The sequence below is a fragment of the Manduca sexta genome, chromosome 19 (genome assembly GCF_014839805.1).
Source record: "Manduca sexta isolate Smith_Timp_Sample1 chromosome 19, JHU_Msex_v1.0, whole genome shotgun sequence".
Lineage (NCBI taxonomy): Eukaryota > Metazoa > Arthropoda > Insecta > Lepidoptera > Sphingidae > Manduca > Manduca sexta.
In genome coordinates this window covers 8,511,690-8,583,778 of record NC_051133.1, presented here as the reverse complement: position 1 = coordinate 8,583,778, position 72,089 = coordinate 8,511,690, and the positions used below count along the sequence as shown (strand labels likewise).

The 72,089-nt window shown below is 32.9% G+C and overlaps 1 protein-coding gene across 2 annotated transcripts; it reads right to left on the bottom strand.

Moving 5' to 3' along the window:
* Positions 1–20,732: 20,732 nt before the first annotated feature.
* Positions 20,733–54,349, bottom strand: LOC115441947. Of its 2 annotated transcripts, none has more exons than XM_030166877.2 (11): positions 54,177–54,349; positions 41,511–41,566; positions 30,958–31,045; positions 28,295–28,399; positions 25,979–26,118; positions 25,003–25,413; positions 24,504–24,812; positions 24,184–24,280; positions 23,150–23,262; positions 21,446–21,517; positions 20,733–20,921 (listed from the first exon to the last, which is right to left on the bottom strand). In XM_030166877.2, exons 2-11 carry the CDS (start codon positions 41,559–41,561, stop codon positions 20,805–20,807), a joined length of 1,503 nt encoding a protein of 500 aa, XP_030022737.2. In that variant the 5' UTR covers positions 41,562–41,566; positions 54,177–54,349; the 3' UTR covers positions 20,733–20,804. The 2 variants fall into 2 exon arrangements, with proteins under 2 accessions (XP_030022737.2, XP_030022738.2); XM_030166878.2 differs by having other exon boundaries at positions 25,153–25,413; positions 54,177–54,343.
* Between the last annotated feature and the right edge of the window lie 17,740 nt (positions 54,350–72,089).

Sequence of the window (72,089 nt, the reverse complement as noted above, 5' to 3'; positions counted from 1 at the left end):
ATCACCTCTGATAGGCTTAGAAAGAACAATAATTATGTATTTTGTTTATGGGTATCACTCGTTCTGGTATAATGTTTTTTCTATATCATAGAGAAATAATATTTATACTAGATTTGAAATCGTCGGTCTAAATCGATACTTAGCACGAGGAGAGAACATACGGCAATGTTTGAGTTTCAAAATCTATCGATTATAATCCAACCGTTAACATGATGAAAGATGCCTAGAATATAGTAGAAAACACAGTAAAGCTGATAATCTCATAGAATTTGTTGCATGTCATTCCAATCTCATTAGTTATAAGTATATCGGAACTAAGTTCTGAAAGAACCATGACATTATTTCCTATTAGTTAAATAATGTTTAAAGTTCCAAATATTAATATCATAAAGTAGTATGCTCGAACAATATAGTGGCCTACGTAAGTGTGTCGCGTTCGGTGATTAGTCTGTGTATATCTGGATCCAACATGCCATCATAATTGTGTCGACTGCCGAGGAGTAATAGTAGTGTAGTGGGTCATTGCTGAGCTAGTTATAAAAAAAAAGGAAGCAGACAGAAATTATCGCCTTGTAATTTTCATGTCCAGCCAAACAGCAACCCCCGCTTAATTTCTAAACAAAACCGTTAAAATCGACTACGTCCATCAACATTCTACGTATTTGCTTTACACTATTAATATAGATTCTGACATCACATTGTGTTTTCTCACGTATGTCCCCTCATAAACATAATTTTATTACCTGTGGTACTCAAATAACATATTATGCCCTCCTGTTTATGATCCATTAACATTCTCAAATAAAAACAACAACCACGCAAATTGTAGGCTATGTCGTTGAAACTTAATTTCTCCATTAGCGGGGTCATGCTACCTTGGCCAAATTACTGCTATGATTGATTGCAAGCAGTCCATTAGAAATTACCATCAAACACTCCAGGTTTCGCAGTTCCTTAATTATGTGTTACGTAATTATTTGCATTTCCTTTGAGACAATAAACCTGATCTAACAGAGATATGATTGATTACACTTATTAATTTGCTTTGACAAATATATTATAGCTTTACAGGTATGATACGAGTTAGGTAGTGTTCATTGTGATCGAAACTGGTTTGCTATGCCAATATTAAAAAGATTTGATAAGATTATAAGTTGATTGGGTTTAATTTGTGGGTGACATAATGACGGAAGGGTATCGGGCCTATCATCATCATCATCAGCCATATAAAGTCCACTGCTGAACATAGGCCTCCCCCAAAGATTTCCAGACGGACCTGTTGAAAGCGGCCTGCATCAAGTCGTCCGTCCACCTTGCAGGTGAACGTCCAACGTTGGCCGTACGTGGTTACCATTCGAGAACCAGTCCTATACTCGGCATAAATAACTTATAGCGGTATTTGCTTGTTGTATCTATAAAACGCGTTTTATGCTAGCAAGTAGCTCTATTGCTGCACATGTCAACTTGTCGCAACTTCACGCAAACGATGTTACTTATCCTGTCTCCGTGGCGTAGTGCGTGCGGAGAACGACACGGCTCTGAGGTCTCGGGTTGAAATCCCGGGTCGGGTATAGTGACATTGGGTTTTTATGTTCAGTATCCTGAAGTAGATTTGTGCCCGATATGGAGACAGATTCGCCCCCTATCCCATCATGGGACGGAACATACAGGCGCGCGTGCTTGGTTGCACCTCTGTCTACTATTTTAAAGAAAATTCCTATAAAAATATGATTCAACATATCAATTCGCATAAAATATAAACACATATAATATGATTGAAGCAAGTGAACCATAATTCAATCATTTCACGTTTCAATTAATAAATGTGTACTCATTCAAGTCCGTTAATATTTTAACTTTTCATTTTCATTTTCAATTAATTTTTCAATGATTATACAATTATTCCGAAATTTATTTAATAGCAACTCAATTTCTTATATAATAAAATCATTATTGAACTTATAAAGCGCTGAATATATTTTTGAGCTAATGTTATTAAATAGTCTACTCCCTTCTTTGTCTATAAGTGGGAATTTACTAATTGGGAATCAGAACTATAATATAATATTTTCATATCCGCATACATTTTAATAATTTAATACATAGATTTTAATATTCTTTTAGAACTATTAGAAAACTGAGCAAATTTCTATTTTATATTAAACTAGACCGTCGCAGCGTAAGAACTATTTTAGAATAAAATCTGTACTACGTACTTTTCCGCAATAAGTCTCTAGTGTACTATTACAAGGTTATATGTTATATTTGATGTGCAAATTGAATTAATATTATGACTAAGTATATATTTTTCAGTGAAAATTACCAATAATCCCGAAAGAATAAATCCTTGATGCATTAAAAGATTTATAAACCTGGAGGAAGCTAAAGAAGTATGCAAGAATAGTACAAAGTGGCAATACATAGTCCCTGCCTACCCCTATGGTATAAAGGCGTGATACTATGTATGTGTATTTATCCTGAAAGATAAATAAAGGGGGAACAATCCTTTTCTAATTTTTACAATCATAAATTTTTTTAATCAAATTTTTACAACGTAGGTAAATATTACCGTATGACGTTATGAACTTGGTCTAATGTTTACTCGGATGATGGCTATCTCCCGAGTGTCGACATTAGGCTGCAAGACTGGTGAAACCAAGATAACCGTTCCACTCATCCCCCTGTGGTGGTAACGAAATTTCCATGCGAAATAAAAGGACCAAATAGTAGCGCGAGAGCGAAGAGTCATTCATATATGTAAGTCCAGCACATGGTGTAACCTTATACTAATATTATAAGTTACTTTGTTTCTTTCTAACAAACAATCAAACTTCACACACTCGCATTTGTAATGTAGTTAATAGTTTTAAGGTGAATTCTTCAAAATTAGTTTTTCTTTGTGGCTACATCGCATTATATGTACAAACACAATGTACAGCCGGCACCCACGACCTCTTGGGCCGTCAATTTCTATATTAGCACAGTGTCGCATCAGGCTATCAATCTCTGAGCACGCCGTTGATTGATTTCAGGTTTGATTTTAGTTGTTCTAGAGAAAGTGGAATTAAAGCAGTGTAATAAATGAAAAAGTTTCTATTTTTTTTTTTGGATAACATAGTATTACACACACACTAAACTTGACTGTTCTTATATAGTTTAAAATAATAATTATTTTGATTTAAGACTAGTTTTTGGCCGCGGCTCCGCCTGTGGGAAAAGTTATTCCTTAATAAATTGTTTCCCGGGATAAAAAGTAGCCTATAGCAGAGTAATGTCATTGTTGAAAGAATTTTCAGAATTGGTTCAGTAGCTTAAGAGATTAACCCCTAAAAACCAACTAACTTTTCAGCTTTATATTAGTATAGGTATATTTAAATACATATTTGAAAACTTATTTCCGCTTTTAATTTCAAAACTAATATAAATTTTCATTAATATTGATTAAGATTAGGTCCAATTAGGTAATTTTTTAAAGAAATTTCTCAACTATATTTACTGTGCGTTCTTTAAACGTTCAGTTACCACGCGTACAACATTCCTGTTCTTAGATACAAGCTTAAATTCAGTAAGTATTTTAATATAAAAGATAATATATATTTTCCAAGAATTGTTATTTTATAAGATTGCGAAACACAAGCATCAAGTTACATTTATTATGTTAAAAGTGTTATCCATTACCAAGCCGCCATGTCAAATAGAGAGATTGAACAAAAGCCGATTGATTTTTCAAAAGATACGTGAACAAAGCACTCTTAAATGAACAAAGAGGGGATATTTACCAACTTCTACATTTACCTCTACGGTGAAAAATTTAATTATATATATACAACTTCCATTTAATTAATACGCTTATAGTATATTTGCTCGCGGTTTCGTTCACGTCTAATTCCGTTTCCAGTATAAAAGTACTTCCTGGGATATAAAAATATCGTGAAAATACAGCAATATCCATTCCCAAGCGCTAGCTCTGGTGAGTCCCGTCGTATTTTAAAACGGTATATTATATTCAGAAAGGCGGACTGGCAAATATCATACTGTGATATACCACCTAACTTATTACAAAACTACTCACGATCCACATACAATATAACAAAACACTTTGCCACATACATTCACTTTCTGCGTTGGTAAAGATCTAGAGAAATACTAGCACACCGTGCGCGGGTACACCCTCTGGCTAACCAACTCAACCTCTCTTATGTCGATACTATATGTCAAACCTTAAAGTTTACCAAGTGATATTAAGTAAAGATAGTAATGAAATGATTTATTTGAACCAGTAAAATGTTATACATTATTTAGTAGTTAGTGGTAGATAAATATAGTGTAGGAGGCCCTCCATTTAGGTGAAGTGACGAATTGCGAGAAGTTGCTGGCGAGAACTGGATGCGACAGGCTGAAGACGTGGTAAAATGGCGCATATTAGAGGAGGCCCATGTCCAGCAGTGTACAAAGATAAGTATAGGCTGATGATGATAGAGTAGTTAATTTGCCATATAAAAAAATAGTTTGTTAGTACTACAGACACGGGATTGTACAGTAATTGTCTCATTACTTTAAGTAAATAGTGAGAAGGAACCGTAATTAATATATCGCAATTATTCCTACATTATATATCACATACCATTAATTTCAGCATTTATTTATATATTTTCTTGAGTAATCCTTGATTATTCACGAAATCGTGAGTAATGGTGTACTTAAAATCGATCTGGATGTAATTTGAGCTACATTAGATTACGTTATGTAGCGACCATAGCCTAGATAAGGATGGAACGGATTGCTAAGACGAATGTCCTAAGTTACTAATCCCAAGGCACACCTGTGACTTTTCTAAAGTGTGAATTATCGTTTGCTTTAACGGTGAAGGAAAACATTGCGGGGAATCCTGTGCACCAGAGTTCTCCATAAGAATTTTGAAGGTATGGGTAGGTACCATCGCAATCTCTGTTTCTGCCACCAAGCAGCAGTGTGTTATCACTGTTGTTCCGGATTGAAGGATATTGTAGCCAGTGTAACTATTGGACATAATAAGACTTAACATCTCATGTCTGAGGATGGCGAGCGCAGTGGAATAAACAATACTTTGTAATTCAAGGTGTGAGATGGTGTTTCTATTGATCATGGACAGTCTTATCGCGTACCATCAGAAAAAGGGCAAGCTCATCTCATCGTTTATCACAATAAAAAAAAAATATGTCTGCTTAACTGCACTACGCCAGTGTGGTGGACTAAGTCCTAAACCCTCTCAGTACTAGAGAAGGGTCGTGCCCCGTAGTGAGACACTATATAATTCTGACTGTTTGTAATATTATTTATATTATATTATACATAAGAACCTCCAACGGCCGTCTTTCCTATGATCGTAAGGCTTATTAATAAGCCAGTATACTACGTTCATGCTCAAAAAAAAATTATCGTTTTCGAGAACTGTAGATCAGAGCACACTCTCTATTTCTCAGGTCTGCGAGATATTTTATACGGACTTTAACAAGTAAAAGATTTATCGATCTTAGTAAACCACCGTACAACTTTGACGTTAAGATGAATAAAGAAAACTAGGAGTATTTTTTCTATACTTTATCACTTGTTGGATATTATGCGCCATTGAATTATTGAAGGTATTCAACACCGCAATACCAAATGATTATAGTCATAAATTTTACAAAATATTACAAGCGTAAATTTTCATACACTTTATCATGGTTCAAAGGCATCCTCTGTCGTGGGAGTTTGCTTTATAATCCTCTCTGGCTCGATGCGGTTTAGTGGTCGTTGTTAGAGAAAACCAGTCCAGTTTAGTGCCAGATTTTAAATCACTTAGAATCCACCGTGGCTATAGATAGTAGCTGTCTTAAGTCGGCAAATACCGACGACTTAACGCTCTCGAAAGCACTTTGCGTCACAAGATTTACGTGAACTGGTCACACTGGTACATAATTTACGTTTATAATATAAAATATTTGAATTTGGATTATTTAAAAACATGAGTATTTAGCAAATATCAATTGTATTTATAATACGATCTTCAAATCAAAATATTTTTGATTATTTCAGAACATTTGTAACATTTTGTAACACGAATATGCCTATAAGGTTTTAAATAATCTAATGTGCTGTGAACATTTTTCTCTGTGAACATTATTTCATAGAAAAATGCAAATGTTTCAAACTAGACACGTATTTAATGTACAAAAGCGTTGGATTAAATAATTTAACTGCTTCATTTGGTTAAACATTTGATCATGCTAACAGCGTATCGGGATAAAGAGTACAATGATCGACAACAATTTCTATGAGTATCACCGTTTAATTGGGATTACAAAGCTGTTCATTTAAATAAATTACACTCGTGCAAAACCACAATGTCAGTTCCAGAATACAAAGTCATAAGCGAATAATGAAACACGAACAAAACGATTAGTAGATTTTAATGGGATTGCGGTTCGACAAAGTATTTAGTAGTATCATGTTTAAATAAATGTAATTTATTTATAAAGTGATTTAAATGAAATCCAATTTTTCGATTTTAATAAAAATTATAGCGGCTGGGAGAATTATACTTATTAAAAAGATTTTCAGGGGGTAACGTGAGTCCAAGAAATAAATAAATACACGAAAAACTCAGTCAGACTGACGGATTACCGTGTTCAAACCTGGGACATCAGCTATTAAAGCAGGACTCATCTACTACACTAAGAAAATCAAAAAATGAAACTACAAGTTTCATTAAGGTTTAAAGCTGTGTAAATAAGAATATATTTCAAGAGAACCAATTATAAAATCAACATGTGCTATTAATTAATGTCTACGAACGTATAGAAAATCACATTCGGTTCAACAACCTGAATATCCGAATCATAAAGGCACCCTCGCATTTCGAATGAGATTCATTTGAAGAGTTTTGTGTGCGAATTGTATATAAGAGGTTAAATAATTTATCTTTTCATTGCGGGAAAATAAGCTAATAACATAAGTAAATCTTGTTCAGGGTTGATTTTGTTTAATAATTCGTATACAAAAGATGTATATAGGATGAACTGTATCAACAAGGTAATAATGACAATTGTAAGAATAAAATTGCTAAATTGATACACTTTTGCACACAAACAAGATATAATTTATTTGATCGATAACTTTACCTATCTATCGAAGGATAATTGAATAATTTTGCTGGTGGCAGGATAAATGTTATATCCACCCGGCTAGCGACAACTGTACATAAGGTGTTAAAACCCGTCATAGTGGTCCACGTAAGTGTATCGCATTCCGAAATCAGCTTGTGAGTATCCAGTTTCAACACGCCGGGATAATTATGTTGACTGCCGATAGATAATCATCTTTCGTCAATCGATATTCTATCGGACCCCACTCCACTTACCATCAGGTGCAGTGGGGTCACTTTGGCATTTTTCGTACAAAAAACCTAACATCTTAATGCATAATTAACATAAAAAGTAATAATATGGTAACATTAACTTAAGGATATGTGTTTCTTTTTTATTCAGGAGTCTAAGCCGAGTAAATGATTGGTGGGATTGCAAGAGTTAATCAAAAATAAATGCAGCCACACAAAACGTATTGTCGAGCAATGGTTATAAATTCCAATTTCTCTTGCTTCGAGGAAATCATAAACTCTTGATCTTAGCATAATTCAGCATTACAAAAAACACTTCATTTAAGCAATGTACGTTGTTTATTTGATGGTTTTTTTCTACAAGAGAAATTCAATAATTTCTCAGTGGTGGATAAACAAGTTATTTCTGTAGCAACAATCCGTCTCTGCATTTTTTATCATCCGAGCGCTCTAGGCGAGCTCAACCGCATTCCAATCTAAGATGCATCTCGTAAATGCTACTACTATTCTACGTCTAAGGAACTTCGCGGATTAGTGAACTGCTAGCCAACAAATACACAACAAGCCAGACAATGTAATGGACGAGTAGATTGTAGACGAGCAACAATGCTGCGGTATTTTCGGATTGATTCATCGTGGAGGTGTCGCTGCAAACAGTACAATTTATGACTTAACTCTACGCGATATTGCGTCGAAGCCATGAAATGGTGCATTGTCCACATAAGGTTCTGTATATAGGTTACCGCTAGGATCGTTCCTGCGGCAAATCGATACAATATCTTGTGGTGTTGATTGGATTCTTCGATGCCGGTAGGCAATAACTTATCTACTAACTAAACAGTTTAAGGTTATAGAATTTTATTTTTAAAAAGACAAAAAAGTCATTTACATGAGAATAATGTAACAAAACAGAAGTAATCATTGAAATACAGTGGTCGCCGTGCACTCACTTAATAAAAGTTTCGTATTTATTCTTGATCGAAAGAGCAGGTTTTTTTTTTATTATTTTTTATTTATTTTAACAACTAAAACTTGACTGCTTCCAAATTTAGACAAAAGTTACTAATTTTCAATGATGTGGCTTGTTGACCGAGATTTAAAATTAAAAATGCTAAGTAAGCTTACAATTTTGATTTTTGGTGGTATATTATTGTAAATGTTATGTTTATGGAAATACATAAAGGATTGAATTGACCTTCCGAATTGAAAATAAAACCTCATGACTTGCAGACAAACAATCCAGCTGAATACGAAGATGTTCAGATATCTCTAAACATATTGAAATGAGAGAGGCAAACAGATGCAATGAATTATAAATCCGTTAAGACTTAAATCGGTTGAAATTGATGAAGTTGAAGCCAAAGCTAGAATGTGCGCATCAAATCGAATGTGTTTGCGCGGTTTCAACATCCTACTAAAAGCTCTTTATAAGTCATTGACATAAGATTCTCAGAGCTGGTAGTACCTCATACCAAAATGTTCTGAGGACCTGGACCAGATGGTATAGTCGTGTGAGAGTTCAAATAAAATTTATTTAGAAAATGAGTAACAGGAGAGTCTACTTTTCCCGATGAAGCAAAATTTTTGGGAATAAAAATTATGTACTGTGAATCCCAATAATTTAATTAATCATCGATATTTTGTTCCTATTTTTACAATACAACATCATTAATTGACAATTTACTATAGCCTCTTGAATTTTCTATGTTAGAATTGTGTTGTTTTTAGTCATAGATGCCCTCAATCCTTCAGCACAAAGTATGTCTCACGTCGTTGTAAACGAAACAAACTATATCCGTGAGAAGTTGACCACATGGTCGGATCGGGACGTGGGGATTATGGTCCGATGCCAATTGGCTTACTTTATCTTGACTTAGTTTTGCTTTTACAATGATTACGGTGCGGACTTTTAAGAGATTTGTACAGCGCAGAGAAGTTTATCAATCTGAGTGGATGGTGCCATTCTAGTATCTTTTAAATTAATTTGGTACGGTTGTCTGATGTTTCTTTCTTTCTAGTATATTTCTTTCTAGGTATACTGAACGAATTATAATTCATAATTTTAAATAATTCACTGTTTAAGACATAAATTATTTTAAGTGGATCTTAATCCACCACCCATGTCCTCCACTAGCATTTGGACATTCAATACCTTTTTAATTTTTACATGAATTGTAATATATATTTTTTTAAATGCGTTCAAACAAAAAATCGATATTGGGGACATCATCATAATCTTCGTTCAGTTGATACGCAATCAGCCGTGCAAACACATCGACATACAGTGATCGATCCGGGATTCAAATTGAGGGACAGGGTTGAAGCACGCTTTAAAGACCTCATTGATGGACCGTGTTGATTTAATATCGTTGAGATTTGAGATGGGTGTTCCTAGTGATTTCAGGGCAATCTATTGTAACTTTGTATATTTTGTACATATTGACTCTTCTTTAGAATAACAAAGCTGAGCGTGATTGTACAATGTAATCATTAGTTTTAATCAAATAAGTGTTTTGGGAAATAGGCAAGTTGATAATATGTACATTAGTAGCGTAGGTTCTACATAACCTAACGAATTACTTTCATCACAATTACATGGTTTATCTCATATTATTTTTTATTTTTTGTCATAGAAGTTAAGTTTTTGTTTTTGTTTTTTTTTTATATTGTATCTGTAGTTTAAAAAATTGTTCATTATTATTAATATTATGTGTACCGTTTTGAGGCCGCATAAAAATATGCTACTCGCTGAGTGCTGTGGCGAATGTTATGTACGCCTTACTTGTTGTACATATTAGTGACTATAATTATTGTTTAAAACTAGTGTAACTATGTGTAACTGTTATCATATGTACAATGTGGCAGTGCTAATAAATAAATAACCTAATTCCTGCCGGTTTCCCCTTATGTAGAATTTTCTAGAATAGAACGATTAGCACACGGTTTTTATGCATATAGTACCTATGTGTTGTGTCGGGTTCTCTTTCAAAAAATACCACCCTTCGCCACTGGTAATGGCGATATATAGTTAATCCCATATATCTTCTATACTTTAAATTTTCCCTGCAAATTACAATATCGTACTTGACTTGAACAATATAATTTTTATAACCGAAATACGTTCGTGTTTAATTATACATTTCAGCGAGTTAACTCAAGCAGATAAATAAATTCAAATAAGTTCTATAAATTAACCCATTTTGTTGGGCGCAAGTAATCCAAGAACGGTAATTGGGGTTTATTGTACATCGAACAAAGAAAACAGACCCAAAGTAACAGTAGAAAAAATTAAAAGCTTTTTTACAACCGCCTTAAGAATGTTTATCTCGATTGTAAAAAACCTCTTGTGGTATGGCGGACGTGAAATTCTTTAATATTAATCCATTTAAATAACCCTTAAATTTTTCACGCTTTGAATCGAAATTTATTAAAATATATTAGCTTTATAGCCATGATAGAATAGTTTGTTGTGGAACAGATTGCCGAGACGAATTTCGGCAGATTCAAAACCCAAGGGCGAACACCTCTGATTTTTCTTAAGTGTGTATTCTTTGTAAATTATCGCTTATTTTAACGGTTAAAAAACCATCACGAGGTAGCCTGCATACCTGAGAAGTATTCTATATGAATTTTGAAGGTGTGTGAAGTCTACCAGCCGCACTAGGCCAGCGTGGTGGATTAAGACCTAATCCCTCAGTAGTCGAGCAGGCCCGTGTCCAGTACTGGGACAGTACAATACAGGGCTGATGTTATTATTATATTAGTTTTCGCTCACAGCATCGAATGGTTTTTTATAAGAATAAAAACCTCAACGGAAATGTCACTGAAAGTGAAGATTAGGTTGTTTTTGTGTAATAATATCAATTATGTATTAGCCTATAAGACGTCTAATATTGTGTCGCTGATTTTGTTTTTTAAACAAGTCAATAAAATTTCAGCAACAATTTGGCTTCCATTTTTTCTTTGGCTTCTTTTGATTTCAAATCTCTAATTATTAGGAATATTACAAGTTATGTTCGGAAATTTACTTATAATCAAATGTTAGTTTTGATAAAAAAATCTTATTATATGATGTAAAATTTTGGCGAAAAATAACGGTCAATTGTTATAAATAGCTCATAAGGATGAATTGTTGACATAGATTTTGAAATAATTGTATAATAAGTATGTTTATTTCTTCTTTTTGATATATGAAACGATGATTAAAAATGAAAATGAATATTTTACCTACATGGAGTAAATATTAGATAAGGTAAATATTCGTAATGTAAACTCTGTTAGAAATTCATTTCCCAAGTCAGGAAGCGGAAATAAAATTTTATGTTTTTCTTTCTTATGCGAGAGGCAGCTTTTGGCATTAATACATTCAATCCTTAGTCCTATGTAAAGTTGTATAGAGACCGAAGAAAATCCAAGCAAGAGTTGAAAATCTTTTTCCTTAAAATTGTATTACAAAAGTTCAAGGTCGCATTAATCAGTCGAAAATGGAAAAAGTTTGTAAAAAGTTTTGAACACTAATTTGTCGCGTAGTTTTACACGCGAAATTTTATTTCAAGACAGAATTTAAATTTCTATTGATTTTCATTTTCGTTACTCGGAATACTCTGAATTCCGAAACTGTTTGTCTAAAACTAATTAGGAAATTTAATTTAAAATATTTCTTAAGGTATTGAATAATTTTTCATTACGACATTGAAAATGTTGGTGTATTCTTTAAAATGCTATGATTTTAAAGGGGCACCCGTACGACATTATTTCTAAAAATAATCTCACTTCTTATAATATGAATATAAATGTATTTTATTCGCTTAAATTTACTTCAGGCCACATAAATTTAGTATTGAACATAAAATTAAATTTACAAACATTAAGGTAATTGCATATGTCTGCCGTACCCATTATAGTCATTAATAATATAGACATGGCATTACCGCAATTAACTGGAATACAATGAAACATTGTTTATTATTTATCATATTCAGGCCACAGAGTACACCAAAACAAAATCCATAAACCTTGGTACTTACCTAGTGTTAGTATATGGAATTTTGAAATGCTGAGCAGAGTAATTCTTTGATACTGCATAGACTTCTCTTCAGGCAAATATCATTTTCCTCCTGCCGCAGGCACGAGCTAGGCATTTATATCAGCATTTGTCACGCTTCAAAAATGAGCATGTGACGTGAGAGGTTTAAATTAAATCATAAATCCAAAGCGGAATACCAAGGCTCCTATCACACTGGCGAATTGCGAGCGAATTCACAGGAGACGTGCGGTGAACTTGCCGCGAATTCGCAGCGGGTGTGCTCAGTACTCGCTTTACCGACGTCATTTTGTACACCGTTTTACATTAACGCTTCCAATTGAAATTGATAACCATAAGTGTATATCTTTACGTCGTAAGTATTATTGTACCAAATGTACCAATTCCCAAAATGTATGTTATGACATTTGCATGTCAACAAAATTTGACCATGAAACAAAATTCGTTTGCAAAATAACAGATAGTAGTCACTCTCTTCCAGTCGATTTGTTAAATATGGATTCACCCAAATTCGTCACTGTATCTGCTTTCGCGTTCTTTTCTAACAGCAATATTTCCCCCTCGGAATCCATTCTGTTACTACCTGTAAAAACGCGGTGCGCAGCGTGTTCGCTGCAAATTCGCTGTGCCTTTGCTTGCACTCCGCCAGTGTCATGCCTCTTAGTACCATTGTATGCATATCTAACGCCATTTGGTTATAAACATAAAGCCGACTTTTAAAAAAATGTTATGTAAATCATTTTAAATTGAATTTAACGTACGATAAAAAATAAAATGACAAGCGATTAACTTAAAATAAGTTTGAGCTTACTAAAATTATTTTTCCATTATTCGGTTAATGCCACTTTATTGAAATAAATTTAAAGCTTTACTTACTTCGCTGAAATTTACAAAGAGAGGTTAAAAAGTTAACATTTCACTTAGTATTTACAGTTTTGCGTGTTTCAATTGTCAGTAATCTAAGTTAATTTTATTTATCTAAATTGTTATTAATGCATAAAGTTGAGATAAATCCTTGGTACTTTTACGTACTTATTTTTATATTTTGAGGAACAATAATCGGAAAGATTTAAATGATTATGAACATTCAACTTTTATATCAGAACGAAACTGGAAACGTCCCGCTGTTTTATGAACATAGTTTTTAACCAAGGGATATTTTTGGAGCTCCCAGACTACTGCTACAATATGGCGATATGAAAGGACCTACGAGACACGTAGCTACTCGCGTTACCGCTGTGACACCACAATTCAAACAAGTCACAAGCCCCCAAGCAATGTGGCACGAGTTTTTGACGAAGCCGAGAAACAATAGATCGTAAAAAACAATGTGAAATTACAGCGAAAAGTAGGTGTTAACTAAAAGCAGGTGATAACTACAGCAGCAAACTTTTTGCCCGGCTAATTTCATAGTTAACAATGGCTCTTAATTACTTACCCCTAAATGCAACACAGTTACCTGAAAGCGGTATTCACAAAGGCTGTAACTGAGTTCAAAGAAAATGGACGGCGGAAAGTTTGCATCTGCGAGTTATGAATGCAACGAAATGAATTATTCTATTTGTAATGAAAAAGTATCAGGGCAGTTAGCGTTTTAATATAATATTTTCCGCAGATACGATGCCACGTCGTATAATTGAGTCGATTCAGTTAACTTAATTGAATGTACTTTGTATTGTGATTCTTTTATTCCGGTTATTGTTTGAACAACAATATCAATATTTTCTAATTCTAATATTAACATATTTTTGCAGCGAACCGACAGATTGTTAATTTGCTTTACAAATTGGAAAAATAACAATGACGCGTTCAATTGTAAAATACAATAACTTCAGGATCGTTGTCTGTGTCTGATATGATATTCTTCGGGGAATGAGTAAATGTTCGTAATAAGAAAAATCGTGCTATACATGACATCACAGTCGTTACTAAAATAACTACTTTATGGCCAAGTGACTATGGTCTCCATTACATAGTGCATATATTGAGTATCTCAATATTAAAAGCACTTTGGAGCAGATTGGAACGAGGAGTTTATGATAATATTGGCCACATCGATGATAAACTTGGCGAGCATTCCTAGCACAGAAACTTAAAGACTGTTAAATATAAATGAAGCATGAATTATTCAACTTTTGCTCATGCATTTGCAGTATTGACAAATTCAAGCGCCGATGTTCTAATCCAGTTCTGGGCTTGTAGTAACAGAAATTATTCATCATATCTTTGGTATAAGGTTAGCAAAACGAACGCGACACTGGAAAGAATAAATCTATATTTTAAAATTAACAATGAAGAAAAAGAATGTACACAGTATTGACTGAGGCTTTGACACAATATGTTTACTTTTAAACACCTTTTCTCCTCCAAGCTTATAAACTGCGGTATGTTCACCCGATAGCATATAACGCTCTTATGGGATATATAAATGTAAACGACTTGACGTTGACTGTCAGTCAATGGGAAGAATTTTATTTCAGTATCAATGTATGATCAGTGAAACAATTATCAATATACGATCAAATTTATATCATGGGCATATGATATGATTTTAGGAATCAAATCATCCTTTCAACAAGACCAAACCGTAATATCACAAACCGCAACATCGACCTTCAGATTATCAATTATGCTATCAATGCCCGTATGTCGAGGAATGATGAGGAACGCCGAAACATTTTCCAAGCCACTTGATAACTGGCCCGAAATTAGATCAGCTCGTCTTTGGGGAGAATTAATTTTGGACCCTAATCAAACTTGCCCCATGTTACGCGAAGTCAGTTTAACTCGAGACTGTATGCCCAACTAATGCTGCGTGCACGAGATATTGTATACAGAGCGTTATTGGTAATGGTGGAGAGAAGTATTTTGCATTTTTTTATTGTTAGCGCTACGACGGCCTTGTAGCGGTGTACTCTCTCTATATGTGAAGTAATAGGACTATGAGCTATCTTAAATATTAAAACGAGTTTTTTTCCCACACGCATATGTTTTTATCCTCTAAAGCTTAAGCAGAGGTGGAACTAGTGCACCCTCTTTATGCCATGTGTATTCAGTTACGTGGTGTGATAAAAGTCAAAAGAGGAGTTCAAATTCCAAGCTCCAGGATGACAGGGAGTAAAAAAACCCAATATCACAGAACAACCCAAGGATCGAAGTCGAGACCTCAGCAATGTGGTACCGAACTACGCCGCCGAGGCAATCATAATTTATATACACCAATAGTTTTAAGTTGATGACCAAAAAACTAAATGAGGTTTGTAGCAAAGGTAAGACATTACAAATGTATAGTCAGAATTTTTGTTTACATGTAAATGAGAAAGCTATGACGCAACGCTAATATTCAACAATTCCATGTAAGAAATGATAATAAATATTTTATGAATTATAATACAACATAGTATAAAACTATTAAGTTGTATGAAATGTCTAAAGGATGTTAAAACCAAAATGATGAATGTAAACTTAGACAAAAACCTTTTTAGGGGTAATTTTATCCGCCCTGTGGATTGGGGGCGTTTGGAGAATTTCACCACGGTATCCCCTGCCTGTCGTAAAAGGCGACTAATAGGGGCCACGATGGGGGTCGTCGGCGGGCAGCAGGGGGCTGTCCGCCCTAGTACATTTTTGTGCATTTTTGCACATCTTTCGGTTGACCCCGGGATGGACGGCAGTGTGCAGTTGGCCTCATGCTGCCGTAGACGCCGAGGGCGTCCTTCGGTGCGTGGGGCTCCTGAGCCCCTCCCCACAGGAGACGGGCCGCACTAGGCGGCACCGCGCAGGGGCGGCTGTGGAAGCAGACTTAGACATTTCCGTCAGAGGAAGCTCGCAGTCGTCCCTAATGCGCCGAAGAGGGCCACCGCGGAGTTTTAGTTGGTATGCCGTGCGTTGTACATAGGTTAGGGACTCGGCCCGGCGGTCGCCTGAAGGTCGACATCAAATCCAGGCGGCGCAATGCCGGGTCGTAAGGCACGGTGACCCCAACATAACCGCTCAGTCGCCCCCCACGAAGGCTGAGCGGTAGTCATAAGACACTTTCTCCGCGAAAACAAAAAAAAAAAAAAAAGGGGTAATTTTATGACATCGTATTTTTTTTTGTCAAATATGTGTTCAACAACGCTCAGAACACAACAACGCTAGCAAATAATACTACTTTATTTTTAATTATAATTAAAAATTAGAGGCGTATTTTATGTTGCGACCAAACATCCCTATGTCGCACTATAAGTAACTGATATACCTAGATCAAGTAATTCCAATATATTGTTTCAGGTCTGATTGGCAATGGAATGTAATAATAAAGTTACATAACAACCTAAAGTTATGCGTTATATGTAATCTGACCTTTACAATACTAATATTTGCTACAAACTCCTCCAAATAGATTTACTAATAAATCATCCCACGTACTTATAAGATTAAGTTAAACAAATAAGTGATTTTTGCGCTCTTGCAAATTAATTAGCATTATTCGTACTCAAGTTTTTAGTAAATGTATTGTAAAATCTTGCACGTATTCTTAATTTGAAATACTAAGAAAAAGTACAAGATTAATTAGATCAGACCCTTCACTGACGTACATTTTCTAATAGAACAGCTTTGAATTACTAATTAGGTAAAATATCATGAAGAATATTCAAGTCATAATTTAATTTCATTCAGTACTGAAGAACTAGTAATTTTAAGAACTGGTACGAAACTTGATCAACTTTGTACTCGTAAAGTAACAATTTAATCTTTTTAAATTTTCATTATTGTCAATCAATAAGTTCTAAGATTATGTAAAGCGGTCATTGGCAATATTGTCATACAAAAATTTTACGCTCATGCGATAGTTACTCAATCTATCGTGGAATAGAAAAAAACAATGTAAAATCCTTCCTATTTTATTCATATCGTTATTTGCATTTTTTAACGCGCATCTTAACATATTTTCTGTATTAGATATTTTTGGTCGCTGTGACGTTTGGTCACACGGAGGTTTTAAATAAGACGACTTATTACCAATTGGTAATAAGCCGTCTTAGTCGTCTTTTGGAGCACAAATTTGGTCCTGATCTCCAGTTTATAACTAGTGTAATGTTTAATGTTTTAGCTTTTATTTAAATTTAAAAATGATTACAAACTATAACAATATTATTGAGCATGAAACAATTGTTAAAAGTTATTAAAATGTATTCATATTATAATCTAGTTTCTAATACCATGTTCTAATAAATGCATAGTTTTAGCGAAATAGTAAAATAGCGGGTTATTAGCATTGATATATTTGTGGCTTTGACGAAGAACATGGCTGATATTATCTCTTAGATAGAGTAATCGCTAACCTTATTGAGCTGAAGTGGCTTAATGGTCCATGAACCAACCTATAAAATAGCAATAAAGTCAGCTATTGACGTTCACTTATTGGCAAATTGATAAGTTCTTTGCTGATTTTCGGATCTTTTAAAATAATTCATCAGATTTGTGTGGTTTAAGCCCCTGGATAAAATATACTTATTTGTTGTGATCTCTTTTAAACACAGAATGTGGATTTAATCACTTGGATTTTTACCAGTTCACTACCCATATTATAATAAATATGAGTTATTTTTACAAAATCTCGTTTTAGTTTTTGATCTGTTTGCTATTTACATATTATTTTCTGGCCTTTGGTAAAGTAAAAATAGGTATATAATTAGTAGATGTTATGTTATATATTAATATGTATTTCTTATCTATTTTACAAAAAAAAAATCTAACACATTTAAAGCATAGCAGTTTTTTAGTGTTAGGTACAACTGGTTATAATCTTGGAACATATAATGAAGCGTTGGTTTGCCCGCTTCGTAATTAAATTAAATAAAAATAACCACTACATTAAACGATAATATTTAATCCGTACCCTGTATAAACATGTTCTACAAGCAGATCAGTTCGTTGCGTTCTCGATGATTTGGGTTGTTTTAATTTAATTAGAAGTAAAGGAACTTAACGAGGGTCGCTTCTTAAGTCAACACTGCGAAAAGTAGGAACACTTATGTATAAATCTGCCGTAAGTATTCCTTAATGTGGTAGAGCTTTGATCGTTAACATATAAGATTAGAAATTTACCGAGGAAAAGTGTTTTTCTTTTTATTTTCGAGTTTGTAAATTTTTATTACAAATATACACTCTCTAGTAAGTGTAGGATAGATGAAATCTCAAGTTCAATTCCCGTAGTCTTCATAATTTATGAAATCGATAAATATATATTTTAACTCGGTATGTTCTGGATCGTAATCAATTGGCATAATTGTGTTGAATGTCGATGGTTAATCATCTTTCGTTGGTCTAGACAACACTTGACTTACCATCAGGTGGATGCCATGATCTTGCCATGCTGGTCTTAAAAAAATCCATGTAAGTAATTTAACATCATAAACCATTTCTATTATTTCGGGCTTGTTGTTACAGGTAAGGAAACTTCCGAGTACACTATCTAGAATACTTCTGTATTCAATGAATTTATTATTTATTCATTTGTGATACACAGGTTTGTTAAAATATTAATGAAATAATAATACTTATGCTAAGTGCTCTATGATCAGCCTCATATTGGCATACAAGTGTGACTTAAAATATTTTAATAAGATTAAGCATTAATCCAGATTGAATTAACATAAGTAATAGCACAAATAGAAAGGGCTGATTTTGCAATGGTCAAATAGTAGAATTACTTAAACAAATACCTTTAATTTTTTATTTGTGTGAATTGTACTTTATTCTACGAATCAATTTTATTTGATTATTGTAAAATCAACCCTAAGACGAAATAAAATTATATCACAATTAGTTTTTACCCATATTATTAGATTAAATGTCAATTTATTTTACGTAATAATACAGAAAATAGAAGTTTTGATCATCATAAAGTAGACGTCCAGACATACTTCCGAAAACGTCAATCGTACACAATAGGATTATTATACAAATAATACGTTTACGAGCCAAGAGGTATTAAAAAGAGTTTTATGATGGTATTATGTTTTTATTATGATAAAAATACGTATTCTCATGCAGAATTTTACAGTGTTTCGGTATCCAGTAAATAAGATCACGACTTTTAAAGTGGGTGGGTGTTGATTTAATTTCAACAAAAAAATTATGGCTATACAAAAATAAAATTAAATGTATTCGGGCTGAAGTGTACGTATGTTATTTTGTGACATGACTGTTCTTGTTTTGATTAAATCTTTCAGACATAAAATTGAATTATAATCTTTTTGAGTGGATTGTGAAATTGAGTTATCTCATGCCCCGAAAACTTAAAAAATATATTCTTAAAAGTAATCTATAGTGTACTCAAAGATTTCCATTGGGAATTTATGAAAAGCTTAACAGTTTTATTCTTAGGAATTTTAGAATAGTCGCAAATAAATATTTCTTAAGTATCAAATACTAATACCGCTGAAAATATTTCTCTAAATTATATTGTAAATTTTAGTAGAGTACTTAAGGTGGTAACCTTTGGATAAATGAATTTTGGTAAAACTAAATTATGTTATACTCATTTATATCATAATATTACAAATGCAAAAGTTTGTGATATTTGTATGTTTGCTAGAAAACGCAGAAACGGCTAAACGGAATCCGATAAATTTAGTATACATATAGACCACGCCCTGTATTAACTTTATATCCCGTGTATCCCTGATTTTTTAAATAAATAGCACAAGCGCCGTGTAGATGGAACAATAGATTGTTACAGTGATTTAGTGAATTGGTAGCGGGAAATGCTGTTCACGTAGGTGAAGTCTGGGCCCCAACTAGTCTATAATACAATATACGAGTTCACTATTTATGCTTCTGATTGTGTCTAAATTCGAATTTATATACCTTAAAAAAAATATTCCCCATTTCGCGTAGTGTAGTATATAAGTGAAAGATCCAGAAGCCCTCGCTTTACTAAAAGCATCTTCGGCGCCAAAGACTGCATGACAACTACCCACACTGAGGTTTTCTGAGGTTGCATATAAAAAGAGACGTGACACACCAAAAGCTCAGTTACTTCATACGAAAGACACATTTTTATTTAAACATAGGACCCATTAGTGGACTAAATAAAAAGTTGTGTGCGCGGTAAAATATCCATAACAAAAATTCCTACAAAATTTTAGAAATGTTTAATAGCTAGCGATTTTAAACGTGATTGCGTAGAATATTTCAAAGAGGCCGGCATAATAGTGTCAACTAGAGAGGGGTAATCATCTCTCGTCAGTCGACATTGTATAGAACCTATTCCACTTATCACGTACAGTGAGGTCATTTTTTCATTAATGTATAAAAAAGAACATTAATCTAAAGATTAAATGTTGAAAATATTATATTTGTCAATGTTATTAACTATTTATAAGTTATATTTATTATGTCAGGTACAATACATCATTGAGATCCACTGTTATTAGCTTCTTCTAGTACAATCACGCGTTTGTTCGCTCGTCTTCTTGCGTGCGGGCCCAATCTGATCCTCGTAGGTTCTTCAGTCTCGCCCTGTGTAACCTGTGAAATAATTGTGATGTAATAAGAGATTATTTCCCTCGCACACTCGCCACTGCAACTCAAGTAGGCCATGATCGGAAGTGGCACGCATGTATGACACACAGCGGGGAAGTTTAGCGAGTTTGCTAGTGATAGGATATTTTTTATATCTGTCCTGATAGCGATCACCGTACACAAGGTGTTAAAAGTGCCACAGTAGCCCACGTAAGTGATCGCGTTCCGGGATCAGCCTGGGTATATCCGGTTCCAACGGGCCGGCATAATTGTGTCGACTGCCGAAGGGTAATCATCTCTCTTCAGTCTTCAGTTCAGTCGATATCTATTGGATCCTACTCAATTTACCAACAAGTGCAGTGATTATTTTATCGTACCCCTATAAAAAAATAAGTCACTGAGATCACTAGTCCAGACTTATTTTTCTCTTTGAATAACATAATATGACTTATAATAAATACAAAAGCGACAAATAGTTACTAGAAAAAAATTGTTGTGCGTAAATGTGTAATGATGTTTTCTTTGCTCACCTGAATCCTTTTCCTCACAGGAACATTGTTTTCCAGGAACTTGTTGACAGCACTGAGTGTGTTAATGGGAATCTAAAGTCAGAAACACCAGTAGTAGGTAGGTTTGTTAGATTAATATATTTGTTTACTTATTCGAAGCAACTGTAAAAGTATGTTTGTATCTCCATTTTTTTTTTCAGAAGTTATTATAGGCCCTGTCATCTCAGATCAGAATTCAATGTGAGAAATTCAGAAATTAAAGTACATTTCTGTGTACTTTGCTTAAAATAATGATGTTATTATTGACAGATTTAATTAATTTTGAGAGCGCTGTAGCATAGCGAGGGCAACAAAATGGTTGAGATAAAACCGTTAAACATTTTACTTAGAAATATTGACTACGTAAAATTTGTCTTCAATTTCAAAAAGCAACTGCGTATTTTTAAATAATACTTACTATTATACTTACGTACCAGTCTGGATAAAGAAGATAAATAATGAACCATCCCATACGATTTGAAACTATTTACAAACTAAAAAAACGATCTACATTTGGATAATGGTGATAAATTCTCGCCAGTGGCGAATATAAAATGTTCCTTATTTTAAGAGGAATTTGATGTGATTGTTAGTTAAGCTCATAATAAATAATCCATTAATTAAGTGGTTAGTATTTTTATCAAACTATATAATGTCGCGTGGAAAAGCGGATTATATTACGAGGAAACATAAAAGAGAGTGTTAGTAGAAATCTTTGACGCAAGCTGTTAAAGATGGTGATTATCGGTGCTATAAAAAGGCAATTAGGTGGAGTTGAGTACATTTTTCTAAAGCAATTAAGCAACTCCCTTGAGCTACTAAGTTTTAGTCAGGAAAAAGTTTTAAAAAGCGTCAAATATGTACATTTTTCAAACAAAACGTATTTTTAGAACTGTATAAAAATTCAATCCAAAATTGGTTGCAAATACTTTTATCTAAAAGATAATAACGGAATTAATTCGTCAATTTTAAATCTTGGATTACTGACATTGAAATAATAGTATTTTGTGGATTTTATCGCGATAAACATTCTAACATTCGCGTAAACATAAGAAATCATTAAATTATAATAATTTATGTTATTTTCATAGGAATATTAAACAATTTTTGACTTTCTGTTAACTTTACTACCAAAATAAATGCTTAGCATATCTGGAGTCATTTAGCTGCTTTAAAACTGGAATAAAATTTATTCTCGATAACTTTATAGCGGTCAAAGTCATAAAATTTTGGTGGCCAGATAAAAATTTAGTATCCTTAAAAATGTTTCGAACTTTCCTTTGGATTTCTACTTTGTAAACTACTTTGTGAGATAAATAGAGTTAAATCAATGCAAAATAAAAGTAAATAATAATATGTTATCAATGCCGAGAAAAATAAACAGAACCGTAATGGATTATTCCAGAATCTTCAAGAAAATTTATTTGCTTTTCGAAGCAACTTTCATTTGGATTTATAAGATTAAGTAACTAAGAAATCTTGAAATTGTATGTTTTATTTTTAAATATAAATAGTAATCAAATATTTCCTATAAATATGTTATTGATTTTTAGTGTTTGAAATAACCATCTCTCGCTACAAAAGCCAAATAAATCAACTTCAGAGTGAATGTTAGTGGAATAAGAAGCCAATTAATTTTAAGGGTGCTGTAATGTTACTTAAACCTTATTTATGAGCTGGACTTACAGAGAATATACCGTCAATGAGTTGCGAAGCACTTGGAGTTTCTATTGCTATATGTGCTTCGGATGATGATGATGATACAGATGATGCATGTTTCGGTGTTATCTTATCAGAATCTGTGATATAATGGATGATATAAAAGGTTAGACATGCAGCAATGAAAATATTTTCAGTATAATATTTTTATATGTAATATAATAATTATATATGTTTCTTGTAAACGGTAGAACTTGTAAACATTACTAAGCAAAATAAAGTACTTTACTTTAAAAAGTTATAACCTATCAAATTATTATTTTAATTATTAGCTAAAATAAAACATAATGCCTAAAGGATTCTAATGCCTAAAGTAAGAATAAACGATAACTTAAAAAATGTCTTCATTAAAAATACTATAAAAATTAAGATTACTAAGAGAGCAAGTAGACTTTTAAGTTTAAGTACTTTACAGCCAGCGGTGATGTTTTCACCAGATAGTATATGACATAAAAGTACGATAATGTGGACTTTATATTCTGTAAATTTATTTATATTTTTAACAAGTTCGCCAAAGGTTTGCACGTAAATGGGATGATCGTAAAAAATAAAAACGTAGTAAAAGCTAGGGAGATAAAAATATCATCAAGATTACAAGGGCGAAGAAAATGCTGAGTTTATGTCTCGCAGTTCTCCATGGGTCACTTATATACAAGTACCTTAACGTAGAATCTATCTTCTGTTTGAAATTTTGTGTTATACTACAAATAGACCTCATCATTTGGTATAAGATTTCCTCTTCTTCCACTTGTCCTTATTTAATAAAATGTGGAATCAATACAATACTGTATCAAGCATGTTCCAGAAAGAATTTGGCTTAATTCATACGATTGACCACTTGCCTGTCGTCAATCCTCTCTTAACTACATTAACCATAAATATTATTTTATATTTTATGTTCTTCAAAACCGAAGTTATAATGAAACATTAACTAAGTTTTTACTTTTTATTTATTAAAAATCCATATAAACAAACTTATTTAAACTTTTAAAAGTAAGCACCTGTATGAATCGTGGCAGAGTTCTGTACCGAGACGCCTGTGTTTCCGGCCGTGTTAGTGAGAAAAGTGCTTACTGACTTCAACGCGGAAATAGGGATCTGCGAACATATAAAAATATGAAGTGAAGTTTACAGGCCGCCAAGTAGGTTAGTGTGTATGTTCCATTATACCGTTGATATTATTTTGCCACACAATACTTGAATTAAGGTTTTTTTATCTTTATCTAATTGAATAATTTATTTATTTGTGAGTAGATGTAGTATCGTTTAAATATAAAAAAAATTTAGACGATGAGTTATGACTTTCTTTATTATTACTTACATTGAAAATATCTTGGAAGAAGTTAGGATTCCTCGATACAGTTACTTCTTTAGTGTGTAATACTTGGCCACCTCCATGGGCATCGGCCGCAGCTGCAGCCGCTATGCTCCCCTCGCTTTCAACACCGACGTCGATCCTCTTTTGAATGGCTGTTCCAACGGACTTATGAACAGAAACAGGTTGTGGGGCTGCATCGATCCCCGCTCCGATAAAACCGCCGATATACGCTGCGTTATGGACATGATGTGGCTTAGTATGTGTGTGAACAATGTGTTTTTCCACTACTACCGGTTGCGGCTCGACGTAAACCTGTAATCACATAATATTTATTAATAAATTAAAATATTTAATTTATTTAACTTCAGTGTTAGCACATTATAAATGCGAGAGACACACATCGGAAAACAATTTATTAAATATGGAAGGCAAGTGCTCTAAGTCCAGCTGTCTTAAAGCCTCTGGTGCATTTGTAACACAGAACAGCAGACTTTAGACAAACCTGATGAGCCCTATTATTTTTGTACGTCCTCCACCTCGTCTGACCGACTCCTGTTGAAGGAACTCGAAGAGCGTAGTTCATTATATCTTGTAAATCAATAGTAGCGTAACTACGTCTGTTACTATTACGATGCGGTATCCATTTACTCACTTCTTTGACGACGGCTGTTGGTTGTGCGTTAGCATTCAGATTGACACTTGCCCCGACATTTGCTTCGACTCCCGCAGCCGCTACAGGTGTTATTTCATTAAATGCATCAACATTGTACTCTTTATGAATTTTCTTGTGTTTTACATTTTCAACTGGGACTACTGATACTTCAGTTTCTTTAACTATCGTGCTGGGTACTGCAAGGGATTTTGTGCCAGAATATGTGATCCCCGCTGATCCGTGGACATTTGTTTCACCTGCCTGGAAATTAAACAAGTACATAAAACTTCCATAAATCAGAAATATATACTCATGCAGAATGAGTGACGTAAGAAATGCATTTTGCATTACGTTTCAGTGTTGAAAAGCCTCATGCATATGTGATGCAGCAGATGGACTGCAGTGAATCATAGTAGGAACAATGAGAATCGAGCCCCGAAAACGAGACGTGAAATTGCGAATGGATGTGTTATTGTGAGTGCATGCATGTAGAAATATGGGGTCTATTACCTTATTCCTCAGAGTAATCACACATTTAGTCGCAACCAGCGAGCTAATTATAATCGAAAAAAATATGTTAATTGTCGAATAGATAAGTAAGGCGGATTCAATTTTAGGAGTAAACGAATAAAATGTAATTGTATAAGTATTATATTTTATTCTTAAATGCTTAAGAATTAGTTATAGGAAAAATAAAATATGTATGACACCACCAAATTATATTAACTGTGAACTCTGCCGTCACCAATCAAAGGAATTTCTTTTCATAGTTGCGTAGTGCTTTTTTCAGTTCTTTTCTCCTACGTCTCTCTTCTTTGCTTCTTACCAGGCCAGCTGAAGCTTGCTGAATGCCTCCTTCAGCTACTCCGAACCCTACACCACCTGTCTCTCCAGCTACAACTTTTCCACCGAGGCCAGCTGCAGCTCCAACGCTGCGCCCTGCTGTTGCACCAGCAAAGAGGTTTCCTATAAAAATACAAAAATATGAGTATTTCACATATCATACGATGGCCTAAATTCATCAAATTATTATTTATTCCAGGCTCAGGCCGGATATTCTATCTTCCATTTCAGTGTTGTGAGGTTACAGAATTTCGAAGTTATGTGAAGTCTGCCCATCCGCATTAGACCAACGCGGTGGACTAAGATTTAAACCTTGTCAGTAGTAGATGAGGCCGTGCCCAGCAGTGGGATAGTACATAACACAGGGCTGATATTATTATATCATTATTACTACGCTGGTTATTAACCATTCTTTCGTTATTGTGTTTCGAGGATTAACTATAAATTATTAATTTAAGTACTTTATTTCAGTTTGTACAAAATAAAGGTGGATTTTACCAGTCCACCTATTATGTTGACAGCAGTAAAATATATTTATTTAATTGTTACAATAAAATACTGCAACTGATAGTTTGTTCAATAATATTGTTGCAAATGTAATTGCTGTTCGCTTAGAACGTATTCATAATTGTAGCGCAGCATCACCAGCCTCAATTATTTATTAGTCTTGCCCTCCTGAGTTCAAATGTCGCCTCAAAGTCAAACACTCAATTAATACTGCACGTTCGTTCTATGTACTTGTAACATTATAGCTATAAGTTATAATATTTTAATTATTGTAATCGGAGTGTTAAGTTTGCTGGAAAACCTAATAAATAAATATTATTCGGTCTAAAGTATAGATATAGATTTATATTGATAATCTAAATAATAATTTGCATCTCAATAATGTGACGATTGGATTTCGGACCTAAATGTTCAAACTTGTCCACCAGCTCGTTTAATAAGCAGCAATAAATTTTATTTTAATAAGTAAAATTTTTCGCGCAAGTTTTGCTTCTGCGGATGACAAATATGGGTGTAGTTCGACAGGAATTGTTGAATGTGTTGCAAATATGTTTCCTGTTATAGGTTAAGTTTTTTCGAGCAGTTTCGCTGTAGCACTTTAACTTTTATAGCGTTGTTAATTATTTTAGCAGTAAATATAGAAATGTTGTAAAAACTGTTAATTTTACGATTTTGTACCTCATTGTGAAAATATATGTATATACATAATAACTATGTTGTCTACATGTATCATCTAAGGTCTACCTTTACTATTGTATCCCAATAAAACTGTAGTTCTGTTGCCATGAAAAAAAGTATATTAAAAATATATGAGATACTTTTGGAAAACTTATGAAAGGAAATACATTATTAATAAATATATCTCCAATATGTAATATATACTAATAGCGTATAGCAGTGAAATACTGCAACTGATTGTTCGCTTGAATATTACTGTATTGCATATTACTTTTAAAATTAACAAAACCCTGACAACAGGATTACGCGCATTTAAATAATGTTTAATATTTCCTTGTTCATTTCGAGGAATAAGTAACGCCGGCATTCGAAATCGGCTGAACCTGACAGTTTAAAGCAATGTCCAACGACCGGAGGTATAGTGTTTTGTAGACATTGCATCGTACGGTGGGAATGCATCTTTGATTCAATCACCACTTCACTCAGCTTAAATTCTACAATGTATGTATGGGTGCCGATTTGACTTTTGTTGTTTTGTTTATCGCATTTACTTTTCGGATTCTATCGCGTTTTTTTATATTTTAGTTTTCTCCCGACGTTTCGAAGACTTTGCAGCCTCATGGTCACAGGGGGGACTGAGGTTGTTGTTCATCCGCAAAGTCAAAGTTACAATATCTACCTACATTTTACAATTATACAACATTTTTTAAATTTTAGGTGTTAGTGGTCCGTTCATGAGCTCACAGTGTCTTGAAGTCTGGCAGCCGGTTTTTTGGGTTCCGATTTAGTCCCCCCTGTGACCATGATGGCTGCAAAGTCTTCGAAACGACGGGAGAAAACTAAAATATAAAACACCGCGATAGAATCCGAAAAGTAGATTGATTTTAATATTTAATCAACTGTTAGATCCTCTCAGTTTTTTCTTTTTATCCTTACTCTACTTCTATATCTTCCCTTACCCCTTTAGAACTATTGCTATTACTTATATGGGCTGGTCAATATTCCATTAACAAAGACCACCAGGTTACTGCAATAGCGTGAATACCCTTTCTCCCTAAATCTTTTACTAGGTATGGAATTTACGTTATAATTTTATAATAGAAATATGTCTTACCTGCTGTTCTGCCATTCTCGTCTACATTTCCACCGAGACCGGCCCTCGCTGATTGTCCGTGAGGAGTACCAGCTTCAGCAAACAGCCCACCGCCAACGCCTCCACCTTTAAAAAAATATTATTTAGCACAGATAAAACATAAATGTATACTTGGTACGCCAAGAGATGATAACGGTTTATGAAAGAATTAATGAATGGACACAAACATCAATAATATTATCTTAAAAAGATTTTTGGACAAACGTTTTGTAGGTACTTACACAAATAGTTGTATTTTTTTTTTATATTTACATTATATTCTAAATTTATTTATTCGCATAGTTTAGATTTATTTGATGTGGATAAGAATACTGTGTATTCATGAATTTCTAAGATTCCTCATTTAAATTTGGAACCTTTTATCTCAAGATCTTCCAGTAGACCTTTTATTGAACCATTCAATATTTAACTTGCTACGATCTAGACATTCTAGATTTGTGTTTATAATGATTATATTTATAGAATAACATCAAACATAGCCAATTGGTCCATAAACATTATTTAAGAGAGACGTATTAATTCATTAACCTAATTTTTATTTTTATCGTCACTTATCATTAAGATCAGCACTATTTATAAGTGTAGAAAAAGACATTTTACAAGAACCCAAAGGAACTCTTCTGTCTTATATTTCTATAAAGTATGTATTTTCATCTTTAAAAGACTTACCCGCCCTCACACCCTCCACTACAACTCCTGTAAGCCAGGATCAGCAGTGGCACGCATTTTATAACACCGAGCGGTGAAGCTCGGCTAATCTCAAGGAAAACTAATTTGTCTTTATCCCGCAACGAAATTAATCAACTAGAAAGATAGGGAGGAGTTGAAAATATTAATTGTTCACACCCTCTATAGCAAAGCAGGAGATGGAGGAGACAGAGTGGGAAATCATTTAAATTGCACTATGGGATAAAAAGTTATCACAGAACTTAATAAATAAAACGAATAAATAAAACTTCCACCTTTGAGATCGGTTTTAAAATAATGATAAATGACAAAGTAACCCTTAACAAAGTTTTTGTAAAAACACCCTTAACGCATGGGTACTCGTGTGCTATCGCCTTGTTTAATCTATCTCATCGCTCATTACGTATGAATATGACCTTTTAGTATGATCCCTTTTCCTTTCATGCTTAAAAGCTGGCTTAGAAAGGCAAAAATAATTAGGTGTTAAAATTGTAAAAAAAAAATATATATTATATAACATATTTTGGATTAGAATGGAACACTGATTACCCTCAAGTCCTAAACCTTGCATACTGTATAATTTATAAATATCACTATTTGATATTTACAATAACTCCGCGTTGTCATAACCCATCAATCGGTTCTCATAATGGTTTAATCACAACCAGCAGACATGTCAACGACCATTCACTTTATATTACCAATTACACAACGCTGTTTTATTATCAAATGTAAATTTTAAAAGTGCTCGCTTATTGCATTTTCAAAGCAAATTAAGGTTCGCGCGAGCTGTTTTTTCTGGATGACGTACGGACGCTGGGAATGTGTTTTTATTCATCAGGGATATGGCATCTGCTATAAACCAGGACCGACCGGTTCAGCTTTTACAGTCAGTGTATATTTCATGTTTTATTAAACTTCATTATACGTTTGGATTACAACATTGCATTAAATTTGCATGCATAATGTAGTATAAATAATGAAATACTATACGTGAAATGAAAAATACGCATAAATTCAGAGAATGTTTTTTTTATCATTGAACACTTGTTTTACATGAGTTGACATAATACATTTATGTTTTAAATTTTTAAATTATATTAGAACAAGAGGTTCTACAACACATACAAACAGCTATTCAAAAGAAAATGTTGTGAAGTACCCTTTTAATGGACCAATGATTTAGGAATGAAAATTATTATATTACGATGACAATAAAAATAGGAAGAAACAGTCTTATAACACCTCACACTAGGTTAAAAGTTTTATGTATCAAAAAACTAAGACGTTCGCATAAAACCTACACTGGAAAAAGTTTGCGTATAACATAAATATTTATTACAATGTAGGACTTATAATATTATGTAATATAAAAATGCTACTACTTTATAGTGTAGTGATTAATTAAACTGACATAACAAAGAAATAACAATAATTAAATTCAACAATAAGTCAATTATGCAAACCTGAGTTTTCTAGCAATTATCGATTATTACAAAGTTAATTATACATGCATTTGCGATCTCAGTGCGTCACATTTTAATTCAAATAAATAAACGCACATACACTTATTCCTTCGAAATTGTACAATAACGTTATATTTATGTTGAAAATAACATTTGTTATTACTTTTTATAGATTACTAGTAAATAAAAGACAAAGCATCATCAACTAGTCAATTATTGATTATTTTAGCCATTAGTTAAAGGAAATGTATGTTTCATTAATATTTATATAAAACGGAATATTGACTGATCTTTGTCGCGAATTTTATAGTGCAGAAATTGGACGTCTGCGTCGAGCCTAGAACGCATTTCATATGGTCGTAGTTTTGTCATCGTAGATTTGTAAATATTCATACTTCATATTTTGATATAATACCAAACCACGGGATCAAACTTTCCGCAGGAAAAACTAAAAATAAAAAGGAAACGTACCCAATAAGCCGCCAAGTCCAACGCCCGCATGGTATCCACCAAAGTTCACTCCAAGCTTGCCTTCTTTGAATGTGATGAATTGTGGCGCCTGCAATAGAAAATCATGAAATAAGGGAACTATTTCTAAGAGACAAAAATATACTCCTGACACATAGCCTCATTTTAGTTATAAACAGCATATCTTTTTCGAAACCATCCAAATTACCCATGACATAAATATAATTACTTGCGGAACACCTAATAAATCTCTTCTAAATGTCCATTTTCTTTAAATATTTAAAATTTGACAACTATCCATAATTCCTCTTGTGGAAAGCCTGTTTGTGAACGATAATTACTTATCATTAGAAATTTAACCAGTTTGTTTAATTAGCTTTTATCTGCTTCTAGAAATTACTGTATTCTGATTATTTTCCACAATACAAAAGGATTACGTAACTTTAACATTTTGATGCCAAAAAGTAGTTAAAGTCTTCAAATCTAATAAAGTAGACGAGCCTCAAATCAAATAAAAACTCGTAATCTTCGTCTATTAATCGATAATCGATGGGCGTAAAACCGATCCGCTAATATTCGGAAACATTTTCAGCTTAACGTTTCTGTAAAGGGATGTATCGAAAACTCGTCAGTCGGTATCATGGCCCTATTTAATGCGTTTTTATTCGTTTGATTAATGCCTTTCGTGCGATCTTTTCAATTTATTTCGGCGAAAAATTCCGCTTGAAATTTAGAAAAGGTTTGTATATAAAGTGAGTTATGGATCGCACGTTCGCAATTAGTACGGTATAGAAGTTTTTTCCAGGTTTTTTTGAGGTATTTTTTCTATTTTTATTGTGGCGGCTATGTGAATTTATAAAAAGTCTAATATAGAACATATTACTATGCCAGAGCAAACTTTTTTCACATGTAAAAAACCCAGAGCGACATTTACCGAAGTGTCGTATATTCAATAAGACCAGCCGACATAATAATGCCCTTCATCAGAAGGCTACGTCTCCTGTGGATTGAAATTCACACTTCACTGTACCTGATTACAATCAAAACTAATCATGAGGTAAACATATAATTGAAAATCTAAGCCTCTTAAAAATACTTATTTGCAGTCCACTAAATTGTCAGCTTATAACTGAGCTGAATAACTGCGTTGCTTAAATCATAGTATTCTGAAAAAAAGCCTTACGAATATTCTTTCATATTTTTACCGAGAGCTTATGGAATATAACAAACGTAGATTAATATGAAGGCAATGCTTCCGTAATGGAAATTCCTGCGTACGAATCATTTGAATGACATTAATGATTCAGATCGCGTAATCGACGCCAGCGTGCCTACATCTTGTACAGGGAAGTACAATTCTCATTAATAAACGAATGCATTAAGGAATAATATCTGGCATTAGCTATTTACTTGGTTTTCTTTACGATATTCAAATAAATAATAATTTTACTGATGAATATGCTCCCATTACAAATACAATATCTAACCACCTTTTACGACATCATCTATAAGTTATATATGTAATAATAATATAATGCCAGCCCTTTCCTGCATTGCAGGTTTCCTCACAATGTTTTTGTTTACCGTTAAAGCAAGCGATAATGCCCAAAGAATGGTCACGTAACTTTAGAAAGGTATGAGGAGCGGGCCCTTGGTTTTTGAACTTACGGACATTCGTCACAGCAGTCCGTGCCACTTCTAACTAGGCTATCGTCGCTATAAAAACTATAATTCCGAGAAATAACATGCAAAATAATATTTTGACCTGGACCCCAATGTTATTTTAATATGAATTATTAAATTCTGTTGCATCATAGAACTGAGATAAATGGCTATGGTAATTAACTATTATTAACATCTAATCCTGCCATGACGTAGTTTGATTATAGACGAATGACCTTTGATCATGCTTTATGACTTTTATGGAGAGTACGTCAATACGAATAATAAGACTTATTGTAAGACGTAGATTTATTTACTTATTTATTAGGTCTACTACTAATTATACACTATTAAGTTTAGAAACAGTCTAAAAAGTAATAATAAGAAAAATAGATTCTAAGTACATGATTATTATAGATATAACATTCACTAATTGTAGTTACTATAGATACATATAAATTATGCTCGGGTAGATTATATTATAATGTTGTAAAAAAAGAAGAATCCAAGTTAGAACTACACATAAACTGTAACACGAAGAAAAAATAAATAAGTAAATAATTAATTTGGTTTACGAGAGCGAAATGTCATTCAAACCGATGTAATGATAGAGACGGTGGTCCGTACCGTAAAGATGTTAGACGACAATAATATGATCTTCCTTATGTTCTATTACATGTCAGAATAAAGCTTAGATTCGATTGGCAAAAAAATACACTTCGAATTGAGAACCTCTTCCTTTTTTTAAATCAATTAATAAAAGTGAAACTGCACTTGGCTGTACTACAATGTAATGAAGTTGAACGGCCAAATTTTCTTTTTATAATAATATTGATTTTATAAAATTCAAAAGATTATGTTAAATTTTGGATGTTCCAATGTTTGGTAAATGTTGATTAATATTAGTAAGGTGTAAATCCAGTAATCGATAAACGGATTTGGATGAAATTTAGCACACGGATATACCAATTCCTGGATAAAAAGAATTGTTCCTGTAGAAAATATTTGAGATATAACCGATTTTTAAACAGATGGCTTTGGACCATTATAGTGATTTTAGATTTGTTGCGGGTAACGTTTATCACGCGGTAAAATCCGCGAGAAACACCTAATCTGTCATATCGCACTACATGTCATCCCTTTCCCGCAATCTTGACTCGCGATACCGACCCATTGCTCGTTCGTGAATGTTCCGGCCGCTTGGCGCGGTTTTACGTTAAAATACATATTTTACATTACACTGAACGCCCGCTGTACATCCAGCCTAAAATTTTATTAAAACATTGCATTTTCATTTCAATTCACATGGATAGTCGTAAAACCGTCTGTTCACGGTCAATTAATTCACATTAATGCAATAATTGTTTTGCGTCGTGTTTATAATGCAATTATTTCTATATTCTACTTAAATAAACATATAAATCAATGAATAAGGTATTGTCAAAACATTATGTATGTGAATAGATAACATTTTGCCGTAATTATATTATCAAAGCTTTTCGTAATATTCATAGAGTCCAAAACGACAATTAAAAGTTAAATACGAATGAGTACGTAATATTATACTATGCATTTACTAATATTAGAACCAAGAATAAACATGTGAATATTAATTAAAACACGTGTCAAAGAAAATTATACATTTTTTAGGAATAAATGACATCTAGTTACCTCGCATACAATCCCCTTTATTTATATGTGGTACGTTATTCAAATCCGGCGTAGGTTTAACCAAGAGTGAAATCGTTTTTTACATACTAAACCGAAATCCTTTGACATTTGCATACATTTCTATTTGTCCTTCATAAATATTCAGGAACATAAGTGCTAAATTAGCAGAAAATAATTCATACGTAACATCAGCCAACGCCGGTCCATATTTTATTTCTTGGCACTTGACGTTGAAAAGATAATGATGTCAATGTGTTTACGGCGCCAAAATTTTGATGGAATTATAAAGAAGACGTTTTTCAGCATAAATGTTTAGGAATTTATTTTTAACAAAATCTTCTTTTTTTGCTTAACGTGCCCTCGTCCGAATAAATTTACGTAAAATTATTAGATATTATTATGTTTTATGGTTTAAATATTTTAAGCAATAAACACGTTTGCTTTAGTATCATATTATTATGTTCCAAAAGTCCATGATCTTACGCTTAATCCATTGTTTAAAACAATATTCTAGTACATAAACATCAAACACGTTTAAGCAAGCTGAATAAAGTGGATATTTAAATTATAATTTACTATGCCACAAAATCAGCTACTTCAGAGTACTTACAATGAATTGTATCCTACCAGGCTTCATAATAACCGCAAGAACATTGCAACATTGCATGTCCATTCCCACGGGGTCATGACAACTCTTTGTAATATAAAGTTCAAGGGTCTCGAATATCACAAGTACTAATGTTGGACACATTTTAGACCGCGATTTTCGTGTGGATGATAAATAGCGTCCCACAAGAGTTGTTTCTAGTGCGGGAATATGTTTCATGTTTGCCAGCTGGCTTTAAGTTTTTAACTTATGGCCTCAAGATTTTATTTAGCTGCAACAATGTTTCTGAGATTAACTGATTTTTCGTATAAAACAATATTATTTTATTTACTTTTGTTTTCTGATATTGTGGATGTGAATGGGCTGACATTATTAATTCGCATTAGGTGACCCACTTGAATGTCTGCTCTCTCGTCTATAATAAAATGATTTAGGCATATATTTTATGCAAAAAGCTTCATGTATTTGAAGCATTTTATTATTTTATTGGTAAAAGGAAAAGGTCTTAAAAACATAAAGACGACAATAATAATTGTTACATTGGAGCCTCCCGCTAAATTATTTATGAGATGTTTCGTCGCTTCTCTTATTTTTGGCAGATCTTTTCCGGCAGCCGGAGCTTTAATAACGAACCCTTAATTACTCAAACCCCTTTCTATCTGTGGAAAAATATGTATTTCATTTACAGAGCAATAATAATCATTATCTGAGTAATACTGACATAGTATAAAGGCATATGGTTTTTCATATAGGAGCATGATTTAAATGACGCCATGATAGTAATTAGTAGACATTACCTTAGGTATTTTAAGCATAGTTATATTTCAATCAGCAATATATAATTTTACTTATCTATCTTATCTTAGTTCTTAGTAATATTATAAATAAGAAAATATTTGTATGAAAACTGCTTAACCGCTTTGGATAAAATTTGATACATGGATAGACCATGTCGTAGATATAGGACCAACCATACCTGACACATGGTGGCTAGTAGCATACCTACTTAATATTATCGCGTATATCTATATATGTATGTATATAAAAGGAAGGCTATAAGTTATATATCATCACGCTGTAATCAAAAGAAGCGGAGCAGCACGCGGGCGAAGCCGCGAGCAAAAGCTAGTTATAATGTAAATTACACTTTTTATTATAACATTCTATGAAGCGATTACAACAAACTATTCACACCGGGAGCATAAAACTTAGCAGTAGCATAGTACTTAAGTAACAGCGTCTCAGACGTTAATGTCAGGACAATTCTTAAGATGACAAGCGTAGTGCAATGACTTGGAGCGCATCATTAATTTTAGTAGAAGGCGTTGCTATTATTTATAGACGCTTACCAAAATCATACGTATTTATTTTATATATACACAAAACAATTTAGCTCATGCATACGCTTGTACATCTGAAATTATGGACATATTTCAAAAGTTTATTTGTTCCATTTTGTTTTTACATGGTTGGTTTTATAATAATCGTATGTGTAATTGCACAAATTATGCGAGATTGTACACATGGTTGGCGGTTGTGGACAATTGCAATATAATAACTGCCCACCATTACGCCATATTACATGTGTCACAATGCGTTGCATAATTTCCTATTGTGTTTAATCGAAACTAGCATTTAAAACTTGATTATTTATTAGTTGACAGAAGCTGGTAATTTTAGTCTATATTGTAAGCATGAAGAAGTTTTAATATGATAAAGAAAACAAAAAGGAGGAAAATAATCTGGTATTGTGGAAGGTTAAGATTTGCGTATCTGAGTTCCTTCGAAGAAGATAATAGAACTAATTCAATAAATAATTACTGAAATAAATTATATAATATAATATTATAGTTTGGATATAACGGTGGCGGACGGGTGACCCGATACCGGGCAAATAATGCCTAAGAGGAGTGTGATTTTACCAAGGTCTCATACCTTGGATGTGCGAGGCTTTGTCCAAGACCTGACTTCTGCGAGGGTTGCGGTTGCATGCACTTGCGCACCCCGCGACCTTCAATATTAGGAAGAGAGAGTTAAATGGCGGGGTTTTAGTTGATAGGACAATTTATACCGGCGAGTCCGACAGAAATCCGTAAAAGGATTTTGTGTTGGATGTGAAGGATTTCCGTGTTAAAAAAGGATATAACAAACGGCCTTGAGTAATTTGTTCCATAGTTGGCGGTATGCGATTACTTACGGGAATATGTCAAGCTTTATGAATAAGTTCCTTAACAAATAAATTTAAGACCTTTCTAAAGAATTGAAACTACCAAAATATTTATTATTAAATTGTCTGTCTAAAAATATTGTTTGAAAATTAAAATAGAGCGTACTTCAAGAGAAGATGCACGAAATCAAAAATTTTAGAGGCATATGAATATGAAATAAACGAAACAATATCAACATTATAAAAAAACAATTGCAATAAAAGTAAAAGTAATTTATTGCAAAAATATTGCGAAGTTTAATTGTTTTTGTATGTATTATAAATTTGGAATAGATAGTATCTAAAAATAATGTTGGCTAGCCTTTTTGTTCAAGGGAGGGACTTCAGAGAAATGTTTTACACAGACGTAGTTGCGACTATAACCTATTTCCTATAAAAATATATGCTAGTAACATATTACGATCACATAAAATCTAACATTAAAAACCAAACTTCTGAAAACATTTGCTAAACTAAATCTGGAATTTCAGCTGTTTCACGGAAATTTTCATACATTTACTGGTGTAATTCTTAACAGTTTTTATATGACTTTTGAAAGTGTAAACCAACGTAAAGAAATTCTAGTACGCCAGAGATTATAGGAAGCAGAAATTTACTGAGAGGTCCTTAACTTCTTGTCAAAATACCTGATCAGTAACGAGCGAAAATTGGCTGCATGTTGATTTTGCCAGTTTGATGAGCGAATTGAGGTTGCAATTCGCTATTCCGATAGTAGATTAGTAAAGGTAGAATTCAAATACGAAACTCAATATTAAATGTCACTAAGGGTTATTCGTGGCTCTGCCCGAAAAAATGATGACGTTTTCATATTTCGTTATTAGCTTAAATCCGTGTAGAGGTTCCTTCATTTATTTTTGACATATCCAAACATCACATTTATAAATATAACATGACCTGGAGCTGTATATAGGTACTAATTTAATTGCAACAAATTTAGGGCCTGCTACAAGTTTCTACTAAATTTTATTTGACAGGTATTGTATTAAACAGCTAATGTAGCTAGTACTGTTTTTATTACCACATATTTGGAAGCATAGTTTAAAGTGTGACTTTTGCATTTAGTCGGCTTATGTATGAGCCAGTACTCTGTACCGATGTAAAACAGACATAATATACTCGTACTCTAACGCGAGTTCAGTTTTCACTATTTAAGAAAGAGAAACTGTAGTGATCCTCTTTAACCAATCATTTAGTGGTAAATAAGATATTAACACAATAACTCAACTTGATTTAGAATGATTAATTATGCTCTAGTTAGTGGCTGCAAAATTATATACGGACTGTAAACAAGTTCGGGATTCGATTTCAAGGTCGAGCAACCCATTATATAGGATGTCTGGAACAGGATCCACTAGAGGGTTTCGAGGGGTGGTCAGGCATCACTTTCTAAAAAATTCGCAGGTGCGTGCCCTTAGGTTTTGAATCTGCAACCCTTGGTGCCAGCAGTCCGTTCCACTCCCAACTGGGTTTTTGCCGCCTTATTTTATTGCTATAGATTGTGTTACAATTCCTTATGAAATGATAATAATCAAAGAATACAGTCCCGGAACGTACCATAGATAATAATCATATAAAAAACATTGATTACACTCATTATCATTCCATTGCACAATATCCAGTAATATGTTCAATATTTATTTTATTTCTTACAAATACTCAATCGTACTTTATCTCACTTCATTACATTGATTTATTGAATTGCTTGTGTTCATTATATTCGGATTTACATTCATAAAACGAGTGTCACATATTTCCCGTAGTAATAATGTTTCATTAAAAAGATAATCTGGTTCATTTTTTTCATTTCGTAGTTGTCCAAGAAATTTCATTATTTCACCATGTTTGACCGTTATTTTTACATCAGCGCCCTTCACAAAGTTCTAAGTAATTTAATTATTGCAATACGTTCTTATTTTAAAATAATGTACGTTCAACAATGCGCAAACGTAGTGAAGATGAACAATACGACATACTCCCACGCTACCTATTGTATTGTATTGATAGTACAGTCTTACGCAAGTACTGAAAAAGTAAAAAGTTACTTAAGCGGATGAACTGCACTCAGACACAAGACGAATATGTTTATATATATATTGTATATAAGACACAAATCGTTTTCGCCTGCGCCCCAATCATATATCGTTATGCGCAGGCGGCATCACAGATTAAGAGGCAATGACAGGAACTTATACATTTTTCATGCGAGGAGTGACTTCACTCGAACTAAACAAGACTAGACTTCACTACTAACTAAAGTGCAAACAGTCCTATATGAAGTAAAGAGGAATTTGACTAACAAATATTACAATGTGATTTCGACCATATTGTATTTGTTGAAACAGCGTTACGATCCAAATATGATTTTCTTGCGTTTGCTCGCAATGCAATCCGGTTGCCTGGAGTCTTTCTCAGGACTTGGACTTTTTTTTATTAATTTTCTTAATTCAATTACTTATATACTAATATCATTGTTCTTGAAAATTCCTGGTAGCATTGAAGGGTATACCTTCTCATTGATATTAAAGAATATAATTTAGTTTATACTTTAATAGTTTTCGTTGGTTTATCAAAAATTGTTTCTTAGTTAGGTTAGGTACACCTAGTTAGGTGTACACCTCTACCCGCCCTTTTCGGATTCGGGCATCAACGTACATGTATTTATACGTATGTAAAACTGTTGTCAGTCAATCATGTTTGTTAGGAAGAGTTTGTCTTATAATTAATTAAATACACGACGTGTCTCGTTAAATCAAGTCATTAATTGAGTTAATTACGTTGTGTAATCATATAATTTTAGCTATTATGTACCAAGTGGCTCGAGACAGCTTATATTTCGTAATAATATTGTTAAGTTTTACAATCTGACTTACTTTATAACATATGAATGAACAAATTTACTTTTAAAGGTTTATTAATTTTTAATAGAATAGTTATAAATTCCATGCCAATCTCATTCAAAAACGTTGTCAAACCATTTAACGAATTCAATAAATGTTGTGTCCATAGAAATACTATTTGAATATCGCTACGATATTATATTCCAACCTCACCATAACATTCAGAAAGCGGTCATCACGATATCTTGCTCTGACTGATATTATAAATGCGAAAGTTTGTGTAAATGTTTGGGTATTTGTTAGAAGTAAAATCTGAACTATGAAGTAAACTGCTTAACGGATTTGGATGAAATTTAGCAAACAGATAGATCATGTTCTGAATTATAACAATGTATTTTCCAAGGCCAATAAGCGGCGATAGCCTAGTTGGGTGTGGAACGGACTGCTGAGACGAATGTCCACAGGTTCAATTCCCAAGGGCACACACCTCTGACTTGTGTATTCTCTGTGAATTATCGCTTGCTTTAACGGTGAAGGAAAACATCGTGAGAAAACCTGCATATTTAATAAATTCTCTGTAGGAATTTTGAAGGTGTGTGATGTCTACCAATCTGCACTAGGCCAGCGTGTTGGACTAACGCCTAATCCCTCTCCGTAGTAGAGGAGGCCATTGCCCAACAGTGGGACAGTATAATAAAATATAGGACTCATATTATTATATATTATTATTCGAGTAATTTATTACCATGGCAAAAAAAATATTTAAATATTTTTTTTTAATACGTACAATTACAAAGTTCTCATGACCTCTGAAGCGGGAAAGGCTTTTCAAGCGGGTGAAGCCGCGAGCAATATATACTTTAATATAGTCAATGTTATTCATAATATTAACATTGCAGCATCCAAGTCAGATACAACTCCCACATCGTCTGCCTTACCTTAGCCAAACATATTTTATAATTATTAGTATTATTTTGTAACTAAATAACATGTACGTATCACCTAATTTGAATAAGTTGTATACACTTCTGTTTGGATTCTGACTAGCCTTTAGATCCACTGTAATGTAATTTAGATTATTATTGTCAGTAATCTGTTTAGTGTATCTTTATAAAGAAATAATAAAATCATCACAGTATTCCACAATATGAAGGGCACGGTAAGCCGACTCCACTACACCTTGATAAATAAAATTGCAGCCAGATAGAGTAACGATATATGATTTCCCCTTGTCAACCTGCAATTATGCCGACCAGTCCAAAACCGAATGTACACAGGCCGATCCCGAAATGCAACACCATAAGAGGATGTTATATCTCGATAGCTATCCGGATTCTATTACATTATCCTATAACGTACAACCAATCTCTGAGGCAGAGATTGGTTAAGCGTCGCGAAGGATAGAGATAAGTGGTGTTCCTTGGAGGTGGCCAGGGGGTTCATACAAAAATAACTTTAAAATAATTAAGTCGCTTATTGCATGTTTAATTATCTAAGTATGGAATAAATAAAGCTATATTATTCTTATTATTATAATGTACAAAATACTCACCGAATAACATTGTGAAATAAGCAGCGTTAGTAATAAAAACATCGCCCGCATTTTTCCTGAAAACAAAAAGAAATGTTAAGCCACCTTGAATATCATAATATACATCTACAGGCTACATGACATACTTGCTATCAACAAAAAAAGTTGATTAAAAATTCCCATTTATACGTGTGAGAAAAAGTGTTTTCAATAAAAGGTATTTAATTTGAAGGCTCAGTCCAATGCTTACAATTCTCGCCTTTGTAAGAAAATAATTCAGCTTCGCAATAAGGGCTCGTATTGAGGTGATATTTAAAACTTATGAATGAATTGAAACGTTTAAGGTACGTTTCTGCACACAGCGACTGCTGAACATTATATTTGGTTGAATTCTGTTATTTGGTCGCGATAAGCTTTGTTGAAAAAGTTTTGTACTCTGAAGGAATTCGATACTTAGATACCTGCGTCTTACCTACTCTTACATACGGATGCCAAACGTGACCATACAACATAAAAATAAAAACTAAACTAATGTCATGCCAGAAAGCAATGGAAAGAAGCATATTAAAAATTAGAAAAATACAAAAAATAAGAAGAAAGACTAAAGTTACAGATGCCTTACAATATGCCCTAAAACAAAAATGGCAGTGGGTAGGACATATAGCAAGATATACAGACAAAAGATGGAATAAGGAAAAGAGGGCGTCCTAGAAAAAGGTGGATAGATGATATAGAAGCGATAGCAGGAAGCGAACTGAGAAAGAAGAATATGGATAGAGAGGCCTGGAAAAAGCTGGAGGAGGCCTTTACCCAAGAAGAGGTTCCAATCAATGGCATTGAAGAAGATATTGACAACAAATAAATGACTAAACTCATATTTAGAAGTAATTATATTTTAATAGGTTTAAGTCATATAAATTGTAATAAAGAAATGTGTATAAAGTATGTAACAAAATTTTCGTAGATCGTCAATAAATGGGCTTTATTATTATTATAATTAAGCTTTGCTGTCGCAAATCCAATCTTTGCAAGACAATCGCCAACAGCAGTTAGCTGTTGTAGTAGTAGATAGTAGATAGTTGTAGTAGATAGTAGACCTACTTAAAACGTGTTTACATAGTGGTAAATTGTTAGGATGGCGAAATCATCGTTAGTCGGCTCTATAATTTTGTTTTTAAATATATATAGGAAAAACCTAGAAATATTGCGATAACCATACACAATTATAATGAGTCATTGCTCCGAAGATTGCCAAATTAATAACACATTACGGTGATGTAATTATTTCTTCAACATTATATACGCAACCACAAAATAATTGGTTGTTCAGAATCAGTCAGTGGCACCTTACTCTTTTTTACATAACTGATGACTCAGGCATGCTGCGCGTCTGATAGAGCTTATTCATAAATAGTAGCAATACCTTTTTTCGCAGGAAAAAACATGTTATCGTTACTACTGGGTGAGTGGAACAGTTATGTTGGTTTTGCTGATCTTACTGCCAAATGTCGACACTTGGGAATATAGTCCGAGCAAGCGTCCGAGTTTCTAACCCTATTTACACCCTACGCTGACATACCGACCAAAACCCGCTGTGGCCTTTCTCGCCGCATACGAGGCGACCCCAGCTAAACACAACCCGAACTTCGAGGTTAAGTCCCATAATAAGTACTTATACTGAATACAATGCCTTAACAAAACAATGCTTGCGACAGAAATACGACAAAAAGTGGTACCTATACGCTATTAACATAAATAACAAAATCCTTTAACATGTTTCAGAGGGTAGTACTATAAACCATTTAAAGTTCAAGGTATTCCTTTTACATCACGTTTTAAGTGGATATGTTATCGACGGAATCCGTAGACCTTTATTCATGAGCTTGACGCGTAATTCCCGTACGTGCAAGGACCTATGGAAATTAGTCTTCCGAATTTCAATAAGCCATGGATCCAATGGCACAGATCGACTATTACAGAATAAAGGAGCGAGGGTCTGAAATCTCTATCAAATATTATGTGCTCCTATAGAATAACAAATCTACGGAAAGGAAGGCAATATTTTGTGTTATTTTTGAATGATCATAATATGTAACTATGTTTACACTAGAATGTGTTTTGCTTTAAAAAAAATGGTTTTTTGTTCATAAAAGTCATTATAACGCAATTTATACTATTATAAATGTGTGGGTAATGTCATTGAGGACAAAGCTATGCTACGTACTAGATATGATCTTGTTATTAGGTTTATATCTAACATTCGTGATCATCAGATAGTTTATCACTTTACAGTTCAACCATACATTGAACCAACAATGTTGTGTATTCCTCGTCAATTATCGTTTGCTTTCACGGTGAAGGAAAACATTGTGAGAAAACCTGCATGTCATAGCATTTCTCCGTAAGAATTTTGTGGGTATGTGAAGTCTTCCAATCCGCACTAGGCCAACGTGATTGACTAAGGCTTAATCCCTCTCGATAGTAGAGGAAGCCCGTGCCTAGCAGTGGGCAATATATCATACATGGTACATATTATTATATATAGGTAGCTAAACGTTCATCAAAGCTTATGAAGACGAGAGAATAGTGACTGCATTGCTGCCTTTATAGAAGGAATGTGGATGGGAAATGGAAGAGAATTTATTAGGCTTCCGACAATCTCTAGCTATACAAAATGCAACAAAACAGCTGCCAATTCACACCAGTTTTCTGTGCAACGAAAAAACTGACAACTCGATGTATTCGCACGGCAGATTAAACAGTTTACAGCATGGCTCTATTTTGAAGATGGTTGTTTGACCCAAGTTGACGCAAAATCGGTGAACCCATAGGGATGAAACGTTAAACACAAAGACTGTTGGTTATTTTAGGAAATAAATATGCCCTTTTAAGGATTATATTTATTTATGCACATATTACACGTGACATGCAGCAAAAGTCGAGAGAAGAGAGAGGAAATAAAAATCTGTCATGTATTTGATATCGTACGTCAGAATGACATTTATATTGCGTTTTATTTATTCAATAATATTAACATTTGTGTTGGCAATATTATATTTTATGTACCCTGGCACCACTGCGTATGCCCGAGCCGAAAAAGTATGGCGTGTTTGTACCAATGTGAACCTGAGAAATATTAATTTAAAGGTGTTATGATTAACATTATTTTATTTTGGTGTCTGAAAATACTTAACAATAAATAAGTTCTATCAAAGACACAATATGCTCTATAAGTATATAATATCAGCCCTGTATTAAAAACTGTCCCACTGTTAGGCACGGGCAGACTGTACTACTGAGAGGGATTAGGTCTTAAGTCCACCACGCTGGCCTAGTGCGGATTGGTAGACTTCACACACCCTCGAAAATTCCTGTAGAGAATTTCTCAGGTATGCAGGTTTCCTCAGAATGTTTTCCTTCACCATTAAAGCAAGCGATAATTCAAAAGGAATACACACATATTTTTTTTAGAAAAGTCAGAGGTGTGTGCCCTTGGCATTTTAACCTGCGAACATTCGTCTCGGCAGTCCGTTCCACAACCAACTAGGCTATCGTCGCTACTACTATATGTAGCTATAAGTATATAGGCTACTTTAATCTTGAAAAATATTTTTTATGCGGACGGAACCCCTAGCAATACTTACCTACACTATCTCTGCCATGTCATATCGGGAATAAATCGCGGTGCGCACTCGCCCTGAGATTACATCGAGACAACCGTGTCGACATCGTAAGACTTTCACTTGTCTGATTTACGTCATTTTATACTTATTACGGCTTGTATTACGAGACGAGTCATAGATCTTATGTTACTTACTCTATTCCAAATGCTTGGTCTAAAGAATATTGAGCATTATTAATACATGTATCATGCGTTGTTATATTAAGAAATATATATAATATGTTCCACTTTCACTTATTATATTACAACCTTCATACTGTAGATAGTAGACAAGAAAGAATTCAAATTTAAGTCGAATGTTCAATAATTTGTTCTAAATTAAGATTCAAAATCCGATTTGTTTTTAGTTAATTATAATTTAGTGTAGCGTATGCTGGGTCTATGTCTGTAATTTTTTTGTTACTACATGTAGCGAATGTATTTATAATAATATTTTTCTATTTATTTATTTGAAATAAATATAATCAATCAACTAAATCCAACTAATGGAATACAAATTTGTAAAGCGTTATAAATTGTTTCTATATTTAATTTGTATTTCGATCTTTTTCTAATCTACATTTAAAATTTAAATATAGAACAGCGACATTCTTCAAACACATTTTTTCCTTGTGCACCCCTCGCTCCCTCTCTAAAGCAAATACCTGTAGACCGTCGTTTGTCCCAATAGGGAAATTGTTGCCGCGCTTGCCTTCCCAACATCCGCATATTACGAGGTAGGATACAAATAAATTACATTTGTACATCTCATGTGTACGATTTGCATTGGAAGCAAAATGCTATTAATATTGGATACAGTTTGCGAAATCCGTTATTAATTTCTAACGATTTCTGGATAGTTTATCGCCATAATTCGATTATTGAAGTATTCATGCGGATGTTGATTTTAATTATAGATTCGAATTAGTATAATTAGTACCACAAATTCATCCCTAACCATTCACCCTAGTTCATTATGCCAGTTACTATGCCAACTTCACTAAAGAAATATTGTTACTAATTAAAAACAACTAATACATTAATATGGAAAAAAATCTCATATAAGCTATCGTTAGCGAAACACAAAGAGATAAATACAAAAAGGTTATGAGTTTAATAAAGTAAAATACATATGTAATTCGATCATTCTATTATGTACCTAACGGATTTGCTCATTAACAAGTACAGCCTAATCAGTAATCTCAATTTACATTGTTATAATTATTTGACAGCTTTGTTACACACGGCCCAGAAGTCCTTTTGATCAGAAATAATTGGGTATAAAAGACAACCTACATGAGCATTTTTTTTTTTTTATTTTAGCTAAAGAAGAAAAAATATTTAAATTTTTATTCAGCGTGTTTATAACTCACTGGGTTTTCTCTGCGGCTTTGGCGTGAAAAAGTTTCTCGGAATAATTATTTGAAAGTAGACTATAGCAATCATAAGTAATGTAACTTGCTATGAGTAGGAATATCGGTTTAGTTTGTAGTTCACGCGAATAGCGCTCAAACAAACTCTTCAGCTTTATAAATTAGTAAAGTATAGAAATATGCTATGCAAAATTAGGGTCATGTAATCAAAAGCAATGATATAAAACACAAATGTGGAAATGATACAAAATGTACTAAAAGCTTTGGAAAATTATCATATTATCTTTTAAATTATTTGTTATATTTAGCGTATATATTTATGCTTAACATAATAATGAAACGGGTATAAAAACCAGCTATTACTGGATATGTAAAGAAAATAACATTCTCCGCTGTTTTATCCATTGTTCAGAATTTAGATTTGGTATTTTATGAATTGCATTCAAAATTAATTAAAACCCTTTAACAAAATACGAAATGTTGTTAACAGTTTACATTATTTACGAACCAAAAAAACGGTTTAGAATGAACGCGTGTCGATTAAATTGGGCAAGCTCGTGTGATGAATTTAATATAACCATTATTTTACATGCTGTTATGCAAAGCGACGGGTATTTCGATTTTAAAATTCAGGAACGCTAAATATTAGCCATTTTTATGCAACGTTTAGAAATGGACCGTAAAACTGTTCGACAAAAAGCAAGACAATAATTCTTGAAGAACAACTTTAGAATGCTTATTAATATAAAATTCGAATAAATGTTCCGAATTCAAATTGAATATTTATACGAACACTTTTATGTTTAAATACATAATTTTATATCTACGTATCTAACCTAAATAATTTTTACCTATATTGTACAGGATAAATGCATGTAATATCAAGGTCAGACGGTATAAAATTAAATATTTAATTTCGACAAAAGATTTTGCAATATTACGTGCAGGATGTTTTATTATATTATTATGTAAATACATCAGACATTTAAATCTTACCAAGTTTTACAAATATAAAAACAATACCTACACAACAATATGGGTTGTTTACTTTAATGAATTCTATTTGACATAAATAGCAATATAACAGCCTTATTTCCAATGGGACATAAATGGAATCCTCTTAAAGCCTTTACATAATGTAAGAGACTCCCGCGCAAGAAGTCATGTATTTAGATAGAGACAGTTGTTAAAGCCAAGCGTTGTTTAACAATCAACCATAAAAAAAAATGCTCATTCTAATGCCAAACTAAATTTTATGTACTTTGTTTATTTAAGGTGATATAAATAAAAACCCAATCAATTAAGTATTTTCAACTTTAAACAAACTATCACTACATTGTCAAAGAGTTCGAATGCTTCATTCAAAATATTGGATTTGTCATAGGTCGTATACAGAGTAGTAACCATTTATTCTGCGCGTCGGATACAACAAAATCTATTTTTTTCTATTTTGTAACTCACACTTTTAGCAGATTCGTTGTCAATCGAAATGTTTGTACAATTTTTGGTTTGAAATAGATTTTTTGGCTAACACATTTAAAGCTCAATTTGCTGTAGTTACAAAGGAATACTAACAAAAACAGAAAAGGATCACAAAACGTTTATTTTAAGTGTTAAAACGATAACAACAAAATTTGATGGTGAGTTTTTTTTATTACTATGAATGACGAGATAAGCTTGCCGTTCGCCTGATGGTAAGCGATACGACAGCCCATAAACAGTAGAAACATAAACAGTTGAATTACAAAGTTTTGTTTGGTATTCCACTGCGCTCGCAATCCTAAGACATGAGATGTTAAGTCTTATTATGTCCAGTACTTACACCGGCTACAATGTCCTTCAAACCGGAACACAACAGTGACTACACACTGCTGCTTGACGGCAGAAATAGACATTGCAGTGGTACTTATGCAGACTGACTCCCACATATGAGAGACCTACCACCAGTAAAAGTGTAGTTGAGTAGTATTTTTGTCATTTATTAAAGATGTAAAGAAAGAAATTAAACACAGATATGATTAGTAAAATATATGTACATTTCTTATACTATAAAATATATTTTAATAAATCAGTATTTTATCGTTGACACTAGCTGACGCGACAGACGTTGTCCCGTCTTAACTATGAATTTGCAGTGCGCATTCTGTCAATTGCTGACAGTTATTTCAAACAATTGACAGTTATATAAAATTTATATTTTCGTTAAGTTTTCTAAAATTCCCTATTTTTCCGCGCAAGTTTTAGATTTTTTTCTTTCATAAGAACCTTCTACTGACAATAACAAACACAACAAAAAAAAATGTGTAGTCGGTCTAGCCGTTCACGCGTGATGGCGTGACCAAGGGAAATAGAGATTCATTTTTATATATGTAGACAATAGCAAAGTTCACACGTAAAACAAAATATTGTGGATGAAAAAAACTTTGAAGATGGAAATGTGACGCTATTCGAATTGCGATAATTATTATTCGACTAACACCGATGACTCATAGAGGCGATATAGTTTTATAGTATATATAAAATTATGAAGTAAAATATTTTTCAATATTGCCTATATGCATAATATAAAAATAATGTTTACCCATGGCCTACTAAAAGGTCTGACCTAATTAAATCAGAAATTGCAACGTCATGAGGAATTTCCTGTGCTTAAATAAAGGAAATTGCCTATTCATAAAGATTGATTAGCCGTAAATTAATCTCACGAAATGTACGTACGTGTGTACGTATTATGCGCTCATTAATAATATAAATGCATGAATGGTCCTTGCAAAATAATTTATTCATAGAAATCGAATACCTGTCAGATATTATTGAATAAACGACCCAGGATAATGAGGCACTAAAAACTACTTTTGATTATTTAGGAACTTATTTATTAAGATCGTTTAGAACAGAATTTTGTTAGCTAGAGCTACGATATACTTTGGACTTCTTATTTCCATGTTCCGTAAACTCAGAACATCGAAAGCCGATTACCCACATCAGTGAATGTATATTCACTATAACTAAAATGCAATTATAGTGATTATAATGTAGTTACTATTGTAATTGTAATGTAATTGCTGCGTTTTTTAAAAATATCGAAATATATTTTCACTGTAATTAGAGATATAGACCAATGCATATTTCTATCACAAAACAATACCGTGGATGCATTGTTGTGTTTCAATTTACATACATACTCTCGATATTCAAATACAATAATAAAAAAGAGTGATAATTGTATGTACCTCTAAATTAGTAAGTGATGAATAAAACTAAGCTCCATTGATTTGTGGTCGACAATCCCGTAGTAACCGAGTCAACTGACGCTTTTCGTATTAATTATTCTCATTTACCTGTGGATTCATTAAGTTAATGTATTTGCTAATCATTTGGCATACGTGTTAATCTTCCAATCGTTCCTGACGTCATAGAAAATGAATTATGATGCATAGTTTATTATGTTGAACGAAGTATTGGTTATATTACCATAACTGTTCTACTTATATACACTTAATTAATATAATTATTTTATTGTTTTAATGGTATATTTATACTTTTAGACTGGTGATTACTGACGGTAGGCCTCTCATGTGTGAGAGTCCGCCTGGGTAGATACCACCGTAACGTTGCTACGTGTAGTCGTCACTCTTTTGTCCCAGTTTGAAGGACATTGTAGCCAGTGTAACTACTGGACATTATAAGATTTAACACCTCGCATGTATGACGAGCGCAGTAGAACACCAAACAATACTTTGTAAATTAAAGTTGTTGGATGGTGAGTCTGCTGTGTATGGGCGGGCGGTCGTATCGCTTACCATCAGGCGAACGGCAGGCCCGTCTCGTCATTCAAAGAAATAAACTAAAAAAACAAAAACATTGCAATAATGTAAATTAAATGTTATTCGCCTTTTCATTGTATAACCAAATCACACAGGTTTAATAAAAAAGAACAGATAAAATATTATTATCCTAATAAATAAATTGCAAAAGAATCAACAGATTTATTTTTATCTCTCTCTCTGCATAATAATATCGTCTCCATTAAAAACCTAAAATGTTTTTCCTTAATACCATAAAGACGAAACATGCGTTCAATAACAATCATTTGTAATACACACTTATTTACTTTAGCCCCATTCCAAAAACGCAATTCTGTGGCGCAATTCTAAACCTAATTCGAAGGTGTAAAAGTCTTACAAGACCACAAGAACTCTAAAAAGCATTTTGTATGCTAACATAACGTTATATGATATTAAACATCTGATATCCGGAACCACGCGGATTAATTTGAGAAGATTGAATTATGTATAAGGAATTGCGAACGTTTCACGGATGCCTAAAATTGGAACCGACGAGCGAAATATTGGGTTGATGTTGGCTTTTTAATGTAGTCAGCTGGAGGTAGAATGCATCGAAGTATTAGATGAAGTGAGTACTAAGGCTTGAAGTATTGGTTTATAAGTTATGATAGATGTATAAATTAGTCTTCTACAATAGAAGTAAAACACAAGCATCGAGTCTAAAATAATGAATCATCATGATCATCACCTATAGAAAGACATTTCCCAATAATCGAAGGAACAATGGAAAACCCTTAAAAATAGTTAAGCCACGCAATAGACATAATATCTATCTTTGAATGAAGAGACCGATTAGACCAGCATGGTACTCTGAAAGAAAACTAATTTGAAATGACAGGTTGCTATTACGTTGTGTATGGTGAATTAGAATTTTCAGACATTGCCATCTCTTCCCTAATCAGGGTACGTATATTCTAATTTATGGCCGGTAGAGCAGTCATAATTCTTCGACAACTAATTCACAACCTCATCTTTAATTCTAAGCCTAAAAAAAGATCTCACCATGATAAGAGAGATGATGGCACCATCAAGTTTTGTTCAAAATAAAATATGTATCTATGTATATTTTTTATAGGACATTATTTGGTTATTATTGTTTCCATCACAAATGTATAGTGGTTTTATTCGCTAACTTCCTCTTATATTTAAAACTAAGAATAATCTGTACCTTCAAATGGTTTCTTTTTTTTTAATTAATTGTTTACGTACAATGCCTTATGAACGCGCAAGGACGTTGTAATTAAACTTGTCCGGTTTGGCTATTTATATTAAATACTCGCATTAGCTCGCGGCTTCGCCTGCGTGGAATTCGATTTAGGACATTGCATTAGTTTATTAATTAGTGTATGAATAAATACAAGCCCAAAAGAAATTTTATTGTGAATACGATCTACCTATAAAGATTCTGTATAGATTAGAGCTTTGTAAGTAAAAATAGCGAGCTCAGTGAGAGCTAGACTCGTGCATCGAAATTCCTACACCCCAACGCTTTTGACCACTAATTTTTCTTAACATCCGACATTGTATATTTTTTTGTTGTTGCTTTGTATGACGGGATGAGCCCGCCGTTCGCTCGATGGTAAGGGATACGACCGACCATAAACAGCAGAAGACCATCCAACACCTTGAATTACAAAGTATTGTTTGGTATTCTACTGCGCTCGCCATCCTGAGACAAGAGATGTTAAGTCTCATTATGTCACTACACATTGCTGCTTGGCGTATAAATAGACATTGCGGTGGTACCTACCCAGACGGACTCTTACATATGAGGGACACACCACCAGTAAATAAATATTTTACATTTTAAGCTTGTAGTACCTACCCAGGCGGACATATGAGGGACCTACCACCAATAAATTTACATATTTTATACTCGTAAGTTATTTTCAAAACATTGAGCCTTTTAAAAATCGAACAAATATTATACAGAAATAACCAATTGCGGTTCAAAAAGGCTCCTTTATCATACAAGCAAAAAAAGTACGGCAAAGTTTATGATAGTTTATAGATTCATTAGTGCAAACTCTAACGAAGTGCCAGTTTGTGTTTACCAATCTATAAAGCTTAATCTATTTTAAAAGGCTGAAGAGTTCGTTTGTGTAAACACGCTTCTCAGGAACTACTAATCCAATAAAGTTTTTTTCCACTTATAGTATGCTACTTTACTCCTGGCTGCTACAGATGTATTTCAATCCCGGAAAGATATTTAACCCGAAATCTCTTCACGGGGGCAAAACCGCATACAAAAGCTAGTTATACTACAGAGATATATATTTATGACGATATAGATATGTTTATGATATACTATACAACACTGACAAACGTTTATTCCGGCGGAAATAGCCTAATTATGAAACACACATAAATTACCCATACAGTATAACGAGACATCGGTTCATAATCGAGTTTACCGAAGCCGCAACTTCCGATTCTGCGGTATCATTTAATTAATATCACCGGGGTCCATAGCATATTATATATTTAGGATGATTGTTGTATATTAATAACTAGCTACTCCGGCTTCGCACACGTAGCACACACACACATCACGCATTTATCCTTGAAGGGGTATGCCGAGGGACAACCAGGGCACCCACTTTTCGCCTAGTGTGTTCAGTCCTATGACGTGATAGGGAGCAAGCCTATCGCCATATAGGGCACAAACTCTAGGCACCGAGGTAATACTGAGCAGAAAATCCCAAATGACACTTTTCCCGACCCGGGATTCGAACTCAGGACCTCATAGCGCAAATGTTTGAGCAATTTTAAAGTCAGGAACTTTCTCCATATATCTTGTATGAAAGGTGAATCAAATGGACTTTTGAAGATGTGAAAAATGTATTCAAATATAAAATATTTCTAGCCCAAAGAAACCTATACTCATGAGAATTCACCTGAATAATTTCGGAGATATGTGTAGTCTTCCAAAACTCCCAACCTACCCTAGGCCAGGTTGGTGGAATAGGCCTAAACTCTCTCAAAAGCTGAAGACCCCAACAGTGTATCAGTACATAATACACACACATGCAGAAGGGGTATGCAGAGGCGCACCCAGGGTACCCACTATTCGCCAAATCTGTTCCGTCCCATGGCGTGATAGGGTGCGAGCCTATCGCCATATCGGGCACAATTTCCACGCCGTATATATTACAGACTGGTATTATATTATATTGTTTATTAACATTTCAACACATACTATGAACCTATTGTCTGCGCGCACGACAAGAATACGAGATTATTCTATTGTTCTTACCCGATAGACCTACTCAAACAACTGCTATAAACGTGCAATTTGCCAATGAATTAAAGATTCTGCTACCATAAAACTAAGGAGGAAAATCATCGAGAAATTAATACCTAGTTTGTATTATAAACTGCATAGATATAACTAGTCTAATTATAATAAATAAAAAAAATTAACAGGATTTTATCTATAATATATTAATATTAAAATAATTATAATATTATCATTATACAAAACTTATGAGTTTATTATTTAAATGGTATTTTTTTTTTCAATAGAAATAAAAATATTTCTTACCAATTATAGACATTATCATCTTCAAATATGCAATTTTTTTTATTAGTCAATATTTATTGAAACAGTACCTATAGTGTACTTGGAATACTTTGATTATCAAACTTAATTATATCTTTTTATACATGTGTATAAAAAACCTACGTAACTATTACACAACAAATATAATCATAAAGGCCCTAATTACAAATAGTTTATATACAATTATTATACAACGAATCCATTAAAAAATAATAATACAAAGAAAAAACATTGTATACAAACCTGCTTTGTAAATCACTTAATATGTATGTCCACAGATTAAAAACTGAACTATCGTTTTTCGAACGAAAACGTAATTCAAAATAACGTACAAATAGGATTTACGTTCGCGTCGCGTGCGCCGTCGAAGGCTTTAAAGTAAAAACTACCAATTGGTATACTGGGCCTTGCCATTCTCTTGCTAGAAGGTATATCGTCACAGGCAGACCGGTTGGCTGTCTTCATTTACACCGTGATTTAAAAAGTAAATAAATAAACAGGTTCGGTGCACTCTAGATCTGTTCGCGCATTCAAATCGAAGCAATGACATTGGCATGACAGGAATAATAAAATTCAAACTTTATTCGTAGAATAGCTAGTGATACACATTGCTCTTATGTGTGTGAATAGTTTAAAAATATTGTCTCGCAATCTAACTCGAAAGATTTAGATACTCGGATATAAACTGTATTCAATTATTAATATATATAAAAAGTTATTCAAAATCAAAACAGAAGTATGTGTTTATTATTTCGATAAATGATGTTATTTATGTAGGTTCTATTAGTCATATTCAGTTTGGGGTAAAACTTGTAACACTGGGTTTATGAGTGAAATACCAGCATTAAAGAAAGAAATATTTATCGCCTACAAAAAGAGAACCTGTAACTAATAGGTACCTGTAATAAAAGACGAGAAAAAACTTATAAATACTGCTGGGGTTAGGAAATTATGTACACAAAGAAAAATCCTATCACTATTTTATGTATATGTATTTCGTCCAAAAAATCAAAATCATATGCATAAATAAAAAATGGCAATCATATAGTTTGGTATTTTATTTGATCTTTCAGAGATAGATTTTCATGCTTTCTATTATAATTTCGAGTGAACTAATTAATTACTTACTGTACTCAATCAACCCTTATTAACATTTCACATTAAAATCTATTATTTGATCTAGCGGTTTATTACGCTTCGGTGTAAATTGACTGAACATTATTAATTTAGAGAAATGGGCAGTGGGTTTTGCCATCTTAATAATATACGAGTAACATTTAATCATAAGTATGCGTGTAACGGGTTAACATCGCTGAATTACACATACAACAGTATTTCTTTTAACAAACCATTTAAATTTAACATAGTTTCCTGTTATTATGTTTCAAAATCCTGCACGCGATAGAATGCTCGCATTTATAAAATACGTTGTCGCACCGATTACTCGTTCTATTATAATGGCTTTTTAATTCTAAAGGCCACTTTCTAGTAAAACCGCGCGCTAACTGTCTTTATATAGTTTTTAAAGGGTTTAGAAGGTTTTTAGTAACATCATGTTCCGCAATATGTTATCTTTACTTTGGTTGTTTCAAATTTGTTATATCGTATTGCTTTTTTAATTTCATAATGAGAATACCATTCACTTTTTTATTCCATGCATCTCCTAAAGACACACACATATTTATTTGCAACTGACACTATTACGTACCTTCCAATTCAATAATAAATATTTCAATATTTTTTCTCAAAGGCCCATAATTTATTTTTTAAAGCAGTTATTCGTAGATCTGTACATATTCCCACTCGTGCGCAAACAAATAGGAAACGAATGCTTAAGGCCACTTGCTCGGGCAGACACCTTAAGTGTACTTCGATATATGTTTTATAGTCTGTCGACAGTAATTACAATTAAATCTGATAATATGTAGACTTAGAGTGCGCAATCTTGAATGACACACGTAAAGTGATATTCTCTCTATTATATCGCAATTTTAGTACGTATTTCTTATAGGTAATTGTAAAGTTGTTGAATATTTTACTATCTCTTTCAATACTATGTGTGAGATGATAGTGATATCTGTCATTGCTTTATGAGAATGGTATATAAATAAAGTAACAAAAAATACTTCAGTAATATGATAGTAGAGTAGAAAATTGAGTATCAAAAATCTACTTCAGACACTACACTCAGTAACTACAATCAGTAACGAGAAAGATCTATCTATCTATCTACAGTAAATTCCTTGACAAACATATTATTATCTGTAATTGTTTAAAATACGCCGCTATCTACTCATTAGTTATGCCCAAAACTTCGTTAGGGAGCTTATATCTATCTCAGTGCCTATAAACGTTTTCTCGGTAGACTACCACACAAGAAATATTTCTCGCGTCTTCCAGGTATAATTTCCAAAAATATTAAATGTCCAGACACGCATAATCTTCGATCTGATTTTATACACATATAAACACAGAGAACTCTTTGCCTATAAACTGAGAACATACAAAATGTCGAACGTGTAAACTTCGCAGCATCATCGGTCTATCGTCCTATCGTATCGTGCGATCGTGTGCATTAGCTGGTGTTTGCACTCTATAAGGATGGAAAACGAAACGAGACTAATCTAGGAATTACTTTCGATCGGATCATTCAGGTTCACGAGGATTTTCTAACGCGCCAGCTGCTCAGGAGGGAGTCATTAATTTATGTAATTTATTTTTACTCTCCTTTTACAAGTCATTAGGATCATGATCTTTAACTTTGTAGACGATGCAGTCTAGAGTAATTATGCTTATGATTATGGTATATGTTAATGATTATGGTAATAATTATAGTACGGAAATCTCGTAGTATTTTTCCTATTATAATCGATTGGCTATACACTCGAGATATTTTTAGCCTTATAAAGGGAATTTTCCAATCATTCACGCCCATCAGTACTTTAATCCTTGACCCTGAGATCTCTCAAGTAAGCAACAAAATGATAAAAGAGTTATTAGTTAAACATTGCTCAGTATCAGCCCGTAGTCTGGGAATTTTGGCAGATATGGCGATAGGCTCGCCCCCTATCCACACCATGGCACGGAACACACTTGGCGAAAAGTGGGTGCCCTGGTTGCGCCTCTGTATTCCTCTCCGGGGATAAATTCGTGATGTGTGTTCTCGTGTTAAGTTAAAGATCATAAACTTTAAAATTACGTATTGAATATTTGATTAAAATATCATATTTGATCTTGCAAGTAAATTGAAAACTATACCTAGTCTAGCAGCACTCATTATTTCGAACATATTAATATACCAGGAAGAATTTCACACCTAAAAACCAAATAAAAAATTATCTAAAGAATAAATCTTCCTGTGTCAAGGCAGCGAGCTGAAAACATCTAAAGACCGTTTTTACTTACTCTTAATGAAGATAATTATTTCAAATGTGCGGCCTTGGCGACTGCGTGCTAATGAAGGGAGATCAGATCTTGCCACGCCATCACGGAGGTTGGTCAGTTTGTTGGTAAAACCAGCGATATTTTAATACTTTCTTTTTCAAATTACCAATATAATTATGAGTCGAGAGAATAAATTAGTGAATGAATTGGGCAAGTTTTGTTCATATATAATTTTAGTATCCTCAATTGTGATGGCCTTTAAAGATTTTTAGTTCCATATCAAGTTAATAACTTGGTTGTGACGTACATATTGGTCAACATTACGTCTTGTTTTTTTAATTTTGTATTTAAAATGGTATTTATTCGAGTTCGATATAGCATACATAATATATTGATTTAAATACATTATTTTTTGTACAGTGTCATATAAAAGTATACTATTAAATCAGTATTTAAATAACTGCAACCTATATGCATAAAGGATTTCCTTATAGCAGAGCAAATCGTTGAAATTATTATCAATTAGCTTCCGCCCGCAGCTTCGCCCGCGTGGATTTCGGACTTCAAAAATGGAGGAGGTGCTCAATTTGTCGGGATGTTTTTTTAATGTATGGTGGTATGCAGGTGGCCCGATTGTCCGGTCAGGGTCTGATGATGAGATCCTGGTGAAATCGAAGGAACTTTTAACCATTAAGGTTGCACACGCGACGGAAGCTTAAAAAATGTAGTAACTTCTCCCGTTTTCCCAACATTTCCCTTCACTGCTCTGCTCCTATTAATTGTAGCGTGATGAAAAGTATACTATAACCAGCTCAGGAGTATGAAAAATAATTGTACTAAGGTTCGTTGAAATCCGTCGAGTAGTTTTTGTTTCTATAACGTGTTATACAGACAGACAGACAAAAAATTTACATATTGCATTTTTGGCATCAGTATCGATCCCTAATCACCCCCTGATAGTTATTTTGGAAATATATTTCATGTACAGAATTGACCTCTCTACAGATTTATTATAAGTATAGATAGATTAGTGTTCGAAATTCAGAATTAAAAGCTTAAATAAAAACAATAAAAAATATCTTCCAAATAATTTCTAAAAATTTCCATTCGCTATTCACAATAATTGAGTTTGATTTAACTTTGCTCAGGATCTACAAAGTTGAATTTAAAGAGGTTTCAATTATTCATAGCAAGACTTTAACAAACAAATATAAAAAGTTAAGATATAGGTCAGAATTTCGTGGCCGAGTGAAGTAAAGTTGAGTGCGGTCAGTAATTAGATAAGAGGCATCATTTTAAAAATATTTTTTATAGACCCAATTGACTAAAGTATTCGTTTGCTAACCGATATAAAGATATTTAAGGGTTATTAATTATTACGTTTGCTTATCAAAAAGACCTTTATAACCTAAATTAGGTCATATTATTAAAAATCTAAAAGAACATGATGATAAATAATATCGAGGTTATATTTCGGAGAAGAATTTCTATGGCATAAATGGTTCTAGTACATGCGAATTATTATATATTATAGACTGTATAGCACTTAACTTCGGTCACGTAAAATATTTGACAAGTGTCACCAGTGAGCATGAGCGAAGATATAGAATGTACAAAACGACATAAATAAAGACATTTATTTAGATTTAAAATTTTGACCTTTATTGAACAAGAACTAAAAGTTTCTTAAGATATTAAATATCTTTGTGTTGAAAGGGAGGTTGATAATTATAAAACTTATTAAATATTTACTGGTTGTCAGCGCCTCAATATTTACGAAATTATATTTAAATTAATCCCTTCTTATAACAATTCCTGTTTATTTTTAATACTGTTATTTCGATGATGAAAATTGATTGTGAATCCCGTCTAAAAATAAAAGATTAAAAGTGAATAAACTGTAAACAATAAAAATGTATGAATAGTACTGCATTCCCTAAAAAAGTAGATTGAATTTGTTCATTCTAATTGTTATTGGAAAATTTAATTAAATACGTTCCACATTACAAAAATACTTCGTCAGGCATTTGCAAATTTGAAAAACGTTTCGTAATTCATTGTTACAGAGTGTTCTACCGACTCGTTTTATTAAAAGGCCATGACGTTTGATGAAGTGAATAAATTTTAAAGTTTGCAGATAATTGATTGACTATTTTAAATTATTTTTGATCGTCCATGTGTTGAAAATATTTTTTCGCTTTTAATGACAAAATATAGTGATATATTCTCATTAAAAGCGAAAAAATATTGTAAGTAGAGACTTACAATCGATTCCTGGCTTAAAGATTATCATTCTGTTTATCAAATTACGAACCCAAATCATTTTATTACTTTTCTTTTTCTTTCGTCGTGCCACAAGCTTTTAGGTCCATTGCCTTGTTTACAAAATGATGACTGTATGAAATGTCAAATGGTTATCCATTTTTTACTGCAATGATAAAGAAGTTGCTTATATATGGCATGTACGTTTGAATATTCACTTCGAGCATGCGTATTCATAGGCACTCTTTTAATGAGTATGCTTTTCACAAGGGTAATAAATACAGCTAAAGAGCATATTGGTTAAGCATACTCATTTCGTGACATCTCTATTTGAGTTCCTAGTGTTTCCTAAAGTGTCCTAAAGTTTTTTACGATAAAATTTACTTCAATGCCGTGGTTGAAAATATTTCCATAACATTATCCAATGTTAACCTTTGAAAATTACTTCCTGCTACAATTACGATTATCACTTAAAAAAATTCCACGCAAATATTGCGTACGATGTTGATCTGGAAAAAAAAAGAAATCAAGAGTCAAACGCACCTTCGTGGACTTAAGTGAATTAATTCCGAGAACTTTGTCTCCTTAACTTTGTTAGTTCGTATACAATTTATTTCCCCAAAGGGGCACAAACATTGATAACTTTTAATATACCAACCAATTAATCTACTTCGGTGAATTAATTATATTATACAGGAACACGATTGATGCCAACGTCCGCCGGTTTCCGAATAGGGTACGTGAGTTTTTTGTTTAAATAGGTATATATAATGCCTTTAGGAAGATCGACTAAATAATTAAAAACACGGCACACAGGTATAAGATGAAAAAAGTAAAAAAAAAAAAGACTCCTTATCCCCCTCTTTACAATCATACTTGGAAGATATTTTACATGAACAACGTCGCGGGCAAAAGCTAATTTGAATATATTTAGTTGTTGATTAGGTAAGATGTCATTGTCTTTATCGTTGTAATGATCATTTGTAAAGATTTGAACTTGAATTAAATTACTACAGAGTGGACGACATTATTACAAATTAGTCACTATAATTATGCTACTTCAATATATGATTTTTGATATCAGCAACTATGAATATTTTTTTTGTTTCTAGAATATTCTGTAAAAACTGAATGTCATATTAAACCATTAAACAGCATCTTAAGATTGGGTTTTCTAATGCAAAATATTTATATTAGTTTGTCTGAATTGCGATGTAAATATAACATTAATGATCACAAAAAATGTATAACAAAAAAGGCTTACGGATTGACGCACGATCCACACGAGAGGTGCTTGTCCTTTTTCATTGGACCGGTACCAAAAATATATTATAAAGGCTTTATTAAGGTTCAATATCGCTTGGCAAAGCAAAATGTTGAAATTACGAGACAAGAGTGCATAATCAGTTTTAATACATTTAAAGGAGCAGTATAAATGGGGATGAATGAGGGGAATATTATATTGAAAATATTTCCTAAGTTCTAGAATATAGTGTTAATGTTTTTTGTAGAGCAATTGGATTTCAGGAAGAATTGCTTTGTTAGACATTGAGCTCAATGCATAGTAAGTTAAACTTATTTTATTCTACTGTAAAATGAGAATATCTCTGATTATGCATTCATGTTTCGTCTGAGATCTGGTTCATAAAAGGTGGTATTATGATTCATAATATTATAAACAAAAAGATATAAAAAAATATTAGATAGTAAAAAATAGAGCTATCAAACAATGCTTTACCTAAAATAATTGCTGAAGAAATTTGCACCCCTTTCAAGAATAAAATACTAACAAACAATAAAAGTCGAATTACAAATATATTACATCTATTTTGATGCATGGGCATTCGAGTAATACTTGCTATAAGATGTTAGTTCACACGTCTGGTTTGAAACAAAGAGCAACATAATGTTTTTTATTATGTTTAATTAAGTGTTTTTCCACGCACTAGGAAACGTGAGAACAGCTACATTGGACTTAAGACTTAATGTTAAAAGCACATTTACTGTTATGACATCCATCTTGTTTAACTGCTGAGGTCATCAGAGTGGTAAGGTATTTTGGGAACTACATTATGAACCATGGTACCTCTGAATTGTTATTAGGTCATGGGTACCTTTTAGCTTTAGTCACTGCAAAGGCTCTGAAGAAGGAGTAAAAGATGAAGAAAAGGAGGAGAAAATTATGATGGGAGAAATATGTTAGCAATAATAGGCATTATTACTACAGTAATAAGGAGTAAATGATTTGTTTAATTAGGTTTGGTTCCCAAATTCCGGTATTGTAGGATAAGTTACATGGATTTTTTATTTGAAGTGATACTCAGAGAGGATTCTATGTCCTTTCTGTTACTCAAGTTTATTATCCCTGAAAACATAGTTTACGTTTAGGAATGTAAGACATTAAAGTGAAACTATTTTTCAGATTTTAGCGCGGTTTTATATGTTATAATTTTTCAGATTGGGAAACAGACATTAGACAATTTGTCACCTTCTATATTTTAACCTAAATCAGCTGACCACTAAAATATAGCTACTCAGTTAGTCCTATACAAAAATACCCAAATCTTTCCATTAATAAAAACACAGCGTCACTTACTCATAAATATTACGCAAGAACTTAATAAGTTGTTGATTGAATTTTTTTCTGTCTAGATATACAAGTCTCATTATTAATATATTTATCACTAGATTTAATTTCGGCTTCGCTCGCATAGAATACGTTCCCGGTAATAACTGAAAATTAAACACACAGGGACAATGGCCTATAAATGAACAAATAATCACAATCAGTAATCTAGTTTAATAGATTAACGCGTTCAAATAAAAAAACGAATCCTACAATACAGAAAATTCTAGATGGAATTAGAGCTAATGAGTATTAAATTGAAAGTGATTATTGTATTATACAACAATGTTTTAATGAAAATAACTGGTAATGACTTTGTAACTGGTGTAATCACGTAATTGTCGTGTGTCAAAGAAAACAGCATGTCTAACTAAATAGATTAAATACTAATACATTAAACGAAATAAGAAAAATTACTTTGAACTTTAATGGAAATTAGATAAGCCTTTAGATTAACGATTTCATTGTAGGAATTTATTTTTTAATTACTTTGGAAACGTTTACACAAACGAAATGTAAAGGACCAAAACGCTAAGTAAATAAAGTAACTTAACAACGTAAAAAGTAACAAATTGTAAATAACTTTACGGCTCATAATCGAATAGATAATAGCAATGACATAAAACCACATGACTAAACTGCGCTATGGTTAGCTCATTACGAAAATCCAACCAAACCGGCCGCACAAACGATGCTAAATAAATAATGTTGGCCAAACTAAATTGCAATTAGCACACAAAGGTCTGTGGTACTTGATTTTAAATTCAAATACATGATAACATTGTTCATGTTAATATCATCGTAATAAATGTTCGCAATGTTACATCCATTTCGTATGTACAAATTGGTATGTAAAAGCCATGCGAAAAAAAAAATTGACATTAAAATAAAACTATTTGCGGATTTTATATAAAAGAAATCTCCCACATTAAGGGTAATCAAGGAATTTTAGTGTATAAGTAACGCAATACTAACCCCTAATCATAAACCACTTATTTGTGAATAAACTCCTTCTGTCTTTTGAATTCGTTGCAATTGTTCTCGGAAATATTACCAAAGTGAAATGTTACATAGTTGCATACAAAACTCTTTCCAACCAGCAGTATTCAACTTTAAGAGTGCAATATTAGCAAGCAAAAACTGCACCAGTAACGACTCCTTACCAAAAGAATAAATTTAACGAGTTCTGTATGAAACCATTTTGTATTATGCAGAATTATATTGTAATGGCAATAGCAATTTACAGTGATGCTAGGTTTCCAAAAGAATAAATTTAGCGATGATTTCCTCTTTGGCGTAGTTGTATTGTATGTGAGGCAAGTCTGTAGCGCTGGAACTCGGATTTGAATGCCGGGTCGGGCAAAGCAAAAAAAAATTCTGTTCAATGTTAAAAAGGACTTTGGAAATGCTACCATTAAACTGCAATAGACCCCATAACAAAGGACTTAACATAGCTGGTTCAACAAGGGTGCGTTACATCTCTGCCTATGCCTGAAAATGGAAAAGGCGTGACGCTATGTATGCATGACACTTGCTCATATTATACAGAAATATTTGGATCCGTGCAAACGCAGTCAATTTGTTTTGTTGTTGATGAAACAACTGTCATCTTCAATATCATTTCCGCTACGCCTTATATAGATATCATATTATACTCGTCTTCATCTTTGCTGACATGGTGCCAAAAATCATTCATTAATAACGAATATTTTCACCAAAAATCCTGAATTTAGTTTCCTGCTTTTTGTGCATTAGTACATATATGGTTTCATATAGTAACGCGACGCAAAATGACCCTGTATAACGGGAATATTAAGATACTACCGTATTTCCTTTACTGCTTAAACTTGCCAGTTACATGGTTTAATTTTATGCATAGAAACGCCCTAATCTAGTGATGTCATCAATGCTCAGAGGGCTAGTACTCTCGTAACTCCGTAGGTAACTTGTACGGGAAAGTTGAACGTAAATGCACGAATAATGCATGCTATCCATAGAGACTGGCTCCTTTCCCGATGTACATACTGTAAGAGCTTAATTTTGTGTTAAATACTAGTTTCACTTCAACTTTAACAGTTGCTGTATTCTGAATTCTGAAAATACATTAACCGAATAACGTTTTCTGGATTGAATGCCTCAAGCTGCGCACTTTCATGTATATCATTTATTATTGCATTTATAGAGAGAAAGAAATGTTGTGATCACAACTTGAGTTTAATACTAGTCTTTCCTATTTGAATTATGTTCGTTTTTGATTTAATGCAGTATTTTTGCGCATTATCTTATGCAATACTCGACTTTGACATTAACCTTACTGCCACTCCAATATAATGAAGCAATGTGACGTCGTCATCTATTAAAATATAATTATAAAACGTTACAAAAACGGATTATTTTAAGCCATTTGATTATATTTCTTTCGTTTATTTAAATTTTATGCGGCAGTTCGGTAAAATTTTTGTTTTAACATAATGAGATATTGTTGTTTGTTTCTATGTAAAGCATTATTACTCTTAAACGGAAGCTAGAATTGTGTTACTGCGGTCGACCGGCGGTTGCTATATTCAGACAGTAATATAAGATAGAATTACGAAATATGGTAATACTCTACAATATTATAGTAGTATTAGCCTTACATATAAAATAAAGTCTCCCGCCTCGTCGGTCTCTCTGTCTGAACGCGACAAACTCAAAAACTACCGAACGGATTTCGATGAAATTTGGTATGGAGATAGTTTGGAACATAGGCTTCTTATGATTTTTGGAATCTTCCAAGGATCAAAAATAGCCTGCTTTCCTCTGTATATATAAAGGGACATTCATCCAGAAAAAACTCTTTCACGGGACGATGCCGCCATCAAGCTTGCAAAGAGTAATATTAAGGGAGATAGTGAATAATAAGAAAGTTTTGGCAAGAAAGTATATTGTGATACAAAAATGAAACTCTAATTCCCTTTTCCAGCCAATACTTTAATGTATTTTATGACAAGGATATTAAATTATATGTGTTAAAATACAATACCTTAAAAACAAGTTAGGTACATGAATTAAATATATATAAATGACGCACCGGGTTTTACCATGTTTGCAATTTAAGATTCCGTACTTGCGAAAATAAAATAACTTTATAAATTGCATTTTGTTGTGATCAGTTCATTAAACCAGCATCGATTATATATGCATAAATATGTAGTTCGTTTTAACCGTTATAGAACCCTACATTAGTAAGTATTTAATAATTATTTTATTTATATTTATTATATCGGTTCTTATGTATGAAAATTTGCATCGACACTGCAAGTATCCGGTTAAATTATTGTCATATAGACTTGAGTCGAAAAATATCATATCAAATAGATCATAAAATGATGTACGTCTTGAGTCTTAAATATTCTATAATAAACATCAAGGTGTCAGTTTCGTCAACAATACATTTTTATTGATACTAATGGTTTTACAGTGACTGAGATTCGACCGTAAAATTTTATGTGTTTGTAACTCATATAATACATACATTTTATTTTTATATCTCATCTAATATTCCTTCGTGCGCGCAATTCGCTTAGGGACATAAAGTTTTCTCTTCACCTATTTAGTTAATAGTTACCTATTATTAGAATTATTATTTTTATGAATTAAAGTCAAGTAAATAAAATAAATATATATTTTTTTAATTATACTTAGTATTATTGGAAAATAAACTGCACATGTCGTTTCTATTGAAACAAAAACAACACAATCAATATAAAAACTGATCTTGTAAGACATTTAACATTATGATAATTATCTTTGACATTCAGTAAGACTATACATTAAAGACAAATAATTAATCTCGTTGACAACAGAGTTTGGTTATGATATATCCATAAACAAAAGTGTATACATGTTTATCTAACACATGGTAGTGTGTGTAATGTTTCCTTTTTTTGGTAATTTAATGTATCTCTTATATATATGTGCTTGTTCACTTTTTGGCTTAACATGTGCTATCTTATTGTGGAAACTGCTGGATTGTGTGATATTTAGTCTTTGTTTATTTTTTAGCTAATATTGTTCTGTTTGTTTCCCGAATATATATAAATAAATAAATATTATATAAAAATATTGGCTTTCTATCCTCCTCTATATAAACTTTAATTGTGCAAAATTTCATACCCCTCCATCCGCTTAAATTTGTCCTAAAAATGGGTACAAAGTTTTTGCCTCGCGTATTAATGTCTTACAAAATCCAAAAACAAAAATTCCACCAGAGTTAAATTCTAGACAATATGTTTATTTAGGTTAACACTAGGATTTCAGTTGTTACAATATTTCAGCACATTTCCCAAGAGGTTGTTCACGCGTCATTGATTTCGCCTTTTTACGAAACAGCTTAGGATGTTACATAAAAGTTTCAAATAAGTACGCAACCATTGACGTATATTCTATAGATATGAACGTCCATATAAACTATTTGTTCGAAATCTGAACCAAAATGGCAACCACAACGTCATTGTTATAACCTATTTATTCACTTGAACAACAAATAATTTTACTTATTTGACTGATATTTTTTATTAACATCCAGGTTTACCACAGACTCGAGTTCTTATATCATGAGCGCCACTCCGTACACAACCACAAGCTGTCAATATTGACTATACTAAAGCCAGTTTGAATGGATATCAGTTCAAATCAGTTGAACACAGTGAATGTTCGGAACGCCAAATCTAGTACGTAGTACAAATTATATCGATGTGCGCAACACAATAAAATGTTGATTACTATGTCACTCACTCGTTCCGAAACAAAAACCCTAAAACAGTTATGACGAAAGGCGTGACCTATGTTGTTGTATTCAGAAAATAACAGACAAAGCCAGTCTCATACAAATAGAGATGTCAGAGAGTATTATGTTCATACCTGAATATGATTCTCCGAAGAATATAAAAAGAATTTGCGATAATTTTATTTCTTTTGTCTTGTGTTCCTTTTAAATCTGATAAAGAGTACGTTATTTCTTACTTTCATTGACGTTTGATCATTTAAAAGAACGGTTAAGGAACTAGGAAAAAATATTATTAACCAGGGTCTTCAGTATAGCAATATCAAATATCCATGAAAGCTTTCGATTTTTTTTAACCATAGGAAACATTAGCGGTATACCCAAGACTTAACATCTTTTGTCTCAAAATGAGAAAAGGAACGTGATGCCGTAGTTTGTAATTTGCAGTTCGGTATGGTGTTTAACTTTTCTAGACTTGAGGTGCACCTACCATCAACTGAGCGATCTACTTTTTTCTTGTGTATTTTAGACTTTACACTTCCACCAGGAATTGTCACCAAAAGCCCCTAATCAGCCGACAAACTCATCGTAAGCCTTTCTATCTGTCTGTCCAGTGATTTGGGTAAAATAAATAAACACTTTTGTCTTAGTCGATAATATAAAAAGATACGACTATATAAAAATATTCGAATATTGTCGATCAATTAAAGAAAAATTCCAAAAATGTATCCTTTTTGTGACAACAATAATTTGTCAGTTCCACAAAACGTTACCGAAGATCCCTTTTTGATCATATTATAAAGACCTGAGTTACAAATCACTAAAAGGTTACCTACGTTTATATTTTTATCGTTATTATTTACAACAAAACTGTAATTGGCAGCCATTTATTGTTGACGAGAGTTTTAAGGATAATAAACTAAAATTAAAAAGAAGACTGCCTCGGTGGCGTAGTTGTACTGCATGCGCGGTACGGCAGCGCTCTGAGGTCCTGGGTTCGAATCCCGGGTCGGGCAAAGTGATATTTGGGTTTTTCTGCTCAGTATCAGCCCAGAGTCTGGAATTTGTGCCCGATATGGCGATAGGCTCGCCCCCTATCACATCATGGGACGGAACACAGTTGGCGAAAAGTGGGTGCCATGGTTGCGCCTCTGCATACCCCTTCGGGGATAAAATGCGTGATGTTGTGTGTGTGTGTAAAAAGAAGAGTAAAATATTTAATGTCAGATAACAATCTTGAAAGCGATATCCTTTTATCAATCAATTCAAAATATAGTTGAAGGATGTCTCCTTTTCCTTGAGTAAAGTTCAAGAGATTATTACAACTAGAAACCTGTGGGGCAATTCTTGCGCCTTCGAATTAAAAAAAATCTCGTATTGGATTTTTTTTTGCATAAAATTTTAATTGGTCTGTTCTGAAAATCTCAAGCCCTACAATTCTCGTACCTTAATTCCAACCATATGAATCTAACAAAGTCCTAATGTCTACTCATAGCACGTCCTTTTTTCAAATATATAGTATAATGGAAAGGTGATGATCCCTCCTCTGCAATACAACATTTGCTTTTTCGACTTCACCATTTGTTCTAGTGAGGCTTCTGCTGGGCACTTGCTTGGTTTTTTATGGACTGTAGTCATTTTAAAGACCAAGATGGAACAACATAAAATTTGAAAATATAATAATATTTCCAAATCAAAAGAATTACACAGTCAGATTTAGCAAAATATTCTACACTAGGCACTGCCTGTCTCGTAGAATGAATTAAATATAAATAAATATATTTGTAGTAATCCTATTCTTTAATTCAAACTTAATAATTATCTGACCCGATACGAAGTAAAAACTCATCGACTTATTCCCATTCAAATTTATAATTGTCAATTCAATAAAAAAAAAAACTCAAAACTTATTTTAAAATCTGCTTGCAAAGTGTATATCATTATATGTATTACAATAATATTAAATACGTACATGACGTTCTTTATCACGTCAGTTGTCACTTGCGATTAAAGATCGCGTTACTTACGTAGAACGGAACGCCTCGCGCACTGTTTATGTTTTAAGTGGCAATATTTTGCTACTCCGATTAGACATTTATTCGAATTTTATTTCGGCTGTTGCTGAAAATACAAAATTCGAGAAAACTACTTCAACATTTGTAATTTTACAGTAGAGAACCGGCTCTAATTGTTGGTTCGAGTTTGAGATTATTTCGAGGGAGCTGAGAATTACCTTAATGTAGTAAAATAATTCTTTTAATATAAAAAAGTTCAAAAATGATTAGCTGGATCACCTAATAAATAACGACTGCGACTGTAATCATCTCAAACAGCAGAGGAGTTATCGATGCTTTGTCATATTTTAATGAAAGAACAACATCAAAGTCCCTAAAGAGAACCATATTACAATAAGCAATAGCTTCCACAAGGACGTTCCTCTTCTTGGCATCGTTCTCCTCAGTTCTTATGCTCGTTATCTCCTCTCACCAGCTTCCACCATATATCACGTCATCAATCGCGTCTCTTGGCCACCTTAATGGTGTCAGGCATCATATACAGTGGTGTAAAGTTTGGTGCGGATCTGATCGTATCACCGTATTGCTATGCGTCCACACGCTCTTTTACCCTCTACTTTTGCTTTGTAAAGAAATGAGAAAATAAATAATATAAAAATGCAAATTATAGTATTAAAGAATAATCCATCCAAATGGAGCGGGAATCCCGTTCCGATTCGTTTCTGGCCATATTAGAGGACTTTTTAAAATTGTAACTTGTATGAATTTGCTAATAACTGACTTTTTTCGTTTTGTCGTTTTTTCCTTAGCCAATCGATGGTTATCACCTTGCTCCATACCTCAATACCTTTACACCTTAATAGAATATCGCAAAAAAGTAGTATAACAGATTATTCCGTGGCACAGATGTGTACGTCAACATAAAAAATAACAACTACGACATGAAATTTTGATGTTAAACCTTTACGTGTTGTGCGGTTAAACAGCGATTTAGCAGCACCGATCGCACAAACTGCCGTATTCAACGTAACTACACAATGGCATATTCCCGGGTTATTTTTCATTTGAAAGGGAAATTCGGTAAAAGTTTTTTTATTGACTTGTTTTCGCCGTAACTCTGCCGTACCGTGCTCGGAATATTCAATTTTTAAACCCTTTTCGGTAATATGATTTGTTGATATTGCGTAATGTTGTAAACGTATATTCTAAGTAAATATTAGCATAATTTTACTTATAAAAACTTAAGAAACTTGTCGACCTTTCGAGTAAGCGAGGCTAAACTTCTAAACAACAAATTATATTTAATGTACTTGAAGTGCGGATGTGCTGGCATTAAATAAACATTGAACTTGTACTTACAGGGTTAACTACTCCAAAACTTACGCTTTAATGAGACCAATGTGGCATTATTTATTTAAAATATTGTTTTAAAATTTAATACCACCACCTAAAGATAATTTGTGACGGCGAAGTTTGTTTTATAATTAAAAGAAAAATGTCTGGTGAGTGGTCGTTTGTAAAAAATAAGTCAAACCTTTTCTACACCAATCTTGACACAGTTTGTTGCGCTTACCTCGTTTTGAAGTGTGATAAGGGTTTGTGAAGAAAAATATAACATAAAATATATTATTATATTTTTTGAAAATTCAATTAATTAACACACTGTATATATCGTAAACATAAATATATATATATATATATCGTAAACATTACAAATCTTCCGTACGCCTAATTATTTAAAAATATTTGGTAAAACATAAAATTACTTCTGCTATAATTTTTAATACTTTATTTGGGGACCATGGTATGCGAAACTCTATGCGAAATGAACAAACTTGGCTTCTTAATTTAGAAATCTAGTAGCACCAATCCGTAAATGTTTACGACTTGCTAATGGAATGTGTCCGATACAGAACGAGAATCATTTATAGAGGCATTAAAAGTTAATATTTTAGAATTGGGTGTGGTCTAAACACGGCTACACCTTACAGTGAAGATGCTATTAAAGTCTATAGATTTGTAGGCAAGCTCTAAAGGACATAAAATGTTTCCTTTCCTGTTAAATTAGTTTTAGATAAGGCTGGCATAATCTTGTGTCAAAAACCTTTAGACTTCTATATTAAATAAATATATTTTTAATACTTACTCATTACGTAAATGAATACATCAGTAAACAAGTCGAACAAGTAAGTTATCAGAGTACGTATTTGCGTCTACAAATTGTTTACTATTTCAAAGGACCAAGAATATTCGGATCGTGACATGAGTTCAAATCTGCTGAATTGACTCTAGGAAACACGCGGCCACACGCAGTGTTTTGTTTTAGTTGCTATTCAATTTAACGTACTGTATATTTACATTCACTTTGTCAATATCATGCGTGCATGAATGGTTAACACAAAATATTAAAAAATGTATCATAAAAATATAGAGCTAATTCGCTTTTGAAAATCTATTAATTTGATGAAGCAAGCTATATATTTCTATATATTTTTGCTGCCGATTAAATTTTTGGCATAAATCTCTGTTCAAATACAAATAGCAAAAAAACAAATATAAAATATATTTGAAAATGTACGTAAAATTAATCCATTTACCATATCAGATTTAACACTTTTGGCTCAATCGTTACCAACAATTAATACTTCGCTAAGTAGATTCTGGGTAATTTCAATTTTTAATAAGTAGTTTTTATCTATCACAATTTTTTTCTGCGGCTTTACCCGCGTGAAAAAGTTTTCCCTGATAAATATTTTCTTGGAATAAAAAATTGCTCATAGCACTCAGGATTAATGAATTTCGTCAAAAGATTTAACATTATAATATTGGCTATCTGAATAAATATTGGGTGCTTTAGAACATGCTTAAAGGTTTTATATGCTATTGAAGTGTTACTACTATATTTATTATTCTTGTACATAAAAACATGTTACATTATATATAGCATAGCATTATGGCTCTCGTATTATAAAAGTTATTTTATATCTCTTTAAAAGTCTCTGCTGTGAAGTAGACCATATTGTATTAGCGTTGTGTTAATTGCTGGTATCAAAATTTTAATTTAATAATATTAGTATCTTTAAACCAGACGAGAACGGTATTTA

Coding starts and splice junctions, on each gene's coding strand:
- LOC115441947 (XM_030166877.2), bottom strand. CDS start 41,561: ATGCGGGCGATGTTTTTATTACTAACGCTGCTTATTTCACAATGTTAT. Junction 24,813..25,002: donor AAAATAATAGGGCTCATCAG/GTTTGTCTAAAG, acceptor ATGTGATTACAG/GTTTACGTCGAGCCGCAACC. Junction 21,518..23,149: donor TCATTGACGGTATATTCTCT/GTAAGTCCAGCT, acceptor TTCTGACTTTAG/ATTCCCATTAACACACTCAG.